We start from the raw sequence: 72,089 nt of genomic DNA on the forward strand, positions 1-72,089 counted from the left end.
GCACCACGATGTGAGTTACTTGAATCTGTCTTATTGTGAGGTCAATAACTCCGATAAATACATCATGGGTAAGAAACATATTGTTTTTAATAAAATCATTTATAGTAATGGCAAGCTATCAAAGTTGACCTCCGGTCCTCCTCATGATCTTCACACTCTCCTTCTCAAACTGAACAGAACATAGGCTATTGGATAGTCCACATGCAAGGCCTCGTTAGTCTGTGTCCCGAAGATAAATCCATCCCTGACCAGAATAATCACCTCTGACAGCTCGTGACAGCCCCTGAGAGTTTAGCACCTGTGAGAATCCACTCCAGCATTAAATTGGGTATATTGTTGGGTGATATTGCACACTGCCTGAAGCAATCCCAATTGACAGCTTTACTTTGAGATTTTTTGTGCTTGACATCCCAGAGTGACATTGACCTCTGCTGGCCATGAGAGTCATTGCAGGTGAATTTGCCTCAGGCAATTATATTACAAAGAAAAGTGTTGAGATAATTGCCACAGCCTGATCTCCTCCTGCTCTTCCTCTTTCCTCTTCCTCTCTCTCCCCCTCTCTCTCTGTCTATCTCTCCCTCTTCATCTCTCTCTCTTTTTGCTCTTCATCTCTCTCTCTCCTCTCTCTCTCTCTCTCTCCTCTCTCTCTCTCTCTCTCTCCTCTCTCTCTCCCTCTCTCTCTCTCGCTCTGTGATATAGAGCGAGAGATGGCACTAGGCGGTGGCACTAGGCCTACTTCCTACTTCCTGATTAATTGGGGACGGGGCTTCACCTGTGGTTCTATTTCTGAACATCCTGTCTTCTCTCCAGCGGTCAAAATGCTCAGTAAGATCCCGTCAGCAGAATCTCTAATGCCTTATGCCAGTATGGGAGCCAAGATCTGGGAAATGTCACCATTAAATATGCACAAGATCCACAAGGGACAGGCAGTATTAATATTGTTAGAGTCATGAGGTAGCCTATGATCTGGGAAAGGATCCAACTAGAACATTAACTCAGGAAGGTTGAAATGGTGCCTTTATTAATATTGTTAGAGTCATGAGGCAGCCTATTCTTCTTTATTTATGGAGGGGATTAACTGGGACTGGGTAGGGTCAGAGGCAGACCTGTTTGGTGCTTGGCAGTGAGGGGCGTTTTGGAGCCTCTTCCTGGATGAAACGTAGTGCAGTACATGAACTGTATACTGACTGTCGTTTATGATGCTGCATTCATGTGCTCTCAGAATTATTGGAAATTTACGGAACTCGTGACTGAAAAGCTCCCAGAAACCCCCTGGACTCGTCATAACTATGACTTTTAGACATCCAAATCAGTTCGTAATGAGCTTTGGTGAAGAGGGAAATGTTGGTAACAAAACATTTCAAGTCAAAATACCAAGACATCTTAATCCGTGTTTATTGTCATCATAAATAACAGTCTGAAACAGAAAGGGACAACAAATTATAGATGTAAGTGAACAATACGCCACAGGAAAATATGATAGAAAAACAAATAAATTGTGATGTGGTGCTGTTTGCATGGCAACGAGATCAACTTTGATGGGATTACCACTGTACAGAAAGGAGATGGCCGTACATAGCTGAGAGACATGTCCAAGTCAGTTTTTCAAACACGGTTTTCTTGTACTGTACTGAGGTAAGGTTTTAGTTCATGAGAACAACAAGGAAACAGGATGCGTAGGTGTTCTAGTGTAATACAACACTGCCTTATTCCAGAATCATATAGACCTATCAATCTACTAAACACTGATCTCAAAACAGGTCACAAAATAAAAGAGGAAATCTAAATCTGTTTGCTATAAATTTGTCAAACTGCATTAATATCACTCTGTTTCTATGTGAAGGGAAAGCATTTACAATTTGGAAGCTATTTTCAGTTATCTAAGTACACAAGCAATTATGGTCCGTTTGGTTTCCTCTGATTTCAATGCATGTTGTTTTATTTCTTACTATCTTTATGTTCTTATGATATGTTCCTGCGATCCGGTTTAAATTCTATCTGTTTTTAATGATATCATGTGTTAATCAATAGGCACATGTCTGCCTGATTCATCCACAGAGAAACAGACCAGGAGAAGATGACACTACAGCCTCTCTCTTCTGTCCATCAAGGGGGTCTCCTTTATAATGTTCAGTATCTCACAATCTGACACCAACTTCCCTTTAGTTTTCCTTTTGGACTTCCTGGATCTCCAAGTGGACGGAGCAGTAACATGTTTGCCACTTGTTAAAGTTGTTAAGTCTCGTTGCTTCTTCTTTTTGTTACTGTCACCTGCTTCACCAGGCCCAGTTCTTTACTATGTGAGGGTTAGAAAAATACATCCATCCATCCAATTCCCATCCCAACTCTGAGTCGGTCAACAGACTGCCATAATGAAGCTCTTGCAGTAATCCAAAATGTCTGGAAAGGCGTGTTCTGCTGCTGCTGCCTCAGCCTGCCCTCTGTGCCCTTTTCCTGAGGTGGGAGAACCTACCACGGTAGGGGACCAACACTAAGGTGGGAGAACCTACCACGGTATGGGAGCAACACTAAGGTGGGAGAACCTACCACGGTATGGGACCAACACTAAGGTGGGAGAACCTACCACGGTAGGGGACCAACACCGCATCTGTTGCGACCACCTCAACCTATGTACAGAAGGGAAAAGGTGGATCTTACTTTAGTTAACCTGAGTTCTAGTTTGTTACCGTACCTTAGCACTTGGCCGTACTACACCTGACCATGCAGGGAGATAGCAACCAGGTTGGGGAGGACACGACAGACAGTTGCTGTGTTGTGCTGTAATGAATGAATGGCTGGATGGTGGGGAAGGAGTGTCACAGTATTGTATTGTTGCCTAGCAATGAGAGTGCAGAGGGAACAAGAGAGAAGAGACATTCATTTCACAGGCAGGCGCAGGCAGAGTGGAGTCTTTGGGCACATGCTTTGTCGCGGAAAGCCGCACGGCCTCCCTACGTGTCCAGACATCCAGCAGGTTTCCTCTTGGCTTTGCGTGCGTATAGGAAGTACATTGTGTGTCCTGTGGTGATGAACAGTACAGAGATGATGACCAGGATGCCAAAGTGCTGGGGCTGCGGAGCAGAGATGACCATGATGAAGTGGAGAAGGTCCATCAAGTAGTTCATGGAGCTCTGGACCCCGTTGACCACACCACGTTCTGACTCACAGATGTTCTCCTGAAGCAGCTGGGTCACGGTCAGGTCAAAGGACCACAGACCTGGAACACACAGGATACACAGACAATGGTCAGTGGTTGCTTTGGTCTATACAGATTGACCACTATACTATAGTCTATACAGATAGACTACTAGACTATGGTCTATACAGATAGACTACTACACTATGGTCTATACAGATTGACCACTATACTATAGTCTATACAGATAGACTACTACACTATGGTCTATACAGATTGACCACTATACTATATACTATACTGGAACGAATTGCAATCTCTGAAGCTGGAGACTCACATCTCCCTCACTAGCTTTAAGCACCAGCTGTCAGAGCATTTTACAGATCACTGCACCTGTACTTAGCCTATCTGTAAACAGCCCATCTATCTACCTACCTCATCCTCATACTGGTATTTATTTTGCTCCTTTGCACCCCAGTATCTCTACCTGCACATTCATCTTCTGCACATCAATCACTCCAGTGTTTAATTGCTATATTGTAATTACTTCGCCACCATGGCCTATTTATTTCCTTATCTTACCTCATTTGCACTCACTGTATATAGACTTTTTGTTTTCTTTTGTTCTACTGTATTATTGACTATGTTTTGTTTATTCCATGTGTAACTCTGTGTTGTTGTATGTGTCGAACTGCTTTGCTTTATCTTGTCCAGGTCGCAGTTATAAATGAGAACTTGTTCTCAACTAGCCTACCTGGTTAAATAAAGATGAAATAAAAATAAATAAATAAAAACTATAGTCTATATAGATAGACCCCCACACTCTGTCATCAAAACTGGTAAAAATATTCCGGTATAATACAAAAATGATTATCTTCCAACACTATCTGAACTAATTTACTGTTGAGTTTCAAAAGAACTGAATACCCACAGCCTAGGTTAGAAACATGCATAATACAGTTGCTATTGTTAAGCTGTGGATCAGCAACTCAATCCAATTGTGAAGGGCCTGGGTCTGCTCGTCCCTCTTACTCACCGATGCGTGCTGTGATGACCCCCAAGAACAGCAGGATTATAGAGATGTAGGAGTCTGGCTCCATGCCTGATGGCATATTCTCAAACAGCACCGTGTTGTTGGTCCAGTGGATGGACGAGCGGTCGGGCAGCAGCGGCTGATTAATGCCACCCCGCATCGGGTAGGTGTGTTTCTGCCTCTGGCCCTCCACCATCCCCCCGGCCGCCGACAACGTTGAGTTGGCGTCCAGGAAGGGCCTGAGCAGGCGGAGGTCCATGGGGCTGCCGGGGGCGAACACAGAACACACACACAGCAGCAGACAGCAAAGATGGAGACAGCTGGAGATGATGCCTGTGTTGACTAAACCGTAGGCCTTCCTCAGCTTGGTGAACATGATGGTGCCCATGAGGCCTGTTATAGCCGAGACCCCCATCAGCAGACTGAGCAGGGAGCCACTGATGCCCTGGGTGTAGGCGTAGCCCGTGGTGATGCAGTCGAAGCCCAGGACAGTTGTGTAGAGGAAGGCCAGGCCCATCCCAGCCAGGAAGACATCCTGGCGGTAGTAGGCCCTCCAGCCGTCCTTACAGGTGCTCAGCAGCCAGCGGAAGCGTCCAAAACACAGAGGCAGGTTGGTGACCTCCTTGAGGTTCAGGCTCATGTCGTCATCACTGAGGCCCGGGGCTGATGTCACCACCTCACTATGCTCTACTGAGAGGGAGAGGACAAGCATAAGTCAAGCTACTAACAATGATCTACTGAGAGGACAAGCATCAGTCAAGCTACTAACAATGATCTCCTGAGAGGACAAGCATCAGTCATGCTACTAACAATGATCTACTGAGAGGACAAGCATCAGTCAAGCTACTAACAATGATCTACTGAGAGGACCAGCATCAGTTAAGCTTCTAACAATGATCTACTGAGAGGGAGAGGACAAGCATCAGTAATGATACTAACAATGCTCTACTGAGAGGACAAGCATCAGTCATGCTACTAACAATGCTCTACTGAGAGGGAGAGGACAAGCATCAGTCATGATACTAACAATGCTCTACTGAGAGGACAAGCATCAGTCAAGCTACTAACAATGATCTACTGAGAGGACAAGCATCAGTCATGCTACTAACAATGATCTACTGAGAGGACAAGCATCAGTCATGCTACTAACAATGATCTACTGAGAGGACAAGCATCAGTCATGCTACTAACAATGATCTACTGAGAGGGAGAGGACAAGCATCCGTCATGCTACTAACAATGCTCTACTGAGAGGGAGAAGACAAGCATCAGTCATGCTACTAACAATGATCTACTGAGAGGACAAGCATCAGTCAAGCTACTAACAATGATCTACTGAGAGGGAGAGGACAAGCATCAGTCATGCTACTAACAATACTCTACTGAGAGGACAAGCATCAGTCATGCTACTAACAATGATCTCCTGAGAGGACAAGCATCAGTCATGCTACTAACAATGATCTACTGAGAGGACAAGCATCAGTCATGCTACTAACAATGATCTACTGAGAGGACAAGCATCAGTCATGCTACTAACAATACTCTACTGACAATTGTAGCTGGAAACAGCCGATTTCATTCCATTTTACTGTAAAGTAAAGCTATGCTTCACTGTAAAGTTGGATGAAACAGGTTGGAAGATCCACTATTCTTGACTTTACCAACTCAACTACTGAAGTAGTCACACAGTGACCAGGACAACAGGACACTGACCTTGTGACCCCCTCCTCTCCACCAGTCCCTCCGTCCTCTCTGCTGGTCTCTCTAGGGAGGCCTGGCCGTCCTCGGGCGCAGGTGGTTTGACGGACAGCGCCGGGACAATGCGGTAGACCCGGGACAGGAAGATAAACTCCACGATGAGGGACACCAGGTTCCAGCCCAGGATGAAACCGCAGCCGATCACGTTGGAGGCCAGGGTCATGACCTGTCCCACCGCCAGCGGTGCCAGGATGTTGGTCACCTGATCGATGCGCCGCATGGTAGCATTCATCCCTTCAGATGAGAATCAACCAAAAGGTACAGGGTTTAGTTTGGTTGTGGTGATATGGTATCTGTGTTACCAGCTTTACCAATGGCTACATTATCAAACGGCCTCTATTGTAATGCATGTGATACATCCTAGATAAACTAAATACATAGAGTGTCTGATAACCTTGAAGTGCTTTAACCAGCAGCCAGTTCAGCAGCCGAAACAGAAACAACAATCCCTTGTGATGTAATAGCGTGTGGCAGGTCTGCCAGTCTCACCGGCGAGGTGCCCCCGGTTGTATCCAGTGATAACCACAATCCAGTCCCTCTGGATGGCGATGGTCAGCGCTGTGCTTGCTAGGTTAGCCACATCTGCCAGGACGATCACCACCGTATAACAAACCACCTTGTGTAAGTTTTGTGATGCAACACGTTACTACACATGACAGCACAGAGCAGCAGGAGGCTCAGAACAGCAGCAGCAACAACAACAACATGGACACAGAACAGTGCAGGTGAAACAGCAACCGTCACAGCAGTTTGCAATAATATATCTAGCCTGATTCTCAACAGACCTGGGTTTAAATAGTATTCATTTTCTTTCAAATACATTGAGTGTTTGATTGAGCATGCCTGGAGCACTGGATGGGTGGGGTTTGTCATTTTAGGACTATTCCATTGGTTCCATTGCACCGGGCAAACTCAATCAAGTGCAGATAAAGTCTTTGAAAGGATACAAATACTATTTCAATCCATATCTGATTCCAAAACATACTGTTGGTTCACATCATGAGAGTTTAGACAGTATGGGAGAGAAAATGAAAAATATACTCACAGTTAACCAGCCATCCCAAATGCTCTCAATCCACTGTTTATATAAGAAGACCAACATCAGCACAATGCTACACACCGTCACTGAAATGTTCTGAACCAACAAGGATGCATGCGCCACTAAAACCAAGGAAGGAGAAGAAACTAAGACTCTAAAATAGTCTGGGACAATGCATTTCAGAGAACCATAAAGACTTCTACAGAACCATAAATGTATGATTGGTCTTAAAGGGGCATTCTGCAGTTGCCATAGTACATTCATTTTATGGACTTTTAAAGTAGTGATATATAGCCATTGATTCTAAAATAATATTACTTATAAATGACTCATGAGCTTAGATCATCTGTTGTACCCCATTAGATCCCCAAATATACGCTTGTTTTACTTTGTAATTGTAAACTAACTCTGTATAGCTTAAAAACATGATTCAAACTATAATGTTCGTCTCATGGATGGTCAGTACTTGCATCCATAGCTCTATCTATGAATTTGTGAGTGGTTACATTTATCCAGCCAAATCCCTCAGCAATTTACCCAAATAGTGGTAGGATGCAACTTTGTTACTGTTTGAACTGCAGAGTGCCCATGTGAGGCAGGGAGGCAGGCAATTAGGACTGTATCCCAAATAGTATCCTATTCCCTATTATATTGCAGTACCTTTCGGGTGCCATTTGGGACTAGATGTCAGTCCCTATAGCTGTAAATATAAATGATTGTTGGTCTAACCTTTGTTCCTGGGGTTGCGGTCAACCCAGTCCCCAATCAACGCCCCTAACAGCAGCACTGACCCCGCCACCACCAAGCCGAATATTGCGGTCAGCAGCAGGTTCCGTCCATACAGCTCGATCAGGAACACCGAAATGGCAAAGTGCCACATACGGTCACCCTATTAGGAAGACAAATAGTCATCATGACGGAGAAGAACGTTTTCAGCTTTTGGCTTTTAGCTTTTTACTCTTTCTAGGGGTAAAGGGCATATAGAGAAATGTAAAGTATGTCCATCTTTCATTGATTTGCAAGACACTACCAGGTTGATGACATAAACCTTATAGTGTCCAGCCGGTATGGCTTTGTAGCTCCCTTACCCATTGTTGTTACATGAAAAGGCTTCTTACCCACATGGACAGTGCCCCACTGACGTAGATCAGGAATTTAGGGCCCCTGAGGTAGATGAGGGCTGACCCTGGTGAGTATGTTCAACAGAGACACACAGTAACATGAACAATAACCAGAGATAACATCATTATGAGTCTACAGGACACATTCTGCATCTATAGCTGGAAAACCACCTAACATTAAGCACTGGGCATCAGAGTATGTCTGAACATATTTAGGACCAGGATGTGTTCTGATCAGAAAACAAAAGCATTAAGTTGCTCTTACACCTAACACTTTACATTAAGTAGCTCTTATACCTAACACTTTACATTAAGTAGCTCTTATACCTAACACTTTACATTAAGTAGCTCTTATACCTAACACTTTACATTAAGTAGCTCGTACACCTAACACTTTACATTAAGTAGCTCGTACACCTAACACTTTACATTAAGTAGCTCTTATACCTAACACTTTACATTAAGTTACTCTAACACCGAACACTTTACATTAAGTAGCTCGTACACATAACACTTTACATTAAGTAGCTCGTACACCTAACACTTTACATTAAGTAGCTCTTATACCTAACACTTTACATTAAGTAGCTCTTACACCTAACACTTTACATTAAGTAGCGCCTACACCTAACACTTTACATTAAGTAGCTCTTATGCCTAACACTTTACATTAAGTTATCTTACACCTACTGTAACCCGTTACATTAAGTTGCTCTTATACTTAACACGTTACATTAAGTAGCTCTTATGCCTAGCACTTTACATTAAGTAGCTCTTACAACTAAACGCTACATTAAGTTGCTCTTATACCTAACATTTTACATTAAGTAGATCGTACACCTAAAACTTTACATTAAGTAGCTCTTATAGCTAACCCTTTATGTTAAGTAGCTCTTATACCTAACACTTTACATTAAGTTACTCTAACACCTAACACTTTACATTAAGTAGCTCGTATACCTAACACTTTACATTAAGTAGCTCTTATACCTAACACTTTACATTAAGTTACTCTAACACCTAACACTTTACATTAAGTAGCTCGTACACCTAACACTTTACATTAAGTTACTCTAACACCTAAGACTTTACATTAAGTTACTTTAACATCTAACACTTTACATTAAGTAGCTCGTACACCTAACACTTTACATTAAGTTACTCTAACACCTAACACTTTACGTTTAGTGGCTCATTCTCCTTAACACTTTACATTAAGGTACTCTAACACCTAACACTTTACATTAAGTTACTTTAACACCTAACACTTTACATTAAGTTACTTTAACACCTAACACTTTACATTAAGTAGCTCTTATACCTAACACTTTACATTAAGTTACTTTAACACCTAACACTTTACATTAAGTTACTCTAACACCTAACACTTTACATTAAGTTACTTTAACACCTAACACTTTACATTAAGTTACTCTAACACCTAACACTTTACATTAAGTTACTTTAACACCTAACACTTTACATTAAGTAGCTCACACACCTAACACTTTACATTAAGTTACTTTAACACCTAACACTTTACATTAAGTTACTCTAACACCTAACACTTTACATTAAGTTACTTTAACACCTAACACTTTACATTAAGTAGCTCATACACCTAACACTTTACATTAAGTAGCTCATACACCTAACACTTTACATTAAGTAGCTCGTACACCTAACACTTTACATGAAGTAGCTCTTACACCTAACACTTTACATGAAGTAGCTCTTACACCTAACACTTTACATTAAGTAGCGCATACACCTAACACTTTACATTAAGTAGCTCATACACCTAACACTTTACATTAAGTAGCGCATACACCTAGCACTTTACATTAAGTAGCTCGTACACCTAACACTTTACATTAAGTAGCTCATACACCTAACACTTTACATTAAGTAGCTCATACACCTAACACTTTACATTAAGTTACTCTAACACCTAACACTTTACATTAAGTTACTCTAACACCTAACACTTTACATTAAGTTACTTTAACACCTAACACTTTACATTAAGTTACTTTAACACCTAACACTTTACATTAAGTTACTTTAACACCTAACACTTTACATTAAGTAGCTCATACACCTAACACTTTACATTAAGTAGCTCATACACCTAACACTTTACATTAAGTTACTCTAACACCTAACACTTTACATTAAGTTACTTTAACACCTAACACTTTACATTAAGTTACTCTAACACCTAACACTTTACATTAAGTTACTTTAACACCTAACACTTTACATTAAGTTACTTTAACACCTAACACTTTACATTAAGTAGCTCATACACCTAACACTTTACATTAAGTAGCTCGTACACCTAACACTTTACATTAAGTAGCTCATACACCTAACACTTTACATTAAATAGCTCATACACCTAACACTTTACATTAAGTTACTCTAACACCTAACACTTTACATTAAGTTACTCTAACACCTAACACTTTACATTAAGTTACTTTAACACCTAACACTTTACATTAAGTTACTTTAACACCTAACACTTTACATTAAGTAGCTCATACACCTAACACTTTACATTAAGTAGCTCATACACCTAACACTTTACATTAAGTAGCGCATACACCTAGCACTTTACATTAAGTAGCTCGTACACCTAACACTTTACATTAAGTAGCTCATACACCTAACACTTTACATTAAGTAGCTCATACACCTAACACTTTACATTAAGTTGCTCTAACACCTAACACTTTACATTAAGTTACTCTAACACCTAACACTTTACATTAAGTAGCTCTTACACCTAACACTTTACATTAAGTTACTCTAACACCTAACACTTTACATTAAGTAGCTCATACACCTAACACTTTACATTAAGTTGCTCTTACACCTAGCACTTTATATTGAATTGCTCTAATACCTATATAAATGTAACACTGTGGTTCCGACAATCACAACGTGTTGTTACATCATCATTAAGTAATAGCTGTGTAGTTGTATTGTCAGGTCATGAGGTCAGGGTAAACTCCTGGTCATCTCTCTCTCTCCACTCCCGCAATAGACGAGCTGACCTGATGTACTCCTGGCCTTCCTGGCTCGAGCCTCCCTGATGTCATCAGACTCAAGCTCCACCACCACCCCTCCACACTGGGCTGCGTCTGCTCGCAGGGACATTGCCTGTACAGAGTCCAAACCAGGTCACCGGTAAGGGGTCAGAGGTCATACAACTACTGTACAAGAATCCAGAAGGGTCTTGTCAACTTAATGGAACTAGTAGAGTTAAGAATGGGCCTGCTCAACTCAACTGAACTTGAACATACAGTTGAAGTCGAAAGTTTACATACACCTTAGCCAAATACATTTAAACTCAGTCTTTCACAATTCCTGACATTTAATCCTAGTGAAAATTCCCTTCCTTATGTCAGTTAGGATCACCACTTTATTTTAAGAATGTGAAACGTCAGAATAATAGTAGAGATTTATTTCAGCTTTTATTTATTTCATCACATTCCCAGTGGGTCAGAAGTTTACATACACTCAAATAGTATTTGGTCGCATTGCCTTATAAAGGTTTAACTTGGGTCAAGCGTTTCGGGTAGCCTTCCACAAGCTTCCCACAATAAGTTGGATGAAGTTTGGTCCATTCCTCCTGACAGAGCTGGTGTAACTGAGTAAGGTTTGTCGGCCTCCTTGCTCGCACACACTTTTTCAGTTCTGCCCACAAATTTCTATAGGATTGAGGTCAGGACTTCGTGATGACCATTCCAATACCTTGACTTTGTTGTCCTTAAGCCATTTTGCCACAACTTTGGAAGTATGCTTGAGGTCATTGTCCATTTGGAAGACCCATTTGCAACCAAGCTTTAACTTCCTGACTGTCTTGTGTCTTGAGATGTTGCTTCAACATATCCACATAATTTTCCTCCCTCGTGATGCCATGTATTTTGTGTAGTGCACCAGTCCCTCCTGCAGTAAAGCACACCCACAACATGATGCTGCCACCCCCGTGCTTCACGGTTGGGATGGTGTTCTTCGGCTTGCAAGCATCCCTCTTTTTCCTCCAAATATAACGATGGTCATTATGGCCAAACAGTTCTATTTTTGTTTCATCAGACCAGAGGACAATTCTCCAAAAAGTACGATCTTTGTCCCCATGTGCAGTTGCAAACCGTAGTCTGGCTTTTTTTTAATCGTAGTTTTGGAGCAGTGGCTTCTTCCTTGCTGAGCTGCCTTTCAGGTTATGTTAATATAGGACTCGTTTTACTGTGGATATAGATACTTTTGAACTTGTTTCCTCCAGCGTCTTCACAAGGTCCTTTGCTGTTGTTCTGGGATTGATTTGCACTTTTCGCACCAAAGTATGTTCATCTCTAGGAGACAGAACGCGTCTCCTTCCTTTACTTGCTTACTATTGTTTGTACAGGTGAATGTGGTACCTTCAGACGTTTGGAAATTTCTCCCAAGGATGAACCAGACTTGTGAAGGTCTACAATTTTTTTTCTGAGGTCTTGGCTGATTTCTTTTGATTTAACCATGTTGTCAGGCAAAGAAGCACTGAGTTTGAAGGTAGGCCTTGAAATAATTCCACAGGTACACCTCCAATTAACTCAAAATTATGTCAATTAGCCTGTCAGAAGCTTCTAAAGCCATGACATCATTTTCTAGAATTGTCCAAGCTGTTTAAAGGCACAGTCAACTTGGTGTATGTAAACTTGTGACCCATTGGAATTGTGATACAGTGAATTATAAGTGAAATAATCTGCCTGTAAACAATTGTTGGAAAAATTACTTGTCATGAAAATTATAGTTTGTTAATAAGAAATGTGTGGACTTTTAATGACTCCAACCTAAGTGTATGTAAACTTCCGATTGTAACTAGTATTATTAAGAATGGGTCTACTCAACTCAATAGAACTAGTATTATTAAGGATGGGTCTACTCAACTCAATAGAACTAGTAGTATTAAGAATGGGTCTACTCAACTCAATAGAACTAGTATTATTAAGAATGGGTCTACTCAACTCAATAGAACTAGTAGTATTAAGAATGGGTCTACTCAACTCAATAGAACTAGTATTATTAAGAATGGGTCTACTCAACTCAATTGAACTAGAATAGAACTAGTAGTATTAACAATGGGTCTACTCAACTCAATAGAACTAGTAGTATTAAGAATGGGTCTACTCAACTCAATAGAACTAGTATTATTAAGAATGGGTCTACTCAACTCAATTGAACTAGAACAGAACTAGTAGTATTAACAATGGGTCTACTCAACTCAATAGAACTAGTATTATTAAGAATGGGTCTACTCAACTCAATAGAACTAGTATTATTAAGAATGGGTCTACTCAACTCAATTGAACTAGAATAGAACTAGTAGTATTAAGAATGGGTCTACTCAACTCAATAGAACTAGTATTATTAAGAATGGGTCTACTCAACTCAATTGAACTAGAATAGAACTAATAGTATTAAGAATGGGTCTACTCAACTCAATATAACTAGTAGTATTAAGAATGGGTCTACTCAACTCAATAGTCTGTTTAATAAAGGTGTGTGGGTGCATTTCAGAGTCCTAAGGGAATTCACTAGTAATAGAAAACCCGAAACTCATTGAACATATTCTTTAGAACACGTGTCTAACTCATTCCATGGAGGGCCGAGTGTCTGCAGGTTTTCACTCCTCCCTTGTACTTGATTGAGGAATTAAGGTCACTAATTAGTAAGGAACTCCCCTCATCTGGTTGTCTAGGTCTTAATTGAAAGGAAAACCAAAAATCAGCAGACTCTTGGCTCTCCATGGAATGAGTTTGACACCCTTGCTTTAGAAGTTCAATTCCTTTTAACATCACATCAGCATTTAAATGACAGATTTAAGAAAGGTTTGTTGACATGAAGTTAAAGGGCATCTTATTAAGCCTCAACCATGTCTAACATGTTCATCTGTTGAACTCCGTATCTGGTTGCATTTGACCAGATCAGATTATGTTCAGTGACAGACACCGGATGGATTCTGATTCATAAACCCTCATGTTAATTATCTTAGTGCCACCAGTCATCTTGTACCTTATCCTTTATAACTCAGAAACCATCTCAGATAAACGTCTCAGACAAAATATTGTCAACCAGAAAGTACATCACACCGCAAATGTTGTTCTCAAATTAATTGTGCTTTGCTCGTCTGAAATGAATTCAAATAGTATTTCAGTGTTATTGAACATGACTTGCAGTTCAGATTCTGAGGCCTACATATGAGATGGCTCCCATAGGTCATCAGGTCAAATCATCTGCAGCAGGGTACACATTCTGTTTACCTCAAATCTGGCAATAACATACTCTACCTCAGGAAGACAGGATCACACATTTTAAACACACATTTTAAACACAACTTAAAGCCCTGAAAACAAATACATTTGAGCATTTCTAGCACTGTGCATCGATGTGCTGTACTAAACTGCAGAGCAAAACCAAGCCAACATTTCCAATCCTACATGTAAAAAAAATATATTGACACATCTCAAGACATTTCTCAAACAATCCCAACATCACCTTGGCTCTGATGTCAGGGTGAATCCTTGCTGGTGCTCCTTGATGAGGTGTCTTTTGCCATGTATCCTACATGCTCCTCTTTCCGGAGAGCTGGAATTCAAGCTATAGTAGTATAAAAGGCTTGATAGAATCAGTGTGTAAAAATGCACCATTGTATAAAAGTGCCAGAAAAGCAGAACGAGGGACAACAAAAGCAGCCAGAGTATTCCAAAGCACGTGACAATGAGGGGACAATATCTCTGTCCCCCCGCACCACAGAAAGGATAACCGTGTCACTCGTATGACACATGCACACACAGACAAAAACCCACACACAGACGCACACGCGCACACAAGAGACCAATTGAGTTCTGACAAAACTTGACCAGTGATAACATGAAACCATAACAAATAACGCAAAAGTTCTTTACAGTATGTAAGTTATACGGAACAACAATATAAACAGAAAATGTAAAAGTCTTTATCCCATATTTCATTAGCTAAAATAAAAGATCCCGGAAATGTTCCATACTCCCAAAAATCGTATTTCTTTCAAATGTTGTGCACAAATGTGTTTACATCTCTCTTTGTGAGCATTTCTCCTTTACCAAAATAATCCATCCACCTGACAGGTGTGACATATCAATAATCTGATTAAACAGCATGATCATTACACATTACACATTTTCATTATGACAAATATTGGCACATCAAACAGAGGATGTAAGGAGCTTTCCGTATTTAGTTCCGTTCTGTGTCTTTCTTTATTTACAGTAGATACAGTCGGCCTCTGTCTTTTCACATGGACATAATTGTGCAGTGATGAACTTGGCTGCCTACTGGTCCTCTTGCATCAGTCTCACCAATAACAAGCCACACATGCCATGCAAAAAGCAGGAAGCTGTGGGAGTAAAAAATAGTGCTCAAACACTGTTGAATCATAACAATTACATAAGGTTTATTTCCTTAAAATGAACCTATCAATTTGATCAATATCATTGGCCTTCTGACCATGTAGCAATAAGTAATTATGTTTTGAAAGCGAGAAGGTAATTAAAAACTGAAAGGGATAAATAATTCCACAGAAAGATTATGATAGTGAGTGTTGTTTTACTGTAGAGTGCAGGTCAAAATTATGACCATGAATTGACCACCAAGTACCCTATCGGGAATGTGTGTGTGTGTGTGTGTGTGTGTGCATGCGTATCAGAGGAGTTGAGTACTGCAGAAGACACACTTCTGCCTGATATGGATTAAGTATTCTTCTCCTTCGTTGTTCTACATGTCTCTGAACTTAAGTGTCATTCTAAAAGGGGGTTATGATTGCCTCTGTCCATGACATGTTTCTTCAGGAAGAGGGTGAATCTGTAGAGGGCCACTAGAGGGATGGAGACACAGGGGAGAGCAGACAGCATCACACAGCAGACACCCAGCGGGATAGGGCTGCAACTCAGCCATGGTGAAGTGGACCTATTGAAAGGAGAGGATGTTTCTTTACCCAGTTCATCTAAAAATATGTGAAGTTTGCATCGATCGCGTTTATTGGATGTAAAATGACTGGATTAAACATGAAGTAATATCATAATGTATTGTTATCTGTATCTTGTCCTAGTTCAGCATGAAGTGATGCAACATTGCAACATGCATCAACATGCAACAAAAGATGTCTCTTACATAGTCAGGGTTCCATGCAGCGTAAGTGGGTTGAGTTTCAGCCTGGACAACCACGTAAGCCAGGAAGACCATCAGCAGCATCAGAAGGCTGATCACTCTGCACATGGCCTGAAAATGTTGGGCCTTCGCCCCGTCCTCCAATCCATGTCATCACTGAACCTGAGAACAAAGAAACATTCTCAGATGAGTTGAAGATTTTATACTATTTTGTTATCTTTGCGCTTGAGATTGAGCTTGTTCAGAAGTGAGATCATTTATAGATGGAAAAAACACATAAATTGAGTAGACCTCACTTGTTTATCCCATAGCTGTAAACCACAGCGATGATCTCAAAGAAGACTATGATGAGTAGAGGCAGGGATCCTACATAGCTGTTGAAGATCTCCAGACAGTAGTTTCCTGAGCCCATGGTAAAGATCAGAGCCACAGTGAAGGAGGCAAGGCACATCAACCCTAATAAAACAAACAGATTATCCATGACTGATTCTATTTTATTACTATTTTCTTAAATGTATATTTGTATGTATTTTCTGAATGTATTAAACAGAGAGAGCGAGAGGGAGGGGACGACAGTGGGGAATGCTAGAGAGAGTTTGAGTCACAGGGCAGTAAAGGCCAGATTTGTAACCTATGCTGACACCAGCATTACCGCTAGACCAGCTAGGCCACCAGATATTAGAAAAGCTGAGAACATTCAGTAGATTGTTTTGGAGTCTGAAGGAGCTTGAATGGTATGTCTATAGCAGTGAAGGCTCTTCAGAGGAGGAAGGGGAGGACCATCTTCCTCAATAAAACTCCAGATTGTGGCTTTAATCTAAACTCACATTCCCCCATGTTGAGTTGCGCAAGAGATGACCCCTTGACACAGTTTAAGTAGGATCAATAGCACAAGTTTAATATACCCAGTGGAGGTTCCTCAGAGGAGGAAGGGGAGGACCGTATTCACGTCACCAAATAATTGATTAAAACACACTGTTTTGCAATGGTCTACAGTAGCCTCAACAACACTCTGTAGGGTAGCACCATTGTGTAGTCGGAGGACAGCTAGCTTCCGTCCTCTTCTGGGTACATTTACTTCAATACAAAACCTAGGAGGCTCTTGGTTCTCTCCCCTTCCATAGACTTACACTGTAATTATGACAACTTCCGGAGGACATCCTCCAAACTGCTCTTGAAGCATGAACTGACATGTTGTCCAACCAATCAAAGGATCAGAGAATGAATTTAGTACTGGAAGCATAAACTACAATCGCCAGCTCCAAGGCCCTCAAACACCAATGATATAAGGGACCAGGAAAGCATCTTTGAAAGCAGACTTAACTTTTAATCAGAAAAGCACTAGTAATGTGTGCTGTGTGAAATGTGGCAAAAGGTCGCAGGGTTCAAGGGGGCCGAAAACTTTCGCAAGGCACTGTATCTAGCTAAATCTGGTGCGATGGCATGTTGTACATGGTCCCTGACAAAAAATATATATACATATATATATATATATATATATATATATATATATATATATATATATATATATATATATATATATATATATATATATATATATATATATATATATACTGTATATATAAAAAGTTTGAAATATCCAATAAATGTCGTTCCACTTCATGATTGTGTCCCACTTGTTGTTGATTCTTCACAAAAAAATACAGTTTTATATCTTTATGTTTGAAGCCTGAAATGTGGCAAAAGGTCGCAAAGTTCAAGGGGGCCGAATACTTTCGCAAGGCACTGTAGCTGGGCCGTACGCACTACCCTCTGTACAGTAGAAGACACACAATTACCACAACAAACTGTGATTGGATGGAATTTTATAGTATTTTTGGTGCTGGCCAGCAGGGCTAGTAGACCTAAAATTCTACTATCCCGGGTCCAAAATGTCACTCGCCAGTGTGCCAGTTTGGCACATTTTCTACTAGCCCGGTCTGAAAAATACTAACTTAATTTCCATCCATAGTAAACTGGGTTGGACTTGCTAGGTGTTGAAAATATGTACTGTACCAGTCAAAAGTTTGGACACACCTACTCATTCAAGGGTTTTTTTTTGCCAAGGAGGAATGGAACACCGCGCACACCCGTCTCCAGCAGAGGGCGCAGGCCGCAGTGGGGCCCCGGTCTTTCATCCCGGTGACAGGGTCTGGCTTTCTACGAAGGACCTGCTCCTCCACCTGCCCTGCCAAAAGCTGAGCCCATGGGTTTGTGGGCCCATTCAAAGTCCTGAGGAGAGTCAATGAGGTGACGTACAGATTACTACTCCCCATCAATTACCGTATCTCACCCTCATTTCATGTATCTCTCCTCAGGCCGGTAGCAGCTGGGCCCTTGGCTAGTGCTGGACCCCACGACGCACCTCCCCCTCCCTTGCACGTCGAGGGGGCCCCGGCATACTCCATCCGCAGCCTGTTGGAGGGCTTCTCCAGTACCTGGTCGACTGGGAGGGGTACGGTCCCGAAGATCGATGCTGGGTTCCGGCACATTACGTTCTGGATCGTTCTCTCATTCGGGACTTCCACAGGCGCACAGCGTCTCCGGGGTCGTCCCCGAGGTCAGCAGTGCCCCGCTGCTGGAGCAGCGCCTCGGGGGGAGGGTACTGTCACACCAGCCTTTGCTTTGGCTCCCCGTTCTGTTCAGCTCAGGCATTCAGCGTAGCTGGCCTTCTAGCTTCTGCCGAACCTACTGCTGGGAAACATCCTTCACTCATCAACCCTGGACCTGTCTCGTCATCATTACACACACCTGGTTCCAATCCCCACTCTATCACTGTATATATACTCCCTCTGCCATTTGTCTTTGTGGGTCATTGTAAATGTTACTTGTTTTCCTGAGAGGAATTTCTCCTACTATTTCCTGAGTACTTTATATGTTGCACTTTGGGTTCGCCCTGTGCCTTTTTGTTTATGAAGATAGATTTTGAGCACAACAGCGTTTGGGTTTCGTCCTGCTTTGATCTATGGTCCTTAAACTAAGGACCAGTAGTTCTAAACCTGTGACTGCCTCCTGCCTACTCCTCTCTACACCACTGACTGTAGATCACTGTAGATCCAGTCTGGATATGGCTTCAACTCCAAATTTGCAAGACAAATTTCCCGAAAGGGAAACAAAATAAAAATCATTAATAGGTACAGTTTTCCTACAAAGAAAGTCTCAGTATGAGCTAGTCTATCAACATGAACTGGAGCAATGCACTGACTTGTGTATCTAACATAACCTGTGAATGTAATCTGGTATTGTCGATTGTGACATCAATATCTTAATGTGTTTTCAATCAGTTTCTACATCTCAAAACCCTGTAGTTTAACTGCTTATTATGTTTAGAGGGAATATTACAAATTCAGGATACCTCAGGGACTGTGTCATCGAAGTAGAAGACAAAAATTACGAACGTGAAGGGACTGATCAGCCTCCATGAAGGCGGCCGGTAGTCTAGCAGTTAGAGCGTTGCATCAGTAACTGAAAGGTCTCTGGTTCGAATACCCAAGATGAAAACTCTGTCGTTGTGCCCTTGAGCAAGGCACTAGAACTGAATTTAGTCCAGGGGTGCCTTACTACTATGGTTGACCCTGTAAAACAAGACATTCATTGAACCTATCCGGTGTATGTGACAATAAAACATATTATTTTTTATCTGCCAGTAGAAGTTGCAACTGGGCCAGGCTCTGTGGTATAATAAATACATGACAATGGTTATCATTTTGTCATAGTAATCAATGGCATGTTGCATCTAGAACTCCCCTATCAATACTCCCACCATCTTGAATAATGCAGTTATCCTAGAGATTGGTGAACTGTGTTTTGTGCAGTAGGAACATGCTGTGGGCACTTATGAGGAGATGTCAGGTTTTTCACAGAGAACAGGGATATGCTGAATCCTTAGAATACACAGGGCGGTCCCATGATGCCTATCATAAGCACGCACTCTGTGAGTATCCCTATAAATTATAGGACTTACTAACAGACGACAAGACCACGTTTCTGCGAGGTGCGGCCCATTGGACGAATGATCCCATCTCCTTGGAAACCAAATACCGATCAATGAAAAAGTATCCTACGCAGATGGAAGCAATCATCCCCGAGGGCATCCTGCGAAACGCACTGTTTCTCATTCAAGACCAACGGACTGACTTCACAATACATCCCGACCTGGATCAGAGAAAGAATGAAAACAACTCTAATAGACTTTACCTTCCGGGGCTGAGGACGGAGGACTGACTTCACAATACATCCCGACCTGGATCAGAGAAAGAATGAAAACAACTCTAATAGACTTTACCTTCCGGGACTGAGGACGGAGGACTGACTTCACAATACATCCCGACCTGGATCAGAGAAAGAATGAAAACAACTCTAATAGACTTTACCTTCCGGGACTGAGGACGGAGGACTGACTTCACAATACATCCCGACCTGGATCAGAGAAAGAATGAAAACAACTCTAATAGACTTTACCTTCCGGGACTGAGGACGGAGGACTGCGCGAGAGAGAGAAGTGGGACTCACTCCTTTGGCTGTGAGCTATTTTTGGCCTGTTGGCCTCATATCACTACTGTCAAGAGAAGAGGACAATGGACGTTTTTTTTCTCCATCACATCCTCGAGGAATCCACTTGGTCAGGCAACATCGGCATTCAAGTACATAACCTATTGCATTCACAAATTCCTCTGAAAGTGGCGTTGTGTGTGACGTGGTGGAAGTCATTGAGTAATTGTAAGACGGCTGGTCGAATTTACGAGCCCATATTCAATACTGTCCCGGCATTGTCCACATTCGGATGCTAACTGATTGCCCAGTTCATTGTCTATTCCTGGTTGGTGAAGCTCTCTATAAGGTCACGGTTGTGAAAGAATGTGTTGGTGAACCCCTTTCTCATTGTCTCTTTCAATTACTAAGATCAAGTCATTCTCAAAAATCCTGTGAATATTCTGTTGTACTGCCTGACTTGAGTATGGAAGTTCATTCATATCGACCTGTGGAGATTCTCACCTCAATAACTGTGTTGTATCTCCTTATACCCTGCTTTTATATTGTATCTTTAACTATCTCATTTTCCAACTGATTTAGTCTAGTAAATAAAACCTTAAATGAATTATTTGTGGCATTGTGTTACTTTACGAGCTATTGAGTTCTTGAGGTTCCAGACACTCGACGACTGTTCAGAATGAGAACATGGTAAAAATGATTATATTGTTGATAGGATTAACACTGTAAAGTTTAATGATAACTACTGATGGAGTTCATTCAAAAGTCTCTCTATAAGCAACCCTTAATGGTGCCCCTTTCAGATTCATTTGAACAAGATAACCAGATGAATCAAATAAATCTGATCCATTCGTTATTCCATAAATAATCAGTAAATTATCTGGAATATTTATTAGCCCAAAGTCGCAAGACCAGCACTACACATTGAATGGTAATCACCGAGGACTATGCTATAGCAAGACCAGAACTACACACTGAATGGTAATCACCGAGGACTATGCTATAGCAAGACCAGAACTACACACTGAATGGTAATCCCCGATGACTATGCTATAGCAAGACCAGAACTACACACTGAATGGTAATCCCCGAGGACTATGCTATAGCAAGACCAGAACTACACACTGAATGGTAATCCCCGAGGACTATACTATAACAAGACCAGAACTACACACTGAATGGTAATCCCCGAGGACTATGCTATAGCAAGACCAGAACTACACACTGAATGGTAATCCCCGAGGACTATGCTATAGCAAGACCAGAACTACACACTGAATGGTAATCCCCGATGACTATGCTATAGCAAGACCAGAACTACACACTGAATGGTAATCCCCGATGACTATGCTATAGCAAGACCAGAACTACACACTGAATGGTAATCCCCGAGGACTATGCTATAGCAAGACCAGAACTACACACTGAATGGTAATCCCCGAGGATTATGCTATAGCAAGACCAGCCCTACACACTGAATGGTAATCCCCAAGGACTGTGCTATAGCAAGACCAGAACTACACACTGAATGGTAATCCCCGAGGACTATGCTATAGCAAGACCAGAACTACACACTGAATGGTAATCCCCGAGGACTATGCTATAGCAAGACCAGAACTACACACTGAATGGTAATCCCCGAGGACTATGCTATAACAAGACCAGAACTACACACTGAATGGTAATCCCCAAGGACTATGCTATAGCAAGACCAGAACTACACACTGAATGGTAATCCCCAAGGGCTATGCTATAGCAAGACCAGAACTACACACTGAATGGTAATCCCCGAGGACTATGCTATAGCAAGACCAGAACTACACACTGAATGGTAATCCCCGAGGACTATGCTATAGCAAGACCAGAACTACACACTGAATGGTAATCCCCGAGGACTATACTATAACAAGAACATAACAAGAACAAAGGATATAATTTAGTTTAATGTTGACTTTTCAGCACAAAAATTACAACAATGTGTCAATCAATGTAAGCTCTGATGGCTTTTCTGTCATACCTCATCCATACAACCTTGTAAAACTATCAAACGTATCTACTCCTTTCAGCTATCAGTGGCATGAAGGAAATAAATGGAGGCCTGTCATGAAAACAACAATTGGCTAGTGATTTGATCACTATCTTCCATCTGCTGTCTCTGGGATGTCTGGTTTGTTCTTGGTAGCCTCATCCGTCAGTTGAACTTGCTTGGCAATAGTGTTTAAGTCATCTTGTTTAAACTCATTATCCTTCTTGCAGCAGCGGTTCCTCAAACATTTGTAAATAGCCGTAAGAGGTACAGAAAGACCTGGGATTCCTGCCAGGATGAAGATTATAGCAAAGATCCAGGTTGGATATTCCTTCTCCTCCAATGTAGGGAAGTTGTCCTGTGAAGAAACAGTAATAACCTTGTTAAGTGTGTTTATAGGCTACTGATGCCAATGTCTAGTGAGATCCTTTCAAACACCCAATAGAGAACATGTGCATGCAAGTTGATTTACTATTATGCAAGGGGAAATCTCCTCATTTCATAACTAATTTGGCCACTGACAACAAAGTGAAACGTTACCGATTCAGGATTCCAGGCTTTGTACATGGGTGTTTCTTGGACTTTAGTGATAAAGTAGAACACAAAGATGACAAACATGATGGCGGGGCTGACAAATCTCCATGTGATCTGCCAGAAGAGGTTGGGCTTGTGGCCGATCATGAACTCAATATCATCGTTGAACCTGTTTGAATAACATACATAGTCAACATTCATTAGTGCCCAGACTCTAATGAATCTACGGTGAATGTAAGGACCATGTTAATCAACAGAATTTTGTTTCAATACTAACCTGTCAATGCCATAGAGTAACGTAACCCCCAACATCTCACTGAATGAATGTATTACTCACCTTTCAATGCCATAGAGTAACGTAACCCCCAACATCTCACTGGATTAATGTATTACTCACCTTTCAATGCCATAGAGTAACGTAACCCCCAACATCTCACTGAATGAATTTGATTCTCACCTATCAATACCATAGAGGTACACAACCCCGACCATCTCACAGAATGCAATGATCAGCAGAGGAATGGACCCGCCATAGCTGTCAAAGAGGGACAGCCAGTAGTTCCCTGAGCCTTGAACAAATATTAATCCAACAAGGCAGCAGAGGACACATGTTATCCCTGTAACAGAAGAAGAAGATAAAGATATTTAACAAAGGGATCTCCATCCTTCAAAATGGTGTAAGGGACATATGTCTTTGTCTCATCTCACCAGCGATGGCTTCTTTGGGCCAACTCTTGGGGAAAACACCCAGGTCCTGAAGTGGTACCAGAACTCCTTCGATATTGCCAAACATGGAGGACAGGCCGAGACAGAAGAGCATGATGAAGAACAAGACTGACCAAACAGGAGATACAGGCATCTTAGTGATGGCCTCTGTGAACACGATAAAGGCCAGACCAGTTCCTTCAACCCCCTGTACCAAGACAAGGAGAGAATGAATCAGAAGCCTAGCAACTAAGATATATTTAAGCTTCATATACTCCACTTGTGTTGTATCCATCTCACCAAATCTTATACAAATGCATTTGAAGTCGGAAGTTTACGTACACCTTAGCCAAATACATTTAAAATAATTTTTTCACAATTCTTGACATTTAATCCTAGTAAAAAATCCCTGTTTTAGGTCAGTTAGGATTACCACTTAATTTTAAGAATGTGAAATGTCAGAATAATAGTAGAGAGAATGATTTATTTCAGTTTTTATTTCTTTCATCACATTCCCAGTGGGTCAGAAGTTTACACACACTCAATTAGTATTTGGTAGCATTGCCTTTAAATTGTTTAACTTAGGTCAAATATTTCGGGTAGCCTTCCACAAGCATCCCACAATAATTTGGGTGAATTTTGGCCCATTCCTCCTGACAAAGCTGGTGTAACTGAGTCAGGTTTTTAGGCCTCCTTGCACGCACACGCTTTTTCAGTTCTGCCCACAAATGTTCTATAGGATTGAGGTCAGGGCTTTGTGATGGCCACTCCAATACCTTGACTTTGTTGTCCTTAAGCCATTTTGCCACAACTTTGGAAGTATGCTTGGGGTCATTGTCCATTTGGAAGACCCATTTGTGACCAAGCTTTAACTTCCTGACTGATGTCTTGAGATGTTGCTTCAACATATCCATATAATTTCCCCTTCCTCATGATGCCATCTATTTTGTGAAATGTACCAGTCCCTCCTGCAGCAAAGGACCTCCACAACATGATGCTGCCACCCTGCCTGCTTCACGGTTGGGATGATGTTCTTTGGCTTGCAAGTCTCCCCCTTTTTCTTCCAAAGATAACGATGGTCATTATGGCCAAACAGTTCTATTTTTGTTTCATCAGACCAGAGGACATTTCTCCAAAAAGTACGATCTTTGTCCCCATGGGCAGTTACAAACCGTAGTCTGGCTTTTTTTATGGCGGTTTTGGAGCAGTGGCTTCTTACTTGCTGAGGGGCCTTTCAGGTTATGTTGATATAGGACTTGTTTTACTGTGGATATAGATACTTTGTACCGGTTTCCTCCAGTATCTTCACAAGGTTTTTTGCTGTTGTTCTGGGATTGATTTGCACTTTTCGCACCAAAGTACGTTCATCTCTACGAGACAGAATGCGTCTCCTTCCTGAGCGGTATGATAGCTGCGTGGTCCCATGGTGTTTATACTTATGTCCTATTGTTTGTACAGATGAACGTGGAGCATTTGGAAATTTCTCCCAAGGATGAACCAGACCTGTGAAGGTCTAAAATATTTTTTCTGAGGTCTTGGCTGATTTCTTTTGATTTAATCATGATGTCAATCATGATGTCAAGCAAAGAAGCACTGGGTTTGCAGGCCTTGAAATACATCCACAGGTACACCTCCAATTGACTCAAATGATGTCAATTAGCCTATCAGAAGCTTCTAAAGCCATGACATAATTTTCTAGAATTTTCCAAGCTGTTTAAAGGCATAGTGTATGTAAACTTCTGACCCACTGGAATTGTGATACAGTGAATTATAAGTGAAATAATCTGTCTGTAAACAATTGTTGGAAAAATTACTTGTGTCATGCATAAAGTAGATGTCCTCACCGACTTGCCAAAACTATAGTTTGTTAACAAGAAATTTGTGGAGTGGTTGAAAACGAATTTTAATGATTCCAATCTAAGTGTATATAAACTTCCGACTTCAACTGTATTGGTAACATTTTACATTCAGGTACCATTTCATAAAAATGAATGAATCACCTCACTAAGGAAAGAATTCAAATCACAGGTCTTCAAGTTGAGCCCCTGAATGACCTCTGGATATGTTCCATTGAGACTATGAAGAACCTGATCATAGTTGCTCTCAGTGACGTTGCCCTCTGGGAGATCAAATGTATTCAGCAGGGTCAGGATATTTCTGCAAAAACATGTATTTAGAGGGTAGTTCATATCTTCATGCAACAACTCTAGTTTAATTCTGGAATAGGTACATACCCAGAAATACAGTCATCAAACTTCTCTGTGGCTCGGAAGCCAATGATGGTGTAAATGACTGTTGCAGCGTAGACAGCAGTGGCTCCGTTCACGATAGAGATGATGACTGCATCCTGTTCACAGTTATTACTGGAAAGATAGAACACGTTAAAGGAGCAATCTGGAATGGCTGTTCACAGTTATTACTGGAGAAATAGACCACATTAAAGGAGCAATCTGGAATTGGTAAATCCATTTTTTATTCTTGAAGAATAACATTTATGATTACCCATCAGAATCAAGCAATGAGGTTTGAATCTAGTTCAACTGTCGTACCCCATCAGAAACCAGCCATAATGGTTGAATCTAGTTCAACTGTCGTACCCCATCAGAAACCAGCCATAATGGTTGAATCTAGTTCAACTGTCGTACCCCATCAGAAACCAGCCATAATGGTTGAATCTAGTTCAACTGTCGTACCCCATCAGAAACCAGCCATAATGGTTGAATCTAGTTCAACTGTCGTACCCCATCAGAAACCAGCCATAAGGTTTGAATCTAGTTCAGCTGTCGTACCCCATCAGAAACCAGCCATAATGGTTGAATCTAGTTCAACTGTCGTACCCCATCAGAAACCAGCCATAATGGTTGAATCTAGTTCAACTGTCGTACCCCATCAGAAACCAGCCATAATGGTTGAATCTAGTTCAACTGTCATACCCCATCAGAAACCAGCCATAATGGTTGAATCTAGTTCAACTGTCGTACCCCATCAGAAACCAGCCATAATGGTTGAATCTAGTTCAACTGTCGTACCCCATCAGAAACCAGCCATAATGGTTGAATCTAGTTCAACTGTCATACCCCATCAGAAACCAACCATAATGGTTGAATCTAGTTCAACTGTCGTACCCCATCAGAAACCAGCCATAATGGTTGAATCTAGTTCAACTGTCGTACCCCATCAGAAACCAGCCATAATGGTTGAATCTAGTTCAACTGTCATACCCCATCAGAAACCAGCCATAATGGTTGAATCTAGTTCAACTGTCATACCCCATCAGAAACCAGCCATAATGGTTGAATCTAGTTCAACTGTCGTACCCCATCAGAAACCAGCCATAATGGTTGAATCTAGTTCAACTGTCGTACCCCATCAGAAACCAGCCATAAGGGCTGAATCTAGTTCAACTGTCGTACCCCATCAGAAACCAGCCATAAGGTTTGAATCTAGTTCAACTGTCGTACCCCATCAGAAACCAGCCATAATGGTTGAATCTAGTTCAACTGTCATACCCCATCAGAAACCAACCATAAGGTTTGAATCTAGTTCAGCTGTCGTACCCCATCAGAAACCAGCCATAATGGTTGAATCTAGTTCAGCTGTCGTACCCCATCAGAAACCAACCATAAGGTTTGAATCTAGTTCAGCTGTCATACCCCATCAGAAACCAGCCATAATGGTTGAATCTAGTTCAACTGTCATACCCCATCAGAAACCAGCCATAATGGTTGAATCTAGTTCAACTGTCGTACCCCATCAGAAACCAGCCATAATGGTTGAATCTAGTTCAACTGTCGTACCCCATCAGAAACCAGCCATAATGGTTGAATCTAGTTCAACTGTCATACCCCATCAGAAACCAACCATAATGGTTGAATCTAGTTCAACTGTCGTACCCCATCAGAAACCAGCCATAATGATTGAATCTAGTTCAACTGTCGTACCCCATCAGAAACCAGCCATAATGGTTGAATCTAGTTCAACTGTCGTACCCCATCAGAAACCAGCCATAATGGTTGAATCTAGTTCAACTGTCATACCCCATCAGAAACCAGCCATAATGGTTGAATCTAGTTCAACTGTCATACCCCATCAGAAACCAGCCATAATGGTTGAATCTAGTTCAACTGTCATATCCCATCAGAAACCAGCCATAATGGTTGAATCTAGTTCAACTGTCATACCCCATCAGAAACCAGCCATAATGGTTGAATCTAGTTCAACTGTCGTACCCCATCAGAAACCAGCCATAATGGTTGAATCTAGTTCAACTGTCGTACCCCATCAGAAACCAGCCATAATGGTTGAATCTAGTTCAACTGTCATACCCCATCAGAAACCAACCATAATGGTTGAATCTAGTTCAACTGTCGTACCCCATCAGAAACCAGCCATAATGGTTGAATCTAGTTCAACTGTCGTACCCCATCAGAAACCAGCCATAATGGTTGAATCTAGTTCAACTGTCATACCCCATCAGAAACCAGCCATAATGGTTGAATCTAGTTCAACTGTCATACCCCATCAGAAACCAGCCATAATGGTTGAATCTAGTTCAACTGTCGTACCCCATCAGAAACCAGCCATAATGGTTGAATCTAGTTCAACTGTCGTACCCCATCAGAAACCAGCCATAAGGGCTGAATCTAGTTCAACTGTCGTACCCCATCAGAAACCAGCCATAAGGTTTGAATCTAGTTCAACTGTCATACCCCATCAGAAACCAGCCATAATGGTTGAATCTAGTTCAACTGTCGTACCCCATCAGAAACCAGCCATAATGGTTGAATCTAGTTCAACTGTCGTACCCCATCAGAAACCAGCCATAATGGTTGAATCTAGTTCAACTGTCGTACCCCATCAGAAACCAGCCATAATGGTTGAATCTAGTTCAACTGTCGTACCCCATCAGAAACCAGCCATAAGGTTTGAATCTAGTTCAACTGTCGTACCCCATCAGAAACCAGCCATAAGGTTTGAATCTAGTTCAACTGTCGTATCCCATCAGAAACCAGCCATAATGGTTGAATCTAGTTCAACTGTCGTACCCCATCAGAAACCAGCCATAAGGTTTGAATCTAGTTCAACTGTCGTATCCCATCAGAAACCAGCCATAATGGTTGAATCTAGTTCAACTGTCGTACCCCATCAGAAACCAGCCATAATGGTTGAATCTAGTTCAACTGTCGTACCCCATCAGAAACCAGCCATAAGGGCTGAATCTAGTTCAACTGTCATACCCCATCAGAAACCAGCCATAATGGTTGAATCTAGTTCAACTGTCGTACCCCATCAGAAACCAGCCATAATGTTTGAATATAGTTCAACTGTCGTACCCCATCAGAAACCAGCCATAATGGTTGAATCTAAACTAGATATATTGCACCATCACTTTAACTTTTGCATAAATCTTGGCTAAAAATATTTTACGATGAAAGTTAAGCTTGCACACTTTGAGGTAGGTAGGACTGGGTCCTAAGTTTGCAGTGGTTATGTACAAGATATGATACATTTTGAATTGATTTAATGTCTCAACTGGGTTGTGAACAACAAGTAATTTAGTAGTTATTAGCAAGCAGTATGGACTTACTGCACTGAGTTGTAGCTGGAGAAAGACAGCAGACCTCCAAAGGCCAAAGAGAATGAATAGAAAACCTGGGCACCCGCATCAAGCCAAGTCGTTGGGTTCATTAGTTCATTCATCTGGAGAAACACACACCCATAGAAAAGTTGTTAGGAGTGTCGTTTTGATTCTATCATACTACCTCATATATTAATGCTAGCTAAAAGGCCTTAGATGCACTCTTTGTGGATCTGGATCTGTGGCTGAACTTGGAATATCATATACTTTGAATAAATACTTTTGTTTGATGATAGTAATGTAAACTACTCACATCTGGGGTGAAGAGGAACTTCACTCCATTCAAGGAGCCTTTCAAGGTCAAGCCTCTGATCAGAAAGATGGTCAGCACCACATAAGGTAATGTTGAGGTGATATACACAGCCTAATGGGAGGAGATCACAGGGTAATGTTGAGGTAATATACACAGCCTAATGGGAGGAGATCACAGGGTAATGTTGAGGTGATATACACAGCCTAATGGGAGGAGACCACAGGGTAATGTTGAGGTGATATACACAGCCTAATGGGAGGAGACCACAGGGTAATGTTGAGGTGATATACACAGCCTAATGGGAGGAGACCACAGGGTAATGATGAGGTGATATACACAGCCTAATGGGAGGAGACCACAGGGTAATGTTGAGGTGAAATACACAGCCTAATGGGAGGAGACCACCGGGTAATGTTGAGGTGATATACACAGCCTAATGGGAGGAGACCACAGGGTAATGTTGAGGGGATATACACAGCCTAATGGGAGGAGACCACAGGGTAATGATGAGGTGATATACACAGCCTAATGGGAGGAGACCACAGGGTAATGTTGAGGTGAAATACACAGCCTAATGGGAGGAGACCACAGGGTAATGTTGAGGTGATATACACAGCCTAATGGGAGGAGACCACAGGGTAATGTTGAGGGGATATACACAGCCTAATGGGAGGAGACCACAGGGTAATGTTGAGGTGATATACACAGCCTAATGGGAGGAGACCACAGGGTAATGTTGAGGTGATATACACAGCCTAATGGGAGGAGACCACAGGGTAATGTTGAGGTGAAATACACAGCCTAATGGGAGGAGACCACAGGGTAATGTTGAGGTGATATACACAGCCTAATGGGAGGAGACCACAGGGTAATGTTGAGGGGATATACACAGCCTAATGGGAGGAGACCACAGGGTAATGATGAGGTGATATACACAGCCTAATGGGAGGAGACCACAGGGTAATGTTGAGGTGAAATACACAGCCTAATGGGAGGAGACCACAGGGTAATGTTGAGGGGATATACACAGCCTAATGGGAGGAGACCACAGGGTAATGTTGAGGTGATATACACAGCCTAATTGGAGGAGACCACAGGGTAATGATGAGGTGATATACACAGCCTAATGGGAGGAGACCACAGGGTAATGTTGAGGTGAAATACACAGCCTAATGGGAGGAGACCACAGGGTAATGTTGAGGGGATATACACAGCCTAATGGGAGGAGACCACAGGGTAATGTTGAGGTGATATACACAGCCTAATGGGAGGAGACCACAGGGTAATGTTGAGGTGATATACACAGCCTAATGGGAGGAGACCACAGGGTAATGTTGAGGTGATATACACAGCCAAATTGGAGGAGACCACAGGGTAATGTTGAGGGGATATACACAGCCTAATGGGAGGAGACCACAGGGTAATGTTGAGGTGATATACACAGCCTAATGGGAGGAGAGAGGAATGCTTTTAGGAAGTTGGACAGTTACTGTTTTGTGTGCTATTATAGAAAATATGCTAAAATGGACTCCAAATAGTGACATACGTACACTATCGGTCAAAAGTTTAAGAACACCTACTCATTCAAGGGGTTTTCTTTATTTTTACTATTTTCTACATTGTAGAATAATAGTGAAGACATCAAAACTATGAAATAACACACATGGAATCATGTAGTAACAAAAAAATGGTTAAACAAATCAAAATATATTTTATATTTGAGATTCTTCAAATAGCCACTCGTTGCCTTGATGACAGCTTTGCACACTCTTGGCAGAAATAGAATGAATAGACAACACACAATGACCCATACTATTCCAATTTATCGGACAGTCATATATTTGATCTACACGATACATTTCTATCTAAGCATTTTGTAAATGTACATTCTCCTGTATGTCCATTGCCCCAGGTGCACAAAATCAAGTCAAACCAATTAACCAATGATATTTTGTACAGATAAGAATAAATACGTGGTGACGCTCAACCACTGAATGATTCTTCAACATGCCACTGAAAAGGTCGAAAGCTGCAATTCATTTTATGACACCTGAAAACACTGCAGAGTAATTCAAAGCCATTTGCAAACATTGCTAACAGCAAGTTGAACGCTTAGCAAAAACAACTTTGAACCTCTTTGTCCATCTGAGGGCATGTGTTCTTGTTTTCAAACACACACGATACCATCTTTAAAGGGATCGTTTACTCAGAATACAAACTAACATGATTTTCCACCTGTGTTGTCTGTAGTTGGGACATTTAGTTTCCTTTCGACACTTATATGGACGTATTTTGTTACTGTTAGCTTTCTCAGTAACACTTAACATGAAACTGTTCTTGTACCTGTGTAATAAACTTTAATTACTTTTGGAACAACATTTTATTAGCTTATTGTTACACAATACTTTGTCAATTGCATTTTAATCGCATAGCAATGACCTGAGTGTTTTTGTAACTACTTTACACAAGAGGAATAGTGACTGTTCCTTATTCCACTTATGTCATAACTCATTACTCATAACATTATTATTCAATTATAAATCAACTCAAATTTAACAACAATGTTCTTGTTGTAATAATGACAAAGTTACTACACAAGTACACCAGTAAAACGTAATGTCATGTGTTACTGGATTACCTTATGTCTTACTCATTATGAAAATATATTTGTTAGTTTAAAGCTTCAAATATGGTCTAGTCTAATGTTGAGGTGATTCCTTGTCCCTCGTGTATTTCATTCTAGGTTATAGGCTAAATTAAGACTCATATCTAAGAGTCCTACAAACCACTTGCTTATAATAAAATATGTTGACTAATTCAACTAACTGTTATAATTTTTGGATTCTTCATAAAATATTTGACAGCCATATATTCAAATACCTTCAAATATTATTTGGTTTTCTGAGAGGTAATCAAAATACTAAATGTGTTTGTCTTTTAGCTGAAACTCTATATAAACCATATTTGTCTACCACGAGTGTTTGAAAAGTTGGTATTTTCAAATAAACTACAAACTACAACAATTTTATGTCCAGGATTGCACCATGGTGACATACACTGTATATACAATATATAATACCATATATAATACAAATATATAAAATCCGTTCAAATTAGAACGTGAACACTGTCTACAACTGTTTACACTGTCGAAGGGGTGTCAGAAAGGTCAACAAAGCCGTTATTAAAAACAGCTGGGTCATTTGAGTGCTATGGTAACATGCTTTATTGCATCAATATATAAACTGAACAAAAATATAGACTCAGAATGTAAAGAGTTGGTCCCATGTTTCATGAGTTGAAATAAAAGATCACAGAAATGTTCCATGCACACGAAAAGCTTATTTCTGTCCAATTTTATGCACACATTTTGTTTACATCCCTGTTAGTGAGCATTTCTCCTTTGCCAAGATAATCCATCCACCTGACAGGTGTGGCATATCAAGAAGCTAATTAACAGCATGATCATTACACAGGTGCACCTTGTGCTGGGGACAATAAAAGGCCACTCTAAAATGTGCAGGTTTGTCACACAACACAATGCCACAGATGTCTCAAGTTTTGAGGGAGCGTGCAATTGGCATGCTGACTGTAGGAATGTCCACCAAAGCAGTTGCCAGAGAGTTGAATGATAATTTCTCTACCATAAGCCTTTATGTCATTTTAGAGAATATGGCAGTATGCCCAATCGGCTTAATATACATGTAATTGGCTGGGCCCCTGCCCCCTGCCCCCTGCCCCTGCCCAGTCATGTGAAATCCATAGATTTGGGCCTAATGAATTTATTTCAATTAATTAATTTCCTTATATGAACTATAATTCAGTAAAATTGTTGAAAATGTTGCATGCTGCATTTATATTTTTGTTCAGTATAGTAAAACAAATCATTCTGTATTGTTTTGTATATGGCTATAATGTCCTAAAAAGGAAACCTTGATTCAGCGCTTCAATAATCAAATGCCTATAAACATAACCTTGATCATTTTGACATTGACAGCTGCTGCTGCTTTAGTATTAGAAAGTGATTTGCTGTGCAGAGGTTATGCCGTACCTTCCCAGTAGTCTCAATGCCTCGACTTATGCAGATAAACAGCAACGCCCAGGCAGACACATGGCATAGGACCATCCACCACTGTAGCCCACCTGTGTTATCTATGTCTGGAGTGGTGTTCAGGGTCTCTCTGTACCAATAGTAATCCACTGGAGAGCTTCTTTCACACTCTGACACCAGGCCTGGGGAAAGTTCATTTCATTCATTCACATGGCAAAATACAATAGAATGATGCAATTGAAGACAGAGTTACAGGTAAAGAAATAAGGGGTGTGTATAAAGTGAATCATTTTCCATCATGATAACTTAGCTATCTATGGATGCCTTACCTGTCATGTTGGCATTGAGGGGACATTGGCTCCAAGGCAGCGTCTCTTGGAAGGAGTTAAAGAAGTACCACATCACCCAGGCCATGATGGTGTTGTAGTACAGGCTGACCAGAAAGGACACACACATGGAACCAATGCCTATGGAACACAACACAACACCGTGGCCCAATGAGATTTGGTCCATTTTTACCCATGTCTAAATTCCTATGGAGTGTTTTGCTTACCAATGCCAGTCAAGTATGGATGGATGGCAGACCAGACACCTACACTGCCTTTCCTTAGACGTTGACCAATAGCAAACTCCAGATGGAGCAGGGGAACACCTTCTAGAACCAGTAGGATCAGGAAAGGAATCATGAATGCACCTGAGAACAGAACAGGAAGCAGGGTGGAGGAGAGGTTATCTGTTGCTGTTGTATGTACATAAAGAAACACAGAGTTGCAAAATTACAGTAACTTTCCCAAAATGTCCGTATTTCCTACTTATTCCCCTCTGTATTAAGGGAATCTTCAAACCAGGATTTCTGGAAAACCCATGAATTTTAGGAAAGTTACCGCTATTCTGCAACCCTACTCCTCAACAACACATTCAACAACACCTACCTCCCCCATGGCTCTGGCAAAGGTACGGGAAGCGCCAGACGTTCCCCAGTCCCACACAGAAACCTACGATAGTTAGCATGTACTGGGCCTTGTTGTCCCATTTGGGTCTGTCCCCAGCCTCCTCATTCTCCAGCTTTTCCAGTTCCTCATAGGAAGGGATCCTTTCTTCCAGGCCTTGGTTGGATACCTGTAAACACCTCATGGTTCCTTCCACGCAGATGGACAGGCTCAATACAAATGGAAAATATGACTACTTTCTATGGAGTCCCATGAATGTGTAATCCACTGTTCAAAGGAGGCTATTAATAAGGGCAAACTGTTCCCGATTATAATCAATGTCTTGGATGGATGTGAGGCGTATTGCACACGCCTACAACCCCATTCCGTATGCCTCTTGCTAGTACACCATGGTAATCTATAGTCATTAGCCTCTGATAACGATCTCTATGACTCGTTTATGAGTGATATAAATTCCAATGAAGGTTCAACATTCAACATTGTTATTTGTATCCAATATACTGTTGGGTTCTTCTCTATAGAGTAAAACTAACTCCTATTAGATGGTGGTTGTGATGGTGAGGATCATTATGTTATTGTTGGTTACTGTACCGAGTACTTTAGCTGTTTTATCTGAGTTATTCATGTGGATTCTCTGTATCCACAAAGTTTTGATTTGATCATCGCATAAGAATTATTATAAACTGGGTGGTTCGAGCCCTGAATGCTGATTGGCTCAAAGCCGTGGTATATCAGAACATTGCTTTTTACCGCGTTGCCATGGTGCCTAAGAACAACCCTTAGCCTGGGAATATTGGCCCAATACCACACCCCCTCGGGCCTTATTGCTTAAATATACCATCTACACACTTATCTCAAGAGGGCAGCCTCCCAACTCACCCATGTGGACTCTGTACAGCACATCCATTGTCAGTGTTATGGTGCGTGAATGAGGACCCAAAAGCGAATTAACAAACAGAGTACTTTAATGACGAACATACGTGGGCTCAGATGGACAGGTAGATTCCGACAGGACAGGACAAGGTTGCAGCACACACGATGATAGTCTGGTTCAGGCATGAGACACACAAACAAACAAACAAGAATCCGACAAGGACAGGAGCAGAAACAGAGAGAGATATAGGGACCTAATCAGAGGGAAAAAGGGAACAGGTGGGGAACGGGGTGAATGGGTAATTAGGAGGAGACAAGGCACAGCTGGGGAAAAGAGGGGGAGAAAAGGTAACATAACAACGACCAGCAGAGGGAGACAGGGTGAAGGGAAAGGACAGAGACAAGACAACATGACAGTACCCCCCCACTCACCGAGCGCCTCCTGGCGCACTCGAGGAGGAAGCCTGGCGGCAACGGAGGAAATCATCGATCAGCGCACGGTCCAGCACGTCCCGAGAGGGAACCCAACTCCTCTCCTCAGGACCGTACCCCTCCCAATCTACTAGGTACTGATGACCACGGCCCCGAGGACGCATGTCCAAAATCCTACGGACCCTGTAGATGGGTGCGCCCTCGACAAGGATGGGGGGGGGGGGGGGAAGACGAGCGGGGGCGCGAAGAACGGGCTTGACACAGGAGACATGGAAGACCGGGTGGACGCGACGAAGATATCGCGGCAGAAGAAGTCGCACTGCGACAGGGTTAATGATTTGAGAAATACGGAACGGACCAATGAACCGCGGGGTCAACTTGCGAGAAGCGGTCTTAAGGGGAAGGTTCTGAGTGGAGAGCCAAACTCTCTGACCGCGACAATATCTAGGACTCTTAGTTCTACGCTTATTAGCAGCTCTCACAGTCTGCGCCCTATAACGGCAAAGTGCAGACCTGACCCTCTTCCAGGTGCGCTCGCAACGTTGGACAAAAGCCTGAGCGGAGGGGACGCTGGACTCGGCGAACTGAGATGAGAACAGCGGAGGCTGGTACCCGAGGCTACTCTGAAAAGGAGATAGCCCTGTCGCAGACGAAGGAAGCGAGTTGTGGGCGTATTCTGCCCAGGGGAGCTGTTCTGACCAAGACGCAGGGTTGCGAAAAGAAAGACTGCGTAAGATGCGACCAATAGTCTGATTGGCCCGTTCTGCTTGACCGTTAGACTGGGGGTGAAAGCCGGAAGAGAGACTGACGGAAGCCCCAATCAAACGGCAAAACTCCCTCCAAAATTGAGACGTGAATTGCGGACCTCTGTCCGAAACGACGTCTGACGGAAGGCCATGAATTCTGAAAACATTCTCGATGATGATTTGTGCCGTCTCTTTAGCAGAAGGAAGCTTAGCAAGGGGAATAAAATGAGCCGCCTTAGAGAACCTGTCGACAACCGTAAGAATAACAGTCTTCCCCGCTGACGAAGGCAGTCCGGTGACAAAATCTAAGGCGATGTGAGACCACGGTCGAGAGGGAATGGGAAGCGGCCTGAGACGGCCGGCAGGAGGGGAGTTACCGGACTTAGTCTGCGCGCAGACCGAACAAGCAGCCACGAAACGACGCGTGTCATGCTCCCGGGTGGGCCACCAAAAACGCTGGCGAATGGAAGCAAGCGTACCCCGAACGCCAGGGTGGCCGGCTAACTTGGCAGAGTGAGCCCACTGAAGAACGGCCAGACGAGTAGGAACGGGAACGAAAAGAAGGTTCCTAGGACAAGCGCGCGGCGACGGAGTGTGAGTGAGCGCTTGCTTTACCTGCCTCTCAATTCCCCAGACAGTCAACCCGACAACACGCCCCTCAGGGAGAATCCCCTCGGGGTCAGTGGAGGCTACTGAAGAACTGAAGAGACGAGATAAAGCATCAGGCTTGGTGTTCTTAGAGCCCGGACGATAAGAAATCACGAACTCGAAACGAGCGAAAAACAGCGCCCAACGCGCCTGACGCGCATTAAGTCGTTTGGCAGAACGGATGTACTCAAGGTTCCTATGGTCAGTCCAAACGACAAAAGGAACGGTCGCCCCCTCCAACCACTGTCGCCATTCGCCTAGGGCTAACCGGATGGCGAGCAGTTCGCGGTTTCCCACATCATAGTTACGTTCCGACGGGGACAGGCGATGAGAAAAATACGCGCATGGGTGGACCTTGTCGTCAGAGAGGGAGCGCTGAGAAAGAATGGCTCCCACGCCCACCTCTGACGCGTCAACCTCGACAACGAACTGTCTAGAGACGTCAGGTGTAACAAGGATAGGAGCGGATGTAAAACGATTCTTGAGGAGATCAAAAGCTCCCTGGGCGGAAACGGACCACTTAAAGCACGTCTTGACAGAAGTAAGGGCTGTGAGAGGAGCTGCCACCTGACCGAAATTACGGATGAAACGACGATAGAAGTTCGCGAAGCCGAGAAAGCGCTGCAGCTCGACGCGTGACTTAGGAGCGGGCCAATCAATGACAGCTTGGACCTTAGCGGGATCCATCTTAATGCCTTCAGCGGAAATAACAGAACCGAGAAATGTGACGGAGGAGGCATGAAAAGTGCACTTCTCAGCCTTCACAAAAAGACAATTCTCTAAAAGGCGCTGGAGGACACGTCGAACGTGCTGAAGATGAATCTGGAGTGACGGTGAAAAAATCAGGATATCGTCAAGGTAAACGAAAACAAAGATGTTCAGCATGTCTCTCAGGACATCATTGACTAATGCCTGAAAGACAGCTGGAGCGTTAGCGAGGCCGAAAGGAAGAACCCGGTATTCAAAGTGCCCTAACGGAGTGTTAAACGCCGTCTTTCTTCTTGACAAAAAAAAACCCCGCTCCGGCGGGAGAGGAGGAGGGGACTATGGTACCGGCGTCAAGAGCTACAGACAAATAATCCTCGAGAGCCTTACGTTCGGGAGCCGACAGAGAGTATAGTCTACCCCGGGGGGGAGTGGTTCCCGGAAGGAGATCAATACTACAATCATACGACCGGTGTGGAGGAAGAGAGGTGGCCCTGGACCGACTGAACACCGTGCGCAGATCGTGATATTCCTCCGGCACCCCTGTCAAATCACCAGGCTCCTCCTGTGAAGAAGAGACAGAGGAAACAGGAGGGATAGCAGACATTAAACATTTCACATGACAAGAGACGTTCCAGGAGAGGATAGAATTACTAGACCAATTAATGGAAGGATTATGACAAACTAGCCAGGGATGGCCCAAAACAACAGGTGTAAAAGGTGAACGAAAAATCAAAAAAGAAATGGTTTCGCTATGATTACCAGAAACAGTGAGGGTTAAAGGTAGCGTCTCACGCTGAATCCTGGGGAGAGGACTACCATCCAGGGCGAACAAGGCCGTGGACTCCCTTAACTGTCTGAGAGGAATGTCATGTTCCCGAGCCCAGGTCTCGTCCATAAAACAGCCCTCCGCCCCAGAGTCTATTAAGGCACTGCAGGAAGCTGACGAACCGGTCCAGCGTAGATGGACCGACAAGGTAGTGCAGGATCTTGAAGGAGAGACAGGAGTAGTAGCGCTCACCAGTAGCCCTCCGCTTACTGATGAGCTCTGGCTTTTACTGGACATGAAGTGACAAAATGACCAGCAGAACCGCAATAGAGACAGAGGCGGTTGGTGATTCTCCGTTCCCTCTCCTTAGTCGAGATGCGGATACCTCCCAGCTGCATAGGCTCAGCTCCCGAGCCGGCAGAGGAAGATGGTAGTGATGCGGAGAGGGGGGCAACGGAGAACGCGAGCTCCTTTCCACGAGCTCGGTGACGAAGATCAACCCGTCGCTCAATGCGAATAGCGAGTTCAATCAAGGAATCCACGCTGGAAGGAACCTCCCGGGAGAGAATCTCATCCTTTACCTCTGCGCGGAGACCCTCCAGAAGACGAGCGAGCAAAGCCGGCTCGTTCCAGCCACTGGAGGCAGCAAGAGTGCGAAACTCAATAGAGTAGTCTGTTATGGATCGATTGCCTTGACATAGGGAAGACAGGGCCCTGGAAGCCTCCTCCCCAAAAACAGATCGATCAAAAACCCGTATCATCTCCTCCTTAAAGTCCTGATACTGGTTAGTACACTCAGCCCTTGCCTCCCAGATTGCCGTGCCCCACTCACGAGCCCGTCCAGTAAGGAGAGATATGACGTAGGCGACACGAGCAGTGCTCCTGGCGTAAGTGTTGGGCTGGAGAGAAAACACAATATCACACTGGGTGAGGAACGAGCGGCATTCAGTGGGCTCCCCAGAGTAACACGGCGGGTTATTGATTCTGGGCTCCGGAGATTCGAAAGCCCTGGAAGTGGCCGGTGGATCGAGGCGGAGATGGTGAACCTGTTCTGTGAGGTTGGAGACTTGGGTGGCCAGGGTCTCAACGGCATGTCGAGCAGCAGACAATTCCTGCTCGTGTCTGCCTAGCATCGCTCCCTGGATCTCGACGGCTGAGTGGAGAGGATCCGAAGTCGCTGGGTCCATTCTTGGTCGGATTCTTCTGTTATGGTGCGTGAATGAGGACCCAAAAGCGAATTAACAAACAGAGTACTTTAATGACGAACATACGTGGGCTCAGATGGACAGGTAGATTCCGACAGGACAGGACAAGGTTGCAGCACACACGATGATAGTCTGGTTCAGGCATGAGACACACAAACAAACAAACAAGAATCCGACAAGGACAGGAGCAGAAACAGAGAGAGATATAGGGACCTAATCAGAGGGAAAAAGGGAACAGGTGGGGAACGGGGTGAATGGGTAATTAGGAGGAGACAAGGCACAGCTGGGGAAAAGAGGGGGAGAAAAGGTAACATAACAACGACCAGCAGAGGGAGACAGGGTGAAGGGAAAGGACAGAGACAAGACAACATGACAGTCAGACCAGTCACCTCCATCTATTGACTCTCAGGCCTGACAGCAATATCCATTCATATTGAAATGGCATCATATTAGAATCAATCATGCAATCAACTCCATCAAATAAGTTGAAATGTATTAGGAAATATTTAGTTGGAGGATGGGCATGCTACCCTTTTAGAAACAACCTGAACCTAAACCCTCGTAACAACCTGAATCTAAACCCTCGTAACAACCTGAACCCAAACCCTCGTAACAACCTGAACCTAAACCCTCGTAACAAACTGAATCTAAACCCTCATAACAACCTGAACCTAAACCCTCGTAACAACCTGAATCTAAACCCTCGTAACAACCTGAATCTAAACCCTCGTAACAACCTGAACCTAAACCCTCGTAACAACCTGAACCTAAACCCTCGTAACAACCTGAACCTAAACCCTCGTAACAACCTGAACCTAAACCCTCGTAACAACCTGAACCTAAACCCTCGTAACAACCTGAACCTAAACCCTCGTAACAACCTGAATCTAAACCCTCGTAACAACCTGAACCTAAACCCTCGTAACAACCTGAACCTAAACCCTCGTAACAACCTGAACCTAAACCCTCGTAACAACCTGAACCTAAACCTTCGTAACAACCTGAATCTAAACCCTCGTAACAACCTGAACCTAAACCCTCGTAACAACCTGAATCTAAACCCTCATAACAACCTGAACCTAAACCCTCGTAACAACCTGAATCTAAACCCTCGTAACAACCTGAACCTAAACCCTCATAACAACCTGAATCTAAACCCTCGTAACAACCTGAACCTAAACCCTCGTAACAACCTGAATCTAAACCCTCGTAACAACTGAACCTAAATCCTCGTAAGAGCAAGCTAATACAGAGTAGCAGAAACAGTGGACATTCATAAAAAACTACAGCAAGAAATAATGAGAACTACATTTTAAGAGGACTAATTTATGACTTCAGTTGAATAGCTAACTCTGCCCTCTAGTACTGCGAAATGAAAGTATGCCCTCAGAACAGCCTCAACTGGGGCATGGAATCCTACAAGGTGTTGAAAGCATTCCACAGGGATGATGGCCCATGTTAACTTAAATGCTTCCCACAGTTGTGTCAAGTTGGCTGGAAGTCCTTTGGGTGGTGAACTATTCTTGATACACAGGGAAAACTGTTGAGTGTGAAAAACCCAGCAGCGTTGCAGTTCTTGATACAAACCGGTGTGCCTGACACCAACTACCATAACCTGTTCAAAGGCACTTAAATATTTTGTCTTGTCCATTCACCCTCTGAATGGCTCACACACAATCCACATCTCAAGGCTGAAAAATCCTTCTTTAACCTGTCAACTCGCCTTCATCTACACTGAGTTGGAGTGGATTTAACAAGTGACATGAAAAAGAGATCATATCTTTCACTTGGTCAGTCTGTGTCATGTAAAGAGCAGGTGTTCTTAATGTTTTGTACACTCAGTGTATGTTAAGTATTATGTTTACCAATAGATGGCAGTATTGACTCAATATGTAGTTTGCTTCCCACTATCTGTAGCCCTTTAATGTCTGCTTTAACCTCAAGAGGCCTCAGGTAGCTTGTGCCAGCTACATTCCTGTAATGTTATTCTAAGTTACAATGAAATACTAACATGTACTTGGGTGTCCGGAGTCCTCGATCTAAGAAGCATCCTCAGATACGACAGTTTTCATTCATAGACAAATCAGTGTACAAGTTCTACAGCAATACTATGCTAAAAATATCTCGGTCAGATTCAAATCAAATCACAACTCACTTTACAGAATGAAAGAAATGAAAGAAACAGTGATTAATAAATTATAACAGTTCATACGTTTATGAAAATTAATATACATTAAAGGCTTTGTTTTTCTTTAGTTTTTATTGGTGGTGAGTTAATACGGGTAATCAGGTACAGGATTCTCCATCCTGAGCCTTGTCGTTCACGTCCATTTGGTTACAGACTGTTTTGAGCTCTTGCTGTTCAGACTTTCTATTTCTCTTCCTCCGTAAACATCTGAAGAGAGCAGTGCCAGGCACAGCTAGACTGGGTATCCCTGCCAGGATAAAGATTATTACATAGATCCAGGCTGGATAGGGCTTCTCCTCCAATGTAGGGAAGTTTTCCTGTAACGGAAGATGAATGGTATAAGGCTTTTAGTATGTCCGTGTTGTCACTGTAATGTACAGTACTGTACCAGATGGAGATTATGTGAATAGTGGAGCTATACATGTAAACATAGGCATGTGGGAAATCTTTGTTTGTGAGTAGTATGTTAAGAGGCCTAAAAACAAATGACAGATACATGTATGTGTTGCAATTTGGATGTTTTGATTTCAACAGATTTATAGAATTGACAGAGCAAAAACCGTACCGATACAGGATTCCAGGTTTTATATAGGAGCGTTTCGGTGACTTTAGTGATAAAGTAGAACACAAAGATGACAAGCATGATGGCGGGGCTGAGAAATCTCCATGTGATCTGCCAAAAGAAGTTGGGCTTGTGGCCGATCATGAACTCAATATCATCGTTGAACCTGGTACAGAGAGAGAGAGACACAAAACGATTGTTATTATACAGTAGCAGTCAAAAGTCTGGACACACATACTCATTCAAGGGTTTTCTTTATTTTTACTACTTTCTACACTGTAGAATAATAGTGAAGACATCAAAACCATGAAATAATACATATGGAATCATGTAGTAACCAAAAAAGTGTTAAAGAAATCTAAATATGTTATATATTTTACATTCTTCAAAGTAGCCACCCTTTGCCTTGATGACAGCTTTGCACACTTTTGTAATTCTCTCAACCAGCTTCATGAGGAATGTTTTTCTAAAAGGCACAGTCCCCTGACTTCAACACACTTGAGATGGTTTGGGATGAGTTGGACCGCAGAGTGAAGGAAAAGCAGCCAACAAGTGTTCAGCATATGTGGGAACTCTTTCAAGACTGTTGGAAAAACATTCCTGAAGCTGTATTCATTTGAATTTATTACTCACCTATCAATACCAAAGAGGTACACAACCCCGCCCATCTCACAGAATTAATTTATTACTCACATATCAATACCATAGAGGTACACAACCCCGCCCATCTCACAGAATTAATTTATTACTCACCTATCAATACCATAGAGGTACACAACCCCGCCCATCTCACAGAATGAATTTATTACTCACCTATCAATACCATAGAGGTACACAACCCCGCCCATCTCACAGAATTAATTTATTACTCACCTATCAATACCATAGAGGTACACAACCCCGACCATCTCACAGAATGCAATGATCAGCAGAGGAATGGAACCAGCAAAGCTGTCAAAGAGTGACAGCCAGTAGTTCCCTGAGCCTTGGACAAATATCAGTCCAACAATGCAGCAGAGGACACATGTTATCCCTGTAACAGAATAAAGAACATGAGTTAAAGATATTTAATAAAGAGGTTTCAATCTCTCAACATTGGAGAAAATAGGTCTGGATTGCTCTTGTCCAGAAACAGACTGGCCATGGGGCAGTTCGAGCAAATGAAAGATAGGCTGGTCCATCTTTAGACCAATGTGGGATTTTGGTCCGAAGGAAATTAATGGGCTGGTGTGTTGTCTGAGCTGATGTACGGTCCCAGTCTTTCCCAGCTCTTGTCTCACCTGTGGTGGACTCCTTGGGCCAACTCTTGGGGAAAACCCCCAGGTCCTGAAGTGGTACCAGAACTCCTTCGATATTGCCAAACATGGAGGACAGGCCGAGACAGAAGAGCATGATGAAGAACAAGACTGACCAAACAGGAGATGCAGGCATCTTAGTGATGGCCTCTGTGAACACGATAAAGGCCAGACCAGTTCCTTCAACCCCCTGCATCAGGACACATAGAGAAGGAGTGTTACTACACTGTATAGGACTAGGATATTCAGTGTATAGTTCCCTTTGGGATTGCCATTGCCATATAGTCAAGCTAAAATAATATTCTTATATTGTCAGTATTTATACGATGAAATGAAAAGCTTGTGGAGCATGTATGTAAGAGACCTTAGCTTAGCTTTAAAACTCTGGTTTCCCATTCACAGATTAGGCCTACTGCTGGACTAAAAATCACTTTCAATGGAGAATCTCATTGAGCATGCTTTTTAGTCCGGGACTACGGTTAATCTGTGTCTGGGAAACCAGCCCTAAAAGTCATACCTCGCTGAGGAAAGTGTTCAAGTCACAGGTCTTCAAGTTGAGTCCCTGAATGACCTCTGGATATGTTCCATTGAGACTCTGGAGAACCTGATCATAGTTGCTCTCAGTGACGTTTCCCTCGGGGAGATCAAATGTATTCAGCAGCGCCAGGATATTTCTACAGAATCATTGTGGAAAATGAGTTGACGTCATGGCCTCTTTCGTGGTAACATTACATCTAACTATGTCACATTGGCTATCATACTGTCATATCGGAGGTAGGGGGCACTGTTAGGTACATGTAGGGTTGCAAAATTCCCAGATTTGACAGAAATCGTGGTTCCCAGATGTCCTGCTTATCCCATCCTGATTCTACAACTCTTCCAACTGGGATTTCTGAAAAACCTGGGAATTTTGGGAAAGGTGACGAATTTTGGCAACTGTACTCATATCATATCGGATGCAGTGAGTACTGTAGTAGGAACATGTCATCTACAGAGACGGGTAGATTCCTACCCGCCAAGACAGTTGTCAAATCTCTCTGTGGCTCTGAAGCCAATGATGGTGTAGATGACGGTTGCAGCGTAGACGGAGGTGAAGCCATTGACGGCAGAGATGATCACTGCATCCTGTTCACAGTTGTTACTGGGGATCAAAAACAACAACGTCCTGCTCAAATCAAATCAAATTTATTGGTCACATACACATGGTTAGCAGATGTTAATGCGAGTGTAGCGAAATGCTTGTGCTTCTAGTTCCGACCGTGCAGTAACAGCTAACAAGTAATCTAACAATTTCACAACAACTACCTTATATACTGTACACAAGTGTAAAGGAATGAATAAGAATGTGTACTGTCATGACGTTGCCCTGTTGGTGAGGTTTATGACCCTCATAAATACCTTCCCCCCTTTCCTCTCTCTACTCTACAGATGTGACTGTTGGAAAGCCCTTTGTTAACATAGAGAGAGTCTGGTAACATCAAAAGGGTGGGGAACAGAATCATATTTCGGTAATCCAACCAGCTGAAAATATGCGTTGGTACTTAAAGAATATGATGTCAGATCAGTTGTCATCTGAGACATTGTTACTGATGACAGGATGACATAAACTGTATCTTGGAAAGTCTACACATCCTAATTATCATGAGAAAATGAGAGAATGGTTGTTATGAAGTAACAATTCTGCTCACTCAGTGCCCAAGTGAACAGACGTTGGTTGTAAACTATGAACCTTCAAACTATGAACCTACAACCTTCTCTCCCACCACTACATAAGGCCCTTCACGAAAATGTAATTTTGTTGTTCCCAAGGATGTGAGGACTGCTGTCCATACGTTAAAAGGGCTAATATCAACTACAGAACTAAGCCAACCTCAGTGTGAGCTCTGGTTGCAAACGGTTGAACGACAATAAACTAACGAAATTAGCATCGTGTTCCCAGTGACGCGAGGACTGCTGTTCATACCTTAAAAAGGGTGGATTTCAACGTGGAGGTGACGATCGACACGCCGGAAGGATGAATTTCGACTATACCAGCCAGAATATAGCATGAGCGTATAGTATGGCAACCTGGTATGAACTTTGAACTCTTATTTATTAGTGTTACCTCCTAGCCGTTGAGTTAGCAGCAGCAGTTGTAAACGTGGGCTAGGAAAGGACGGACAAAGTATTTGTTCTACCACACAACGACGGTCCTACAACGTATCCACTTTACCACCAGACATTCTTGAGAGGACAAGAGATCCCTGCTGGGCAACCCAGCCTTCCATCTACGACCAATCTATCGAAGCGCAGCTCAGAGTAAATATTTCTTGCATTTTCCTTCTCCAAATGAGTGGTTATTTAGAATGCATAAGATTCTGTATTTACGATAGCATAGCTTCACGAGGTCCGATAGTGACCCAAACATTTTGTTCCTCAGTCTTCCCCTGCTTTCATTCAAACCCAACCCCCTTTCTTTGTGTAACCAGCCGTCATACCGGTTCCGTCCACCAGGGACATTTTCTTGCATGACATAATTAGTAATCAATGTATGATCCATCCTGTGTATATGTAATTCTGTGTGATTATTTAGGTATTTAGTAAAGAAATAATTAAACCAAATGTTGTATTGCTGATTCAACTTGTTAGCCAGGGTTCGTGAAGAATTTACGATGTTCAGATGAGACTGAATAAGGTGACGATTAATGATGGACTGCTATTGAGGTAAAAGATGACCAGGTCTTTAAGAGTTTATTCAGAAGATAACAGCTCTCTTAACATTATTTCGTGGTGCCCCGACTTTCTAGTTAATTACATTTACACGATTAGTTTAATCAGGTAATATTAGTTAAAGAGAAATTATTTTATAAAATAGCATGTCATATCACTTCATCCGGCATAGCAAAGACACGACAGTACATATAAATATATGGATGAGCGATGGCTGTGCGGCATTGGCAAGATGCAGTAGACGCTATAGAGTACAGTATGTACATATTATTATTAATTTTTTTTTATTTCACCTTTATTTAACCAGGTAGGCTAGTTGAGAACAAGTTCTCATTTGCAACTGCGACCTGGCCAAGATAAAGCATAGCAGTGTGAATAGACAACACAGAGTTACACATGGAGTAAACAATTAACAAGTCAATAACACAGTAGAAAAAAAGGAGAGTCTATATACATTGTGTGCAAAAGGCATGAGGAGGTAGGCGAATAATTACAATTTTGCAGATTAACACTGGAGTGATAAATGATCAGATGGTCATGTACAGGTAGAGATATTGGTGTGCATATCAGATGAGTAATGCAGGGTATGTAAACATTATATAAAGTGGCATTGTTTAAAGTGGCTAGTGATACATTTATTACATCAATTTTCCATTATTAAAGTGGCTAGAGATTTGAGTCAGCATGTTGGCAGCAGCCACTCAATGTTAGTGATGACTGTTTAACAGTCTGATGGCCTTGAGATAGAAGCTGTTTTTCAGTCTCTCGGTCCCAGCTTTGATGCACCTGGACTGACCTCGCCTTCTGGATAATAGCGGGGTGAACGGGCAGTGGCTCGGGTGGTTGTTGTCCTTGATGATCTTTATGGCCTTCCTGTGACATCGGGTGGTGTAGGTGTCCTGGAGGGCAGGTATGCCCCCGGTGATGTGTTGTGCAGACCTCACTACCCTCTGGAGAGCCTTACGGTTGTGGGCGGAGCGGTTGCCGTACCAGGCGGTGATACAGTCCGACCCGATGCTCTCGATTGTGCATCTGTAAAAGTTTGTGAGTGTTTTCGATGACAAGCCAAATTTCTTCAGCCTCCTGAAGAAACGCTGTCTGTGTGGGTGGACCATTTCAGTTTGTCCGTGATGTGTACGCCGAGGAACTTAAAACTTTCCACCTTCTCCACTACTGTCCCGTCGATGTGGATAGGGGGTGCTCCCTCTGCTGTTTCCTGAAGTCGACGATCATCTCCTTTGTTTTGTTGACTTTGAGTGTGAGGTTATTTTCCTGACACCACACTCCGAGGGCCCTCACCTCCTCCCTGTAGGTCGTCTCGTCATTGTTGGTAATCAAGCCTACCACTGTAGTGTCTTCTGCAAACTTGATGATTGAGTTGGAGGCGTGCATGGCCACGCAGTCGTGGGTGAACAGGGAGTACATGAGAGGGCTGAGAACGCACCCTTGTGGGGCCTGTGTTGAGGATCAGCGGGATGGAGATGTTGTTTCCTACCCTCACCACCTGGGGGCGTCCCGTCAGAAAGTCCAGAACCCAGTTGCACAGGGCGGGATCGAGACCCAGTTGCTGAGACTGAGCATGTCCTAATATGGACACCATAACGCTCTATTTTGGCACAGTTGTCGGGCTTTATAACACAATTCAAAAGTGTCCCAATACAACATAGTAAACCACTTTTTTCCCTAAAATATATAATACATTGATTAAACAATAGTAGTTTAGATGGTTGATTGTGACTTACTGCACAGAGTTGTAGCTCGAAAAAGAGATGAGTCCACCAAATGCTATGGAGAAGGAATAGAACACCTGGGCACCTGCATCCAGCCAGGTAGTTGGGTTGGTCAGCTCTGTCAACTGGGACAACAACACAACGTTTTGTCCCATGAATCAGATTTACCTGATTTATATATGACCTATTTATCTGATGTCAGTTCAGGGATGGGTTTACATATCTTTTAGCGTGAGGTTTTTTGTTTAGTGTAACAGTGTCCCAAATGGCATCCTATTCCCTGTAAAGTGCACTGCTTTTAAACAGGGCCCATATGGCTGTAGTCAAAAGTAGTACACTATATAGGGAATAGGTTGCCATTTGGACCACAACACTTGACTTACGTCCGGGGTGAAGAGAAACACAACTCCACTCAAAGAGCCTTTCAAAGTCAGACCTCTGATCAGGAAAATGCTCAACACTACGTAGGGCAGCGTTGAGGTGACATACACAGCCTATGAGGAGAGGGGAGACAGGGATTTCACTACACCTTCATTTGTATTCGCGTTCACTGAGACATGATAACATAAAACTACCTTTATGCTATTTTATTTGTCCATTTTCCAATGTTCATCCATTGTTATTGGTCATAATTGGATATAAATGTGAACGTCATCTCAGATAGATTGAGCTGCTCTACCTTCCCAGTGGTCTCGATGCCTCGGATGATGCAGATATAGAGCACGGCCCAGGCACTGACCAGACACAGCACCATCCACCACTGCAGACCCCCGTTCGCACCAATGTCCGGGGTGGTGTTCAGCGTCTCTCTGTACCAGAAGTAGTCCACTGGAGAGCTCTGCTCACACTCTGACACCAGGCCTGAGACATTTAGGTAAAGAATTTACGAATAATACATTATTATAATTAGACATACATGACTTGATGATTCAAACATAGTGCAATACTTTTGACCCGGGCAAAAGTATTGCATTATAGGGAATAGGGTGGCATTTAGGATGCAGGCCATGTTCAGTCATAGTACGTAAGTAAGCCTTTCATTGTAAGGTCTACACCTGTTCTATTCAGAACATGTGAATAATAAGATTTGATTTAATTTGATATCTCATTTTTACCAATCTTGCATGGAGACGGTGTCTGTACTGAACTCTTACCTGTTAGATTGTAATTGGGTGGACATTGGCTCCAAGGCAGCGTCTCTTGGAAGGAGTTAAATAAGTACCACATCACCCAGGCCATGATGGTGTTGTAGTACAGGCTGATCATCAAAGAAACAAACATGGACGCTATGCCTGGTAAGAACACAGAGCAGTGAGTCCATGATGACTCAAGGTTTATTGAAGCATCACGTGTAGCTCTGGTCCCGGGGCGTTTACCTGCTGCTTACATGCAGCAAACTGCACCTTATGTATTTGCCCTGGACCAGAGATAGGGAAAGTGTTGCTTACCAACTCCAGCTAAGTAAGGATGAATTGTTGACCACACGCCTAAACTGCCTTTCCTTAGACGTTGACCAATAGCAAACTCCAGATGGAGCAGGGGAACACCTTCTAGAACCAGTAGGATCAGGAAAGGAATCATGAATGCACCTGAGAACAAAGAGGCCACAATCAAAGCTCTTAAATCATTGGTAAATATCCATGACTCTTACTGACATCTCATGACATACAGACACCTGCAGATGTAATGGAGTGTATATTACAAGTCTTCTGTATCATATATAGGGGTGGCAGGTAGCCTAGTGGTTCGAGAGTTGGGCCATTAACCGAAAGGTTGCTGGATCGAATCCCCAAGCTAATAAGGTAAGAATCTGTCGTTCTGCCCCTGAACAAGGCAGTTGACCCACTGTTCCCCGATAGGCTAAGAATTTGTTCTTAACTGACTTGCCTAGTTAAATAAAGGTTCAAATGTAAATATGAAACACCTGTACTTGGGTTTGGATAAAAACACAGGGCTCATCGATACACATACCTGTCTATCTAAACATACTGGCAAAAAAAGGATGGAGAGAAACAGATAGAGAGAAACAATAAAACCACTTGTGAATCACATAACACATGATGTCCTTTTACGGAGACAAGTCAATGCACCTGTTGCAGGCAGGAATGGCTGAAGTAAAGGATTTACTGTGGCACAGGATAGTGATGGTGTTGGTGGTTCAATGTGCAGGTGATTATCCCTCAGTTCACAACAAACACTTTCCTGTCCATCAGCAATCTTCAGTAGATAACAGTCTTTATCTGCCTTAACAGTCCTTATCTGTCATTCGCTTGTAGTCAAACGTTTTCCATGGAACGTGATGGGATGTTACCGTAAGTCCATTTAGGCTCTCTCTCTGTATTTAGATAAGATAAGAGCGGGGGTGTTTCATTACAATTATCACACTGGGTGGATTTTACTGGGCTAAAGCACCCGATCTACCCTGGGTCGGCACAGGAGAGCCCATGTTGTAGTTACATCCCTCATTAGTGTATAACCATTATAAATAGTCTTCTCTGTGTTTGCCAACAATACAGTAGATGGATATACAGTGTCTTCAGAAAGTATTCACACCCCTTGACTTTCTCCAAATTTTGTTGTGTTACAGCCTGAATTTTAGAGGGATTCAATTGAGATGTTGTGTCCCTGGCCTACACACAATACCTCATAATGTCAAAGTGGAATTATATTTTGTGAAATTCTTACAAATGAATTCAAGCCCTTTGTTATGGCAAGCCTAAATAAGTTCAGCAGTAAAAATGTGCTTAACAAGTCACAATAAGTTGTATGGACTCTACAATAATAGTGTTTAACATGATTTTTTTAATGACTACCTCATCTCTGTACCCCACACATATGTAAGGTTCCTCAGTCGAGCAGTGAATTTCAAAAACAGATTCAACTACATAGACCAGCGACTTTTTACAATATCTTGCAAAGAAGGGCAACTATTGGTAGAAAGATACAAAAAAAAGCAGACATTGAATATCCCTTTGAGCATGGTGAAGTTATTAATTACACTTTGGATGGTGTATCAGTACACCCAGTCACTACAAAGATGTAGGTGTCCTCCCTAACTCAGTTGCCGGAGAGGAAGGAAACCGCTCAGGGATTTTACCATGAGGGCAATGGACTTTAACCCTCCTGCTGTGTTCTGGCCGAATTTGACAGAGTTACAAGGTTTCTCTCTGAAAATGTAGTTCATTTAATCTGATTGTCATGAGGTTCCATGACTTTGTTCACACAGGGCATCTGATCACAAAAAATACATTTTGATGATTTTCATAACATTTGAGGTGTTTTATTGAACTTTTGTACACCTGTGGTGTTCCCAGTCAAATATTCCCGGTCATTAGACATGAATGGGTGAGACTACAATTAGTGTATAAAAAAATTAGGTTCAGGCACATGCCCATTCATCATACTTCCTCTCCCAGACCCCCACATGCATGTGAGCACACACACACACACACACCTCACTCCCCTTCTTGGCTTCCATGGCAACCCCCACAGGAACCTTTCCCCAATAGAATCTTTCCCCCACGGGAACCACACCTGTTGGCATTCTCACAAACAATTACAACATTGTTTTAATAATATATATAACTTTTCTCACAGCTCTGGTATATAAAGCTTTTTTGAGGCCTTGCTCACATTTCATTCTGTGGCAGCACAATGACCAAACGATATACTGTATGTGAGGCTCTTGATCATATCTTTGATCATGACACTGGTGAGGAGGAGAGTCCTTGTTACACTTTGACACAAAGTAGTCTGTGATAAATAGCACAATATGTTTTATCTGAGTATTTGTTATAGTCAAAATAATCCATACATTATGCTTATTCTACCCAAAAACTAGTTGTATGTGCCCAGGGCAATGAGGCCAACAGACCACAAAAAGCAAATAGAAGTTCAAAACTTGTAATGTTCACAAGAACTTAAGTTTATAAAAAGATCTAACACAACATTAGGTGATAATATATGTATTATTATGGATTTATAATCATCTATAATGGGGTGGTCATTTTGGACAGGGAACACAGAATTAATTAACATGAAACGAACTCAACAGGAGGGTCATTAAAACAGTTACAGAGTTTAATGGCTGTGATGGGAGAACATTGAGGATGGATCAACAACATTGTAGTCATTACACAATGATAAACTAATTTACATAGTGAAAATAACTAAAATATTGTATAGAACAAAAATATTCCAAAACATGCATCCTGTATGAAATAAAGCACTAAAGTAATAATGCAAAAATGTGGATTAACTTTATGTCCTGAATACAAAGTGTTATGTTTGGGGAAAATCCAATATCCCTGAACACCACTCTTCATTTTTTTCAAGCATGGTGGTGGCTGCATCATGGTATGGGTATGCTTGTCATCGACTGGGGAGATTTATAGGATAAAACGAAACCTAAAAGAACTAAGCACAGGCAAAATCCTGGAGGAAAACCTGGTTCAGTTTGCTTTCCAACAGACACTGGGAGACGTTCACCTTTCAGCAGGACAATAACCTTCAACACAAGGCCAAATATACACTGGAGTTGCTTACCAAGACGACATTCAATGTTCCTGAGTGGGCTAGTTACAGATTTTACTTTAATATTGTACAATCCAGGTGTGCAAAGCTTTAAAAGACTTACCCAGAAAGACTCACAGCTGTAATTGCTGCCAAAGGTGATTCTAACATGTATTGACTCAGGGGTGTGAATACTTATGTAAATTGTATATTTCAACACATTTGCAAACATTTCTAAAAACGTTTTTTCACTTTGTCATTATGGGGTATTGTGTGTAGATTGTGAATAGTGAATTCAAAAAAAAAGTTGAATTCAGGCTGTAACACAACAAAATGTGGAATAAGTCAAGGGGTATGAAAACTTTCTGAAGGCACTGTAGCATCATGTGTTTGGCGACATGGGCAAAGTGCAATAAGTCTGTTATACTAACTGACAATCAGTTAGATATTTTTCCTGGGATCTATCTATCGACTCCAGGCATGTCCTCTCCATCAGTCATTGACAAGTCATTATGACTAGAGGTGTGATGTAAATCAAGCTTTAACACCTATACAAGGCCTGTCAGCATAAGTAGTAGTAATAGATTACTACATCAGCTAATACAATGCAGTGTTTGTGGTGCTGGAGCCTCCATAGAGACAGATCACCATGGAGCCTCCATAGAGACAGATCACCATGGAGCCTCCATGGAGACAGATCACCATGGAGCCTCCATAGAGACAGATCACCATGGAGCCTCCATAGAGACAGATCACCATGGAGCCTCCATAGAGACAGATCACCACGGAGCCTCCATAGAGACAGATCACCATGGAGCCTCCATAGAGACCGATCACCACGGAGCCTCCATAGAGACAGATCACCATGAAGCTTCCATAGAGACAGATCACCACGGAGCCTCCATAGAGACAGATCACCACGGAGCCTACATAGAGACAGATCACCATGGAGCCTCCATAGAGACAGATCACCATGAAGCTTCCATAGAGACAGATCACCATGGAGCCTCCATAGAGATAGATCACCATGGAGCCTCCATGGAGACAGATCACCATGGAGCCTCCATAGAGACAGATCACCATGGAGCCTCCATAGAGACAGATCACCATGGGGCCTCCATAGAGACAGATCGCCATGGAGCCTCCATAGAGACAGATCACCACTGAGCCTCCATAGAGACAGATCACCATGGAGCCTCCATAGAGACAGATCACCATGGAGCCTCCATAGAGACAGATCACCATGGAGCCTCCATAGAGACAGATCACCATGGAGCCTCCATAGAGACAGATCACCATGAAGCTTCCATAGAGACAGATCACCACGGAGCCTCCATAGAGACAGATCACCATGGAGCCTCCATAGAGACAAATCACCATGGAGCCTCCATAGAGACAGATCACCACGGAGCCTCCATAGAGACAGATCACCATGGAGCCTCCATAGAGACAGATCACCATGGAGCCTCCATAGAGACAGATCACCATGAAGCTTCCATAGAGACAGATCACCACGGAGCCTCCATAGAGACAGATCACCATGGAGCCTCCATAGAGACAGATCACCATGGAGCCTCCATAGAGACAGATCACCACTGAGCCTCCATAGAGACAGATCACCATGGAGCCTCCATAGAGACAGATCACCATGAAGCTTCCAAAGAGACAGATCACCATGGAGCCTCCATAGAGACAGATCACCACGGAGCCTCCATAGAGACAGATCACCATGGAGACTCCATAGAGACAGATCACCACGAAGCCTCCGTAGAGACAGATCACCATGGAGCCTCCATAGAGACAGATCACCATGGAGCCTCCATAGAGACAGATCACCATAAAGCTTCCATAGAGACAGATCACCACGGAGCCTCCATAGAGACAGATCACCATGAAGACTCCATAGAGACAGATCACCATGGAGCCTCCACAGAGACAGAGCAGATAAATCTGCGTATTCCTTCAAAGCTCAGTTGTCCTGAGTCTGCACAACTCTGCCAGGACCTAGGATCAAGAGAGACACTCAAGTGTTTTAGTACTATATCTCTTGACACAATGATGAAAATAATCATGGCCTCTAAACCTTCAAGCTGCATACTGGACCCTATTCCAACTAAACTACTGAAAGAGCTGCTTCCTGTGCTTGGCCCTACTATGTTGAACATAATAAACGGCTCTCTATCCACCGGATGTGTACCAAACTCACTAAAAGTGGCAGTAATAAAGCCTCTCTTGAAAAAGCCAAACCTTGACCCAGAAAATATAAAAAACTATCGGCCTATATCGAATCTTCCATTCCTCTCAAAAATTTTAGAAAAGGCTGTTGCGCAACAACTCACTGCCTTCCTGAAGACAAACAATGTATACGAAATGCTTCAGTCTGGTTTTAGACCCCATCATAGCACTGAGACGGCACTTGTGAAGGTGGTAAATGACATTTTAATGGCATCGGACCGAGGCTCTGCATCTGTCCTCGTGCTCCTAGACCTTAGTGCTGCTTTTGATACCATCGATCACCACATTCTTTTGGAGAGATTGGAAACCCAAATTGGTCTACACGGACAAGTTCTGGCCTGGTTTAGATCTTATCTGTCGGAAAGATATCAGTTTGTCTCTGTGAATGGTCTGTCCTCTGACAAATCAACTGTAAATTTCGGTGTTCCTCAAGGTTCCGTTTTAGGACCACTATTGTTTTCACTATATATTTTACCTCTTGGGGATGTTATTCGAAAACATAATGTTAACTTTCACTGCTATGCAGATGACACACAGCTGTACATTTCAATTAAACATGGTGAAGCCCCAAAATTGCCCTTGCTAGAAGAATGTGTTTCAGACATAAGGAAGTGGATGGCTGCAAACTTTCTACTTTTAAACTCGGACAAAACAGAGATGCTTGTTCTAGGTCCCAAGAAACAAAGAGATCTTCTGTTGAATCTGACAATTAATCTTAATGGTTGTACAGTCGTCTCAAATAAAACTGTGAAGGACCTCGGCGTTACTCTGGACCCTGATCTCTCTTTTGAAGAACATATCAAGACCATTTCAAGGACAGCTTTTTTCCATCTACGTAACATTGCAAAAATCAGGAACTTTCTGTCCAAAAATGATGCAGAAAAATTAATCCATGCTTTTGTCACTTCCAGGTTAGACTACTGCAATGCTCTACTTTCCGGCTACCCGGATAAAGCACTAAATAAACTTCAGTTAGTGCTAAATACGGCTGCTAGAATCCTGACTAGAACCAAAAAATTTGATCATATTACTCCAGTGCTAGCCTCTCTACACTGGCTTCCTGTCAAAGCAAGGGCTGATTTCAAGGTTTTACTGCTAACCTACAAAGCATTACATGGGCTTGCTCCTATCTATCTCTCTGATTTGGTCCTGCCGTACATACCTACACGTACGCTACGGTCACAAGACGCAGGCCTCCTAATTGTCCCTAGAATTTTTAAGCAAACAGCTGGAGGCAGGGCTTTCTCCTATAGAGCTCCATTTTTATGGAACGGTCTGCCTACCCATGTCAGAGACGCAAACTCGGTCTCAACCTTTAAGTCTCTACTGAAGACTCATCTCTTCAGTGGGTCATATGATTGAGTGTAGTCTGGCCCAGGAGTGGGAGGGTGAACGGAAAGGCTCTGGAGCAACGAACCACCCTTGCTGTCTCTGCCTGGCCGGTTCCCCTCTTTCCACTGGGATTCTCTGCCTCTAACCCTATTACAGGGGCTGAGTCACTGGCTTTACTGGGGCTCTCTCATGCCGTCCCTGGAGGAGGTGCGTCACCTGAGTGGGTTGAGTCACTGATGTGGTCATCCTGTCTGGGTTGGCGCCCCCCCCCCCCCCCCCCCTTAAGTTGTGCCGTGGCGGAGGTCTTTGTGGGCTATACTCAGCCTTGTCTCAGGATGGTAAGTTGGTGGTTGAAGATATCCCTCTAGTGGTGTGGGGGCTGTGCTTTGGCAAAGTGGGTGGGGTTATATCCTTCCTGTTTGGCCCTGTCCGGGGGTGTCCTCGGAGTGGGCCACAGTGTCTCCTGACCCCTCCTGTCTCAGCCTCCAGTATTTATGCTGCAGTAGTTTATGTGTCGGGGGGCTAGGGTCAGTTTGTTATATCTGGAGTACTTCTCCTGTCCTATTCGGTGTCCTGTGTGAATCTAAGTGTGCGTTCTCTAATTCTCTCCTTCTCTCTTTCTCTCTCTCGGAGGACCTGAGCCCTAGGACCATGCCCCAGGACTACCTGACATGATGACTCCTTGCTGTCCCCAGTCCACCTGGCTGTGCTGCTGCTCCAGTTTCAACTGTTCTGCCTTATTATTATTCGACCATGCTGATCATTTATGAACATTTGAACATCTTGGCCATGTTCTGTTATAATCTCCACCCGGCACAGCCAGAAGAGGACTGGCCATCCCACATATGCTCTCTCTAATTCTCTCTTTCTTTCTCTCTCTCGGAGGACCTGAGCCCTAGGACCATGCCCCAGGAATACCTGACATGATGACTCCTTGCTGTCCCCAGTCCACCTGACTGTGCTGCAGCTCCAGTTTCAACTATTCTGCCTTATTATTATTCGACCATGCTGGTCATTTATGAACATTTGAACATCTTGACCATGTTTTGTTATAATCTCCACCCGGCACAGCCAGAAGAGGACTGGCCACCCCACATAGCCTGGTTCCTCTCTAGGTTTCTTCCTAGGTTTTGGCCTTTCTAGGGAGTTTTTCCTAGCCACCGTGCTTCTTCACCTGCATTGCTTGCTGTTTGGGGTTTTAGGCTGGGTTTCTGTACAGCACTTTGAGATATCAGCTGATGTACGAAGGGCTATATAAAATAAATTTGATTGAAATTTGAGATCACCATGGAGACTCCATAGAGACAGAACACCATGGTTAGACTACACATAAACTAGTGACATAAACAGCAGACATGTTTTTCACTGTTCTCATTAGTTCTGTGTTTTTATTGTATTGTAAGTACACTTTATGTACCTGATAACAGTGGAACAATGTGTGCAATGTGATAATTAGAATATGTGTTAAACTGCACCTACAATAATAAGAACACTGTAAAGTAAAGCAAAATCAGTATTTTCCCACGGACACCAAATACAGATTGTACATCAAGCAAATCAGAGAAGAACATGAGCTTTCCCTATACAAGTGATCCCATCCAACCACACCACAGCACAACCCATCCACCCCTTCCAACACCATCCAACCAAACCAAGCCAAACCACACCACACCCCATCCAATCCAACCCCATCCAACCACACCACACCACAGCCCAACCAAAGCTTTAAAACACTTACCCAGAAAGACTCACAGCTGTAATTGCAGCCAAAGGTGATTCTAACATGTATTGACTCAGGGGTGTGAATACTTACATAAATTGTATATTTCAACACATTTGCAAACATTTCTAAAAACATGTTTTCACACCCCATCCTACCCCATCCAACCACACTACACCCCATCCAACCACACCACACCAAACCCCATTCAACCCCATCCAACCACACCAGACCACACCCCAACTAACCACACTACACTACACCACATCTAACCCCATTCAACCACACCACAAACCATCCAATCACACCACAAACCATCCAACCCCATCACAGCCCATCCAACCACACCACAAACCATCCAACCACACCACACCACAGCACACCCCAGCAAACCTCATTCAACCACACCACAGCCCGTTCAACCCCACCACAGCACAACAACACCTACCTCCCCCATGACTCTGGCACAAGTAAGGGAATCTCCATACGTTCCCCAGCCCCACACAGAACCCCACGCAGGTGAGCATGTATTGAGTCTTGTTGTCCCATTTGGGCCTGTCTCCCCTCCCAGCCTCTTCCGTCTCCAGCTTGTCCAGCTCCTCATGGGACAGGATCCTGTCTTCCAGGCCTGGGTTGGGCAGCTGTAGTCTCATGGTTCCTCGGGTGTAGATGGCCAGGTTCAGCAGTGTGACAGGTGGTGTGGCTGGTCTCTAGGTAACCGGTAGCTGGAACACTAGCTGAGGTGTGGAAAAACTGGTTGCCAACTTTGCAAAACAGCCTTGTTTAGTAGATGATTGCTTTACCAAGCTGAAGAGTGACACGAGAAGTTATCTTGTCAAGTGTGACTCAACCAAAACAACACGTTCAACAATAATTGATATATTATCTGAGAGGGAGGTGTCAGGGATGCACAGAGTCATCCTGTATCTCATATCCTACTGTATATCCACTCTTTCTGATAATGATGTGTATGGCACCCGAGGGTCAAATAGTGATGTTTAACCTCTAGGCTATATGGTTCAACATGCAATGTCAGAGAGGTTATCAACTTCAGGTGTAAAAAACAAGCTCAGTAAAACGCATGGCCAGGTAAATGGTTTATGATTATAGATCAGTAATCGTGTTTAGGCCCAGAGTGTTTCTTTGATCATGTCTGATGGTCAGGATAAAACTCTGGCCTTAATCATGTTCCTTCCGTCTCTCATCTATAGAAAGTCAGTATTTTGATTGCTCAGCAGAATGAGAAAGGGAAGGGGGATACCTAGTCAGTTGTACAACTGAATGCATTCAACTGAAATGTGTCTTTTGCATTTAACCCAACCCCTTCTGAATCAGAGAGGTGTGGGTGGCTGCCTTAATCCACATCCACATCATCAGCACCCAGGGAACAGTGGGTTAACTCCATTGCTCAGGGGCATTAATCCACATCCACATCATCAGCACCCAGGGAACAGTGGGTTAACTGCCTTGCTCAGGGGCATTAATCCACATCCACATCATCAGCACCCAGGGAACAGTGGGTTAACTGCCTTGCTCAGGGGCATTAATCCACATCCACATCATCAGCACCCAGGGAACAGTGGGTTAACTGCCTTGCTCAGGGGCATTAATCCACATCCACATCATCAGCACCCAGGGAACAGTGGGTTAACTGCCTTGCTCAGGGGCATTAATCCACATCCACATCATCAGCACCCAGGGAACAGTGGGTTAACTGCCTTGCTCAGGGGCATTAATCCACATCCACATCATCAACACCCAGGGAACAGTGGGTTAACTGCCTTGCTCAGGGGCATTAATCCACATCCACATCATCAACACCCAGGGAACAGTGGGTTAACTGCCTTGCTCAGGGGCATTAATCCACATCCACATCATCAACACCCAGGGAACAGTGGGTTAACTGCCTTGCTCAGGGGCATTAATCCACATCCACATCATCAACACCCAGGGAACAGTGGGTTAACTGCCTTGCTCAGGGGCATTAATCCACATCCACATCATCAGCACCCAGGGAACAGTGGGTTAACTGCCTTGCTCAGGGGCAGAAGGACTTTTTTATTTTACCTTGTCAGCTCGTGGATTCGATCCAGTGATCTTTCGGTTACTGGCCCAATGCTCCTACTGTTCACTCACCTGACTACTTACCAAAGTTATAACCACCTAGTGGAATCATTTGTAATTAATTCAACAAACTGTTATAAACAGAATACAACAGAATACAAACTGTTGTATTCGGGCATGTGACAAATATAATTTGATTTGATTTTGATTTGAACATGGCAACACAAAACCAGAACAAATCATCATTGTTATTAATATAATTATAGCTATAGGTAACATATTATCATTTCCTTTATCCAATCAATTCATACAACAACAATCTTCCAAAGTTTCAGTATCTGTGGTCAGTAAGCTACTGTACTGTCCCCACAGGCTACAGGCCACAATGCATTGTATTTCAAGCCTCTCTTCACACGGCCACAGGAGGTCACCAACACGCATATAATGTGAAGGTCCCGTTCTGCATCGCCCTGACAGCGCTGTCTGCTGCTACTGGCCGAGTTTGCGCTGGAGGAGGGAGTCCCTATCCCTCTAACGTTACCGTCAGACGCCAAGTCTAGCAGTACCGTCTTCAGCGCAGTCTGCTTCAGCACCTTGCCTGCCTGGCTGCCTGCAATGCCCTTGGATACTGCCGTCCCTCTCATCGCTACACAATTGACATTATTCTGAACGAGAGAATAATAGCTGGAAAAGTCTTCAGGACAGGGCGAAGGATACTGGATTTATATTACCGTGTGACGGCGTTCAGTGTCTTTATTTGTGTGAGCCTGTATGGGGCGAATGGAGAGGAGGGTGCATCGATAATTGAGAGAGCAGAGCAGGACTTGCTGCCTGCTGCAGAAAACCTGACGGCTCGGTGGATTTGGATTTGTTGTTGGGACCAGCAGTCCGGCGCGGGGTTGCGCGTCATATCAAAGGATTTCTCCAGACGGAGCGCTTCTACTTTTTGAAACCTGAGTTCTAAAAAAACATCTTGCATGGATACAACATCATGGCTACGTTTGTATGCAGGGTACAGTTCTTAGATGATACTGATCCATTCAACAGCACCAATTTTCCTGAGCCGACCAGACCGCCTCAGTACACTTTCAGGGAAGATATCCCCCTTATCAATCAGATTGCTGGAGTCCACAGGCTTCTCAAAGCCCCACACAAGGTATGTCAAGTGTTGTCAAGTGTTGTATGTCTTTATTAGTTCTGGCAACTGAATTCTGTTGTATGCTTTGCAATTGTTCTATCCATAGAAATTGGAGAATGTAGCCAATTTGGGTTGTATTGTCATATCAATATTGACGTCCTAGCACAGTGATGTCAATGGTAATGACATAATAATGCAATTGTAACTGTTGCAAACTCATATCCCTAACTCAAAATTGTTAGTCAACATAGTTATTTTACTGTGTTCACTTTCACGTTTTAGGCTTTGGCACCACTGAGTCGTCAGTATGACAAAAGTTAATGACTAGAATATTTTTTTCTGAAATGGAGGACATATTGATCTCTTTCAGGACCAAATGTAACCAATCATAACCAATCAAGAGTCCAGTCAACTGTTAACAGGTTTCAGGATGGGTACTGTACTGTACATCAGTGATTTGGGTCAGCCTACACAGGATATCCATGGCTATGACTCCACACGATAGCAATGACTGCATGTAATCCACAGCTCAGTGGCATTAATACTTTCCTCTAATCAGTATGGAGAAACCATTAATGGGTGTAAAGTAAACATCCTCTTGATTGATGCTACCGGCCTGGGAGAATGAGACATCATTGGTTTGACAGTCAATTCAAACCATTTCCAAAATGTAAACAACCAATGAATACTGTGCCAGAGGACTAGTTTTAGGGGCGGTGTGCGTGTGGTATTCACTGGAGTCTGGTGGAACGCTGCATGCATGGACAGCTGATGAGGACCATGCTGGAATGTATGGACAGACCTAGGCCTTGTCCCAAAGAGCATCCTTTTCCCTATATAGAGCACTTCTTTTGACAACGGCCCATAGGGTATTCAGCATTCCATAACTCAGAGGAACTAGGTCAAAAGAAGTGTACTACATACCTAGGGGATTGGCTTCCATTTGGGACACAGACTATAGATTGGACGGGTGTGAACTAGACTGCCATGCCATGGCCTTGGTCAGGGGGACAAGCAGCTGAGGCTAGTTAAATGGTATTCTCCCTAGGCAGATCGGTTGCCTTGCCTAGCCCACATTAACCATGTTCCTGCTGCCCTAGGTCTGGCATTTCTGAGACTAGTTAAATGGTGACCACAACAGTAAACCTCTGTTTAGCTGACCTGATCTCTTCACCACAACTAGGGTTGCAAAGCTACCAGTAATTCACCAACGTTATCGGAACCTTCTGTGAATGTGGTAATTAACAGAACATCTATGGCAATCTATTGTAACCTTTGTCATTTATACTTGAATAACTTAACAATATATATATATATATATATATATATATATATATATATATATATATATATATATAGTATTCATTTTTATATCTGTGTCCATATTGTCCATGAGTTTCTAGTAAATAGACCATATGGTTTAAATAAAAATGGTCTAATTAAATTTTAAAAAGCATCTAATCAAGAATGGCATTATTTTCAATGAACTCTGCAACTCTTCCAACCATTGACTTTTCTCACACACCTGCCACCAGTTTAACGGCAAAACATTCACAACTAATACATGTTGACGCCATAGTCAAATAAATACAAGTGTGTAAAAACAAAAGAGGATATTTCATGTTAAACACCAATGATATTCACTAAGTTGATGGTTTATTTTTAGGAGAATGTTTTACAGCTTTGTCATTGTATTTTCTGTTTTAAAATCATCTTATTAAATGATTTCATATATTTTACTTGTGAATAAGGCCGGAGAGAGGACCAGAGATAATTAGACACCTGAGATAACCTGAAGTACCCAAAAGGGCCACTAGATGTCTTGTGACAGATTACATAAAATCTTTGAACGATAGCAAAATTCTTGTAGTTTACTGGTAAACCTAGTACATTTACAGCAATATACACTCCCTTTGCAACCTAACAATGACTCTATTACCGTAGAACAGTGATTCCCAACCAGGGGTACAAGGACCATAGGCCTACTGGTAAAATACACATGAGCGGGTACTGCAGTGGTACTCCGGGCAGAGCTAAATTCAGTTGGTGGTACAGTAACCAAAAAAAGGTTGGGAACCACTGTCGTAGAGGACTGATGCAACAACCACACAATGGCTAATGTGCCCTTTGGTGTCTAACGGGGTCGCTGAGAAAGACAATATTATTGTGCGGTTTTAGTGAAAAGACAAACAAACAGAGCAAGAAAGAAATGTAACAGTTAAACGCTAAACTATGTATGACATCTTGTCATCGTGTGGTTCTTTGCACAACTTTGACTTCCAACTCTGAATTCCGTGCTTCTATTTGGTCCTTTCAGGCCACATCCAGGGATCTATTGTTCTTACAGAATGGTATTCAGACACTGCTTGTCCTTTTGATCAACCAGTCTTTGAAAGTCTATACTCAGAATGCTTTCCGGTACCCATTCTCTCTTGTGACTCTGACATCATAGGTATAGCATCCTTGCCTTGTTTAATCATCTCCGTGTCAACTATGCTGAATCATTGGCTGGCTCTTTTGATTAGTAGACATTTTGACCTATCGTTCTCAACATAGCTCTCAAAGCTAACCTACTTTTCCATTTCAGTGTCATTTCTCATCTTCACTGGATTTACCATTGTTGTTTGGCCACTCATGCCTCATGCCTGTCTTCCTTTATCCACACATATTTCAGGAGGTGATATGTTCCTAGATATTCACTGTTATGTCTGCTTCGGCCAATAGTTGGCCTAAACCCATACCATTCTATTGCCAGTTTCGACCAGATGAAAGAAAATGGGCTCTCCTTCTCAGTACCTTGTGGTTCAGCGTTCTTTTAGAAAATCCCTAACAGTGACAAATGATGTCAACCAGATGCTTAGCTATTCTTTGTCTCTGATGATCATTCAGAGGATCCCTCCCTTTCCAGTTGAGCTACAAACCTACTTCCCAGTCCTGGTGGATTTATCTGCATCTAAACACATTGTCAGAGGGCCTCTTCCTCTAACCATGACATTTAAACAGAGTGAAGAGGAGGAGAGGCCCATTGGGTTTGGAGACAGAGGAGCTGACTCTTATGTTGAGCGTTCATCTCAGCCCCAGTTGAAAAGTCACGCAGGTCCCTAATACAAAGTTCATTTGGGATCTTTCTTCATTCTGTCAGATCAATTGTCTTTTTCACTGGGTTTGAAAAAAGCTCTGTAGATAATACGTCACGGAACCCACAGGATGCTGTGGAACACCACAGAGCCTGGTTTTCATTCTAGAACCCATTCCACTCCTCTCTGCTCTGACCAACAGGATGGGAAGGGAACTCTCTCCCTGCTGGCTCCTCTGAGGAAAAGGGCAGAGAGGGAGACTGACAAAAAGGCTGGCTCTACATGTTTGGTTTCCACACTCGATTGGTCTCCATCTCCTGCTGCACCAGCCTTAGTTTAAGCTGAAGGCAGTTCAGCAGAAGGCCTATGGGACCGCAGGGTGCCAACAAAAAGGCTCTGTGATGCCCTGCCTGTGAACTAACTGATGCACTAGCGGTTAGCTTCAACTGGCTAACCAGACAGCAGAAGCTGTAGTTGTCCATTAGAGCCCAGGCAGATACCAGAGGACTGTCTAAAAGGGGAGAACGTATCCTTTATGTCTATGTTGAAACCTGAACGTTTTCTACGCTTTGTGTTTAACATTTTCACATCCACCTGTCTTCAGTGAGTTATTGGTTGGTATTTACTTCCATAGACACCAGTAAACACACGTACAAACACATTAAGACAGAAATGCAAGTTCCCAATTGCACAGTCATACCATTGACCGCCTGTGTCTCACAGGGTTGCCTCCCTACCCCGCTACATCTGGGGATGACTGAGAGTGGGTGTACAGACTGGTATTAATAGCCCAGTGCTAACACATGGTACCAGGGGAGCCAGACAGGACAGCACACTAGCAGATGCTGCTGTTGTCCCAGACTTGCTCCCTCCCTCTCCTGCTCCTGTCAGTTCCAACCTGGCTGACTGGTGTCTCTCTGGGGAGAAGTAGTGCAGACGTCTGCCTAGAGATGATGATGCCATGGGGACCTGCCTGCCTGGTCTTTCTCATTGCTGACATTGACAATCAGCTCCATTAGGCAATGCCCTGTGAGCATTCACACACAATCAGTATCATATTCAGTTTGTGTTGGATTTACAATCTCTTTGTGCACGAGCATTGATTGCCTTATTTTACTTATACACAAAGTCTAACCTTCAAAGAGCACTCAGCATCCTCTTTGTGTAGATACCACTGAACATACTTGATCAGAGTTAGATAGAACAGAACGTACGAGGCATGGCCTGACTCAGGATTTCATCGCATAATGTATTTTGCTTTTGGACGACTAGGCAGACTGTGAATAGACAGAGTGCATTCAGTATGCTAGGGCTGTGTCCCACAATCAGCCCAACGCATCACCGGGGGCACACTGCCTGCCCTCCAGGTCACCTACAGCACCTGGTGTCACAGTCAGGCCAAGAGGATCATGAAGGACCTCAGCCACCCAAGCTACGGCCTGTTCACCCCGCTACCATCTAGAGGATCATGAAGGACCTCAGCCACCCAAGCTACGGCCTGTTCACCCCGCTACCTTCTAGAGGATCATGAAGGACTTCAGCCACCCCGCTACCATCTAGAGGATCATGAAGGACTTCAGCCACCCAAGCTACGGCCTGTTCACCCCGCTACCTTCTAGAGGATCATGAAGGACTTCAACCACCCCGCTACCATCTAGAGGATCATGAAGGACCTCAGCCACCCAAGCTACGGCCTGTTCACCCCGCTACCTTCTAGAGGATCATGAAGGACTTCAACCACCCCGCTACCATCTAGAGGATCATGAAGGACTTCAGCCACCCAAGCTACGGCCTGTTCACCCCGCTACCATCTAGAGGATCATGAAGGACCTCAGCCACCCAAGCTACGGCCTGTTCACCCCGCTACCATCTAGAGGATCATGAAGGACCTCAGCCACCCAAGCTACGGCCTGTTCACCCCGCTACCATCTAGAAGGAGGAGACAGTACAGGTGCATCAAAGCTGGGACCGAGAGACTGAAAAACAGCTTCTATCTCCAGGCCATCAGACTGTTAAATAGTCACCACCAGCAGGCCTCCGCCCAGTACCCTGCCCTGAACTTAGTCACTGTTACTAGCTGGCTACCACCCGATACTCTACCCTGCACCTTAGAGACTGCTGCCCTATGTACAGAGTCATGGAACACTGGTCACTTTATTAATGTTTACATACTGTTTTAGCCACTTTATATGTTTATACTGTATTCTAGTTCAGGCTCATCCTATATAACTACTACTGTACACACCTTTTCTATTCATATACTGTCCATACTGTCTGTACACACCAAGATATACATCTTTATTTATATTCTGGATTCTGACATTGCTCTTTCTAATATTTCTGTATTTCTTAATTTTGGGGATTTGTGTGTATTGTTGTGTATCCTTAGATATTACTGCACTGTTTGAGCTAGGAACACACACATTTCACTACACCTGCAATAGCATCTGCTAAATATGTGTATGGGACCAATCAAATGTGATTTGATTTGATATGGCACCATGTTCCCTATAGTGCACTACTTTGTGCCAGAGTTCTCTTCAAAGGAAGTGCACTATAAAGGGAATAGGGTGGCATTTGGGATGCACCCTATGCCACAGTTCATCACAGATGTACTGCCCAATGAAAAGGTTCACAACAGTGAACATACTGTGCAAAAGCAATAGTTCAAAGGAACATAGTCAAGTCGCTTCTGATATTTTCCTGCCTCTCTAAAATACTCCGAGGGGTCAGGGTCAATTTATTTGGAATGCCAGAAAGCATCCGCTGTGACACACCTCAACGTTATTCGAGGGCAGAGAGGAACGCAGGACCGTCAGTCTTTGAAAGATGTACACACTCTTTAACAAATTCACTTTTTTTGTGAAGATTGCCTTCCTGCTAATTATTCCAGAGAGATTCCAGGGGCTCATAATAACAAGTTCTGCTAAATGCTGTAAAATCTAGGTTTGTTCTGTGGGTGGACTGTATTACTCATTGTTATGTACAGTTGAGGTTTGGCCTGTCAGTCTCCAAGTTTCTCTGTGTTTCGGAGCATAGAGTTCTGCATTCACACAGAGCTACTGTAGCTCCTTGTTCAGGCTCATCCCTTGCATGCTCGACAGAAGATTACTGTTGTGGTCTCTCTCATGTGTATAGTGTATTTTAAAGAGCGTGCTAATTCCACTGTCTTGGGAAAGAGACCACAGACAACATATCCACCGTAGACAGAAATAAGGTTGGACCTCTGCCCAGACTTGATGTAGAGGCAGTGCCATCAAAACGTTCACTGGTTCCAACTGAAACCCTCAAGTAAAGGGCACACAAAAGTTTCCAATTGTTCATTCCCCCCACAAATAAATAGTGTTAAACATTTTTCACATGCAGCGCTGATAAGTGAGTTATTTATCAATCCCAAACATGGGGTATGTTTTCCCCTTGTCAGCCTCTACACCCACAACAACGCAGCTGCAGGAAGACATTGAGGGTGAGATGCATTTTGAATTGGAGAATTGTATGTTCTTTATTTGTAGCTGTCACTGCCTAACTGCCTGCCTCTCTGGCCGATGAACCACATTGTGGTGGTAGGGGGAGGACAGGCCTCAGTGTGGTGGTAGGGAGAGGACTCAGTGTGGTGGTAGGGAGAGGTCAGGCCTCAGTGTGGTGGTAGGGAGAGGCCTCAGTGTGGTGGTAGGAAGAGGACAGGCCTCAGTGTGGTGGTAGGGAGAGAACAAGCCTCAGTGTGGTGGTAGGGAGAGGACAGGCCTCAGTGTGGTGGTAGGGAGAGGACAGGCCTCAGTGTGGTGGTAGGGAGAGGACAGGCCTCAGTGTGGTGGTAGGGAGAGGCCAGGCCTCAGTGTGGTGGTAGGGAGAGGATAGGCCTCAGTGTGGTGGTAGGGAGAGGCCTCAGTGTGGTGGTAGGGAGAGGACAGGCCTCAGTGTGGTGGTAGAGAGAGGCCAGGCCTCAGTGTGGTGGTAGGGAGAGGCCTCAGTGTGGTGATAGGGAGAGGCCAGGCCTCAGTGTGGTGGTAGGGAGAGGACAGGCCTCAGTGTGGTGGTAGGGAGAGGCCAGGCCTCAGTGTGGTGGTAGGGAGAGGCCTCAGTGTGGTGATAGGGAGAGGCCAGGCCTCAGTGTGGTGGTAGGGAGAGGATAGGCCTCAGTGTGGTGGTAGGGAGAGGCCTCAGTGTGGTGGTAGGGAGAGGACAGGCCTCAGTGTGGTGGTAGAGAGAGGCCAGGCCTCAGTGTGGTGGTAGGGAGAGGCCTCAGTGTGGTGATAGGGAGAGGCCAGGCCTCAGTGTGGTGGTAGGGAGAGGACAGGCCTCAGTGTGGTGGTAGGGAGAGGACAGGCCTCAGTGTGGTGGTAGGGAGAGGCCTCAGTGTGGTGATAGGGAGAGGCCAGGCCTCAGTGTGGTGGTAGGGAGAGGCCAGGCCTCAGTGTGGTGGTAGGGAGAGGCCAGGCCTCAGTGTGGTGGTAGGGAGAGGCCAGGCCTCAGTGTGGTGGTAGGGAGAGGACAGGCCTCAGTGTGGTGGTAGGGAGAGGTCAGGCCTCAGTGTGGTGGTAGGGAGAGGACAGGCCTCAGTGTGGTGGTAGGGAGAGGCCAGGCCTCAGTGTGGTGGTAGGGAGAGGATAGGCCTCAGTGTGGTGGTAGGGAGAGGCCTCAGTGTGGTGGTAGGGAGAGGACAGGCCTCAGTGTGGTGGTAGAGAGAGGCCAGGCCTCAGTGTGGTGGTAGGGAGAGGCCTCAGTGTGGTGATAGGGAGAGGCCAGGCCTCAGTGTGGTGGTAGGGAGAGGCCAGGCCTCCGTGTGGTGGTAGGGAGAGGCCAGGCCTCAGTGTGGTGGTAGGGAGAGGCCAGGCCTCAGTGTGGTGGTAGGGAGAGGCCAGGCCTCAGTGTGGTGGTAGGGAGAGGACAGGCCTCAGTGTGAGACTGTGAGCAGGATTGGTGGTTACTTCTCTGGACTCTGGGACCACAGGGCCTTGTTGCTCAGGTTCAAATCCTGGGCTGGGCAGGGGACAACACATCTCCTGCCTCTGCCGTTAATCTATGAGCACTGTTCATGGATTAAGGACCGTTTCTGTGGATCACTAAGGCATTTCTGGCCTGGATACTATGGCTGTGATCTGTAATCCATCAGGTCTATTATAGCCAAAAGAGACCGTGTGTGTGTGTGTGTGTGTGTGTGTGTGTGTGTGTGTGTGTGTGTGTGTGTGTGTGTGTGTGTGTGTGTGTGTGTGTGTGTGTGTGTGTGTGTGTGTGTGTGTGTGTGTGTGTGTGTGTGTGTGTGCTTCACTAGTACGGCCTGTCTGCTCTGGCCTGACTTGCTGAGGTTTTGTGTCATAACCTCTATGTAGAGAAATGCATTTTTTGGATTCACACTAATTGCTGGTTACTGCTTTGACTGCTGCCCCATGTTTTTGTCCATTTCAGCTCCTGATACTGAGTTTACTGTGTCTTAAGAGTCTTAAGAGGAGAGGAACTCAATGTATTTTCTGTAGTTCTATATTTCTGTATCAGTTGTATGAACAGGTGGACTCACAACGTGCTACACTGGACTGAAACAATCCCCCTGTACTGTATGTTGTTCTGTTATGTCATCCTGTCAGTCCAAGATGATATGTCTAGTGTATCTTTATAGATGATAGACCCCTGGATAGATGATATTAGAATTTTTAGTCCTTTCCATGTCCTGCTTAGTTTCATGTCACACCCATTCCATCCTATAGGTCTTCAAGGCATGCCTGCTCCTCATGGACCTAAATATAGTAGGCCTAACTTTGGCCTGTACCAAACACTGTATATCCTGTCAGTGCTGAATCTGTCCTGTAATCTGCTGAAACTCTCTCTCTCTCTCAGACTTACAGTAAGAGCATCTTAAAGACAACTTATCCCAGGCCTTGAAGTAGTCTGTTTTCCCAAAGGTAGCTCTTCACTGTGTCTGTCCACTCCTGAACAGATCAGCCTTGTGTGCTGCCTGTGATATTTCAGGTAGAACTTTGAGAAGAATGTTTCCAATAATATATATTTTTTTTGTTGCTTTATATCTCTTTAAAGGAAAGAGACAAGACAGTTTCAGTCAGTCAGTATGTTATCTTAGCTGACCACATGTTTTGTTCCACTTCTCCATCTTGACACAGTCCTTGGGCGCTGCAGTACAGCCAAAAACAAACACGAGTGGCTGAACAGATCAAAGCTGCTCCCCTCCATAATGTATTTTCCAGTTAGCAACCTCCCTTTGCCCTTTCTCCATGTTTAATTAAGTTACAGTAATTCAAGTGGAGGAAATGGAACCACATCAGAGCCGGGACAAATCACAATTGTAATTTCCAAAACAGTTAGTATTGGGATTTTCACATTGGTTGTTTTTCTTCAGCGGGTAGTGGGTACCGCTCTCGATGCAGCTAGTTAGCGGCGCATATTTGACAAACTAGAACAATGATAGTTTTCTCTCTGCCTTGTGTTGTCTGTCTCTGTATAGGCCTACTATACCTGAAAACCAAACGCTGCAGGGTCAACAACAGGAGGAAAATGGATTCCTTCTCAAACGGTTTATTTACCCTCTGTAGCACACTCAGACAGCCTAGACAGCCTAGACAGCCTAGAGCAGCTCTGATTCAGACTCCCTAGGCAGCCTAGAGCAGCTCAGACTCAGACAGCCTAGAGCAGCACAGACTCAGACAGCCTAGAGCAGCACAGACTCAGACAGCCTAGACAGCCTAGAGCAGCTCAGACTCAGACAGCCTAGACAGCCTAGAGCAGCTCAGACTCAGACTCCCTAGACAGCCTAGAGCAGTTCAGACTCATACTCCCTAGACAGTCTAGAGCAGCACAGACTCAGACTCCCTAGACAGTCTAGAGCAGCACAGACTCAGACTCCCTAGACAGTCTAGAGCAGCACAGACTCAGACTCCCTAGACAGTCTAGAGCAGCACAGACTCAGACTCCCTAGACAGTCTAGAGCAGCACAGACTCAGACTCCCTAGACAGTCTAGAGCAGTACAGACTCAGACTCCCTAGACAGTCTAGAGCAGCACAGACTCAGACTCCCTAGACAGTCTAGAGCAGCACAGACTCAGACTCCCTAGACAGTCTAGAGCAGCACAGACTCAGACTCCCTAGACAGTCTAGAGCAGCACAGACTCAGACTCCCTAGACAGTCTAGAGCAGCACAGACTCAGACTCCCTAGACAGTCTAGAGCAGCACAGACTCAGACTGCCTAGACAGTCTAGAGCAGCACAGACTCA

General features: G+C 43.5%; 4 protein-coding genes across 9 annotated transcripts in view; 1 reads left to right on the forward strand and 3 right to left on the reverse strand.

The window, feature by feature from the left end:
• Positions 1 to 2,880: 2,880 nt before the first annotated feature.
• LOC149984400 (ferroportin-like) lies at positions 2,881 to 11,333 on the reverse strand. Its single transcript, XM_090230670.1, has 8 exons — positions 11,150 to 11,333; positions 8,085 to 8,152; positions 7,696 to 7,855; positions 6,973 to 7,088; positions 6,417 to 6,543; positions 5,869 to 6,161; positions 4,173 to 4,845; positions 2,881 to 3,217 (listed from the first exon to the last, which is right to left on the reverse strand). Exons 1-8 carry the CDS (start codon positions 11,250 to 11,252, stop codon positions 2,952 to 2,954), a joined length of 1,806 nt encoding a protein of 601 aa, XP_090086796.1. The 5' UTR covers positions 11,253 to 11,333; the 3' UTR covers positions 2,881 to 2,951.
• An 11,363-nt stretch (positions 11,334 to 22,696) lies between these two features.
• LOC110519055 (sodium-dependent neutral amino acid transporter B(0)AT1-like) lies at positions 22,697 to 35,305 on the reverse strand. The gene is made up of 12 exons (XM_090221314.1): positions 34,911 to 35,305; positions 34,532 to 34,672; positions 34,308 to 34,445; positions 33,979 to 34,160; positions 29,928 to 30,038; positions 29,624 to 29,736; positions 26,271 to 26,399; positions 26,037 to 26,193; positions 24,040 to 24,244; positions 23,789 to 23,948; positions 23,338 to 23,500; positions 22,697 to 23,155 (listed from the first exon to the last, which is right to left on the reverse strand). The coding sequence occupies exons 1-12, from the start codon at positions 35,110 to 35,112 to the stop codon at positions 22,907 to 22,909; spliced, it is 1,950 nt and encodes a 649-aa protein (XP_090077440.1). The 5' UTR covers positions 35,113 to 35,305; the 3' UTR covers positions 22,697 to 22,906.
• Positions 35,306 to 42,494: 7,189 nt separating this feature from the next.
• On the reverse strand, positions 42,495 to 59,408 carry LOC110520772 (sodium-dependent neutral amino acid transporter B(0)AT1). Of its 2 annotated transcripts, XM_090221315.1 has the most exons (12): positions 59,038 to 59,408; positions 50,239 to 50,379; positions 49,945 to 50,082; positions 49,470 to 49,651; positions 49,174 to 49,284; positions 48,803 to 48,915; positions 45,364 to 45,492; positions 44,869 to 45,025; positions 44,337 to 44,541; positions 43,930 to 44,089; positions 43,060 to 43,222; positions 42,495 to 42,811 (listed from the first exon to the last, which is right to left on the reverse strand). In XM_090221315.1, the coding sequence occupies exons 1-12, from the start codon at positions 59,240 to 59,242 to the stop codon at positions 42,593 to 42,595; spliced, it is 1,923 nt and encodes a 640-aa protein (XP_090077441.1). In that variant the 5' UTR covers positions 59,243 to 59,408; the 3' UTR covers positions 42,495 to 42,592. The 2 variants fall into 2 exon arrangements, with proteins under 2 accessions (XP_090077441.1, XP_090077444.1); XM_090221318.1 differs by lacking the exons at positions 42,495 to 42,811; positions 43,060 to 43,222 and having other exon boundaries at positions 43,926 to 44,089; positions 59,038 to 59,363.
• A 1,719-nt stretch (positions 59,409 to 61,127) lies between these two features.
• fhod3b (formin homology 2 domain containing 3b) overlaps positions 61,128 to 72,089 on the forward strand; it is a 230,504-nt gene continuing 219,542 nt past the window's right edge. For all 5 annotated transcript variants that reach the window (XM_090221319.1, XM_090221324.1, XM_090221328.1 and 2 more), the window contains exon 1: positions 61,128 to 61,809. In XM_090221319.1, coding sequence (XP_090077445.1) covers positions 61,645 to 61,809 — 165 coding nt within the window. In that variant the 5' untranslated portion in view covers positions 61,128 to 61,644. The remainder of the gene's footprint in view (positions 61,810 to 72,089) is intronic.

The sequence above is a fragment of the Oncorhynchus mykiss genome, chromosome 3, assembly GCF_057628025.1.
Source record: "Oncorhynchus mykiss isolate SJ-2025 chromosome 3, ASM5762802v1, whole genome shotgun sequence".
NCBI lineage: Eukaryota > Metazoa > Chordata > Actinopteri > Salmoniformes > Salmonidae > Oncorhynchus > Oncorhynchus mykiss.

What these genes read in the sequence shown, in the direction of transcription:
- LOC149984400 (XM_090230670.1), bottom strand. Translation starts at nt 11,252, where the DNA reads ATGTCCCTGCGAGCAGACGCAGCCCAGTGTGGAGGGGTGGTGGTGGAG. An exon ending in CAACCGGGGGCACCTCGCCG is followed by an intron (nt 6,162 to 6,416) that starts GTGAGACTGGCA and finishes TCTCATCTGAAG; the next exon opens with GGATGAATGCTACCATGCGG. An exon ending in CACAAGGTCAGTGTCCTGTT is followed by an intron (nt 4,846 to 5,868) that starts GTCCTGGTCACT and finishes GAGCATAGTGAG; the next exon opens with GTGGTGACATCAGCCCCGGG.
- LOC110519055 (XM_090221314.1), bottom strand. Translation starts at nt 35,112, where the DNA reads ATGAGGTGTTTACAGGTATCCAACCAAGGCCTGGAAGAAAGGATCCCT. An exon ending in TGAATTCTTTCCTTAGTGAG is followed by an intron (nt 24,245 to 26,036) that starts GTGATTCATTCA and finishes GTCTTGGTACAG; the next exon opens with GGGGTTGAAGGAACTGGTCT. An exon ending in TACCTCTATGGTATTGATAG is followed by an intron (nt 23,501 to 23,788) that starts GTGAGAATCAAA and finishes TTATTCAAACAG; the next exon opens with GTTCAACGATGATATTGAGT.
- LOC110520772 (XM_090221315.1), bottom strand. Translation starts at nt 59,242, where the DNA reads ATGAGACTACAGCTGCCCAACCCAGGCCTGGAAGACAGGATCCTGTCC. An exon ending in TCCTTACTTAGCTGGAGTTG is followed by an intron (nt 50,083 to 50,238) that starts GTAAGCAACACT and finishes TGTTCTTACCAG; the next exon opens with GCATAGCGTCCATGTTTGTT. An exon ending in TACCTCTATGGTATTGATAG is followed by an intron (nt 43,223 to 43,929) that starts GTGAGTAATAAA and finishes TCTCTGTACCAG; the next exon opens with GTTCAACGATGATATTGAGT.